Source organism: Malus sylvestris, chromosome 17 (assembly GCF_916048215.2).
Source record: "Malus sylvestris chromosome 17, drMalSylv7.2, whole genome shotgun sequence".
Classification (NCBI taxonomy): domain Eukaryota; kingdom Viridiplantae; phylum Streptophyta; class Magnoliopsida; order Rosales; family Rosaceae; genus Malus; species Malus sylvestris.
The window spans coordinates 8,786,443-8,847,390 of record NC_062276.1 but is presented as its reverse complement, the minus strand read 5'-3'; the positions used below and the strand labels follow the sequence as shown (position 1 = coordinate 8,847,390).

At 39.4% G+C, this 60,948-nt stretch overlaps 11 protein-coding genes and 1 long non-coding RNA gene across 15 annotated transcripts; 8 read left to right on the top strand and 4 right to left on the bottom strand.

Moving 5' to 3' along the window:
* The first annotated feature begins 2,781 nt into the window (after positions 1 to 2,781).
* LOC126612345 (protein NRT1/ PTR FAMILY 6.4-like) lies at positions 2,782 to 5,648 on the top strand. Its single transcript, XM_050280735.1, has 5 exons — positions 2,782 to 2,933; positions 3,031 to 3,139; positions 3,262 to 3,479; positions 3,785 to 4,332; positions 4,584 to 5,648. Exons 1-5 carry the CDS (start codon positions 2,931 to 2,933, stop codon positions 5,476 to 5,478), a joined length of 1,773 nt encoding a protein of 590 aa, XP_050136692.1. The 5' UTR covers positions 2,782 to 2,930; the 3' UTR covers positions 5,479 to 5,648.
* Positions 5,649 to 5,695: 47 nt separating this feature from the next.
* Positions 5,696 to 7,285, bottom strand: LOC126612346 (uncharacterized). Its single transcript, XM_050280736.1, has 3 exons — positions 7,128 to 7,285; positions 6,113 to 6,317; positions 5,696 to 6,028 (listed from the first exon to the last, which is right to left on the bottom strand). Exons 2-3 carry the CDS (start codon positions 6,302 to 6,304, stop codon positions 5,897 to 5,899), a joined length of 324 nt encoding a protein of 107 aa, XP_050136693.1. The 5' UTR covers positions 6,305 to 6,317; positions 7,128 to 7,285; the 3' UTR covers positions 5,696 to 5,896.
* Positions 7,286 to 7,822: 537 nt separating this feature from the next.
* Positions 7,823 to 9,671, top strand: LOC126612314 (F-box protein CPR1-like). The gene has a single exon (XM_050280704.1). It carries the CDS (start codon positions 8,022 to 8,024, stop codon positions 9,360 to 9,362), a length of 1,341 nt encoding a protein of 446 aa, XP_050136661.1. The 5' UTR covers positions 7,823 to 8,021; the 3' UTR covers positions 9,363 to 9,671.
* Positions 9,672 to 11,561: 1,890 nt separating this feature from the next.
* LOC126612328 (glycine-rich RNA-binding protein 4, mitochondrial-like) lies at positions 11,562 to 21,125 on the top strand. The gene is made up of 5 exons (XM_050280722.1): positions 11,562 to 11,799; positions 11,903 to 11,971; positions 12,141 to 12,247; positions 12,329 to 12,459; positions 20,899 to 21,125. Exons 1-4 carry the CDS (start codon positions 11,634 to 11,636, stop codon positions 12,440 to 12,442), a joined length of 456 nt encoding a protein of 151 aa, XP_050136679.1. The 5' UTR covers positions 11,562 to 11,633; the 3' UTR covers positions 12,443 to 12,459; positions 20,899 to 21,125.
* Positions 21,126 to 21,755: 630 nt separating this feature from the next.
* On the top strand, positions 21,756 to 24,584 carry LOC126612316 (plant UBX domain-containing protein 4-like). The gene is made up of 4 exons (XM_050280705.1): positions 21,756 to 22,352; positions 22,898 to 23,186; positions 23,739 to 23,834; positions 23,920 to 24,584. Exons 1-4 carry the CDS (start codon positions 21,859 to 21,861, stop codon positions 24,301 to 24,303), a joined length of 1,263 nt encoding a protein of 420 aa, XP_050136662.1. The 5' UTR covers positions 21,756 to 21,858; the 3' UTR covers positions 24,304 to 24,584.
* A 2,498-nt stretch (positions 24,585 to 27,082) lies between these two features.
* Positions 27,083 to 30,452, top strand: LOC126612318 (homeobox protein knotted-1-like LET6). 2 transcript variants are annotated; one of them, XM_050280709.1, is made up of 4 exons: positions 27,083 to 27,559; positions 27,951 to 28,215; positions 29,500 to 29,753; positions 30,093 to 30,452. In XM_050280709.1, the coding sequence occupies exons 1-4, from the start codon at positions 27,296 to 27,298 to the stop codon at positions 30,309 to 30,311; spliced, it is 1,002 nt and encodes a 333-aa protein (XP_050136666.1). In that variant the 5' UTR covers positions 27,083 to 27,295; the 3' UTR covers positions 30,312 to 30,452. The 2 variants fall into 2 exon arrangements, with proteins under 2 accessions (XP_050136666.1, XP_050136667.1); XM_050280710.1 differs by having other exon boundaries at positions 29,500 to 29,796; positions 30,093 to 30,241.
* Positions 30,453 to 31,966: 1,514 nt separating this feature from the next.
* On the bottom strand, positions 31,967 to 33,066 carry LOC126612330 (uncharacterized). The gene is made up of 2 exons (XM_050280725.1): positions 32,683 to 33,066; positions 31,967 to 32,074 (listed from the first exon to the last, which is right to left on the bottom strand). Exons 1-2 carry the CDS (start codon positions 33,064 to 33,066, stop codon positions 32,036 to 32,038), a joined length of 423 nt encoding a protein of 140 aa, XP_050136682.1. The 3' UTR covers positions 31,967 to 32,035.
* A 12,747-nt stretch (positions 33,067 to 45,813) lies between these two features.
* On the top strand, positions 45,814 to 49,707 carry LOC126612326 (chromatin remodeling protein EBS-like). Its single transcript, XM_050280719.1, has 5 exons — positions 45,814 to 46,262; positions 46,581 to 46,923; positions 47,046 to 47,114; positions 48,208 to 48,346; positions 48,932 to 49,707. Exons 1-5 carry the CDS (start codon positions 46,190 to 46,192, stop codon positions 48,956 to 48,958), a joined length of 651 nt encoding a protein of 216 aa, XP_050136676.1. The 5' UTR covers positions 45,814 to 46,189; the 3' UTR covers positions 48,959 to 49,707.
* Positions 49,708 to 50,845: 1,138 nt separating this feature from the next.
* On the top strand, positions 50,846 to 54,442 carry LOC126612309 (serine/threonine protein phosphatase 2A 59 kDa regulatory subunit B' gamma isoform-like). 2 transcript variants are annotated; one of them, XM_050280700.1, is made up of 3 exons: positions 50,846 to 51,151; positions 51,234 to 52,670; positions 53,598 to 54,442. In XM_050280700.1, the coding sequence occupies exons 2-3, from the start codon at positions 51,435 to 51,437 to the stop codon at positions 53,985 to 53,987; spliced, it is 1,626 nt and encodes a 541-aa protein (XP_050136657.1). In that variant the 5' UTR covers positions 50,846 to 51,151; positions 51,234 to 51,434; the 3' UTR covers positions 53,988 to 54,442. The 2 variants fall into 2 exon arrangements, with proteins under 2 accessions (XP_050136657.1, XP_050136656.1); XM_050280699.1 differs by having other exon boundaries at positions 50,846 to 52,670.
* Positions 54,443 to 54,569: 127 nt separating this feature from the next.
* Positions 54,570 to 56,765, bottom strand: LOC126612329 (uncharacterized). 2 transcript variants are annotated; one of them, XM_050280724.1, is made up of 2 exons: positions 56,624 to 56,765; positions 54,570 to 55,222 (listed from the first exon to the last, which is right to left on the bottom strand). In XM_050280724.1, the coding sequence occupies exon 2, from the start codon at positions 55,192 to 55,194 to the stop codon at positions 54,757 to 54,759; it is 438 nt and encodes a 145-aa protein (XP_050136681.1). In that variant the 5' UTR covers positions 55,195 to 55,222; positions 56,624 to 56,765; the 3' UTR covers positions 54,570 to 54,756. The 2 variants fall into 2 exon arrangements, with proteins under 2 accessions (XP_050136681.1, XP_050136680.1); XM_050280723.1 differs by having other exon boundaries at positions 54,570 to 55,219; positions 56,624 to 56,762.
* On the top strand, positions 55,065 to 57,350 carry LOC126612337 (uncharacterized). Its single transcript, XR_007619001.1, has 2 exons — positions 55,065 to 55,194; positions 56,606 to 57,350. It is a non-coding gene; the product is annotated as an uncharacterized LOC126612337 (long non-coding RNA).
* A 366-nt stretch (positions 57,351 to 57,716) lies between these two features.
* On the bottom strand, positions 57,717 to 59,934 carry LOC126612321 (uncharacterized). The gene is made up of 5 exons (XM_050280713.1): positions 59,437 to 59,934; positions 58,978 to 59,102; positions 58,459 to 58,550; positions 58,227 to 58,313; positions 57,717 to 58,123 (listed from the first exon to the last, which is right to left on the bottom strand). Exons 1-5 carry the CDS (start codon positions 59,790 to 59,792, stop codon positions 58,016 to 58,018), a joined length of 768 nt encoding a protein of 255 aa, XP_050136670.1. The 5' UTR covers positions 59,793 to 59,934; the 3' UTR covers positions 57,717 to 58,015.
* Between the last annotated feature and the right edge of the window lie 1,014 nt (positions 59,935 to 60,948).

Below are 60,948 nucleotides of genomic sequence, written 5' to 3'. Positions count from 1 at the left end.
GGGTTCATAGATGACTGCCTTTCTGGCTAGCCTATACCACCAAAGTTTTACCTAATGTACCCTAATGAAAGCTAACCAATTTTCAAGTTGATTATAAATACATACGAATATTAATGGGTAAAATACAAAAAACTACCTCAACTATTGTCATACATCCGTCAGTTTTTCTGTTAATTTCTCTGTTAAATGCTGACGTGGCCCGACACGTATCCCACTCACTAATCCAATTGGATTAAAATATATATATATATATATTTTTTTTTTTTAATAATAAAAATAAATAAAAAATAAAAAATGTATATTAAATCTTTTCACTCTCTCCTCTCTCTCCCCCCTTTCTCACCACTCTCTCTTCTCTGCAACCCACAACCCCTTCCCACCCGTCCTCCACCACCCTCTCTCTCCTCTCTCTCTCTCTCTCTCCCCCTTTCTCGCCACTCCCTCACTCCGCCAACCCAGTTCGTCCCCCCCCCCCAAACCCAACGCACACTCATCTCTCCTCCCCCATCTTCATCTTCTTCCCCTTTTCCCTCTACCTGCAACCCAGAAACAAAAAAAAAATATTCGAACCCAATTTCGGCCCAAGAAGAAGAACCCTCTATGTCTCCTCCCCATCTTCATCTTCGTCCCCTTTTCCCTCTACCTGCAACCCAGAAACAAAACAAAAAAACAAAAAACAAAAAGAAAAAAAAATTTCATACCCAGTTTCGGCCCAAGATGAAGAAGAAGAAGAAGAAGAAGGAGAGAGAAAAAGAACGAAAAAAAAAAGTGACAAATCCAGTTTCGGCCTAGGAGAAGAAGAAGAAGAAGAAGTAGAAGAAGAAGAAGAAGAAGAAGAAGAAGAAGAAGGAGAAAGAAGAACAAAAAAAATTGAAAACCAAAAAAAAAAGTGACAAATCCAGTTTCGGCCCAGAAGAAGATGAAGATGAAGAAGAAGGAGGAGAGAGAAGAACAAAAAAAATTGAAAACCAAAAAAAAAAAAAAGTGACAAATCCAATTTCGGCCCAGGAGAAGAAGAAGAAGATGAAGAAAGAGGAGAGAGAAGAACAAAAAAAATTGAAATTGGTGCAGGAGAAGGAAAGGGGATGCCGCACCCTTAAGAATTTTGTTTTTGTTTTTTTTATTCTTAATTTTTTTAATATTTAATTATTAAAAATATATTTAATTATTTTTTAATCCAGCTGGATTAGTGAGTGGGACACGTGTCGGGCCACGTTAGCATTTAATAGAGAAATTAACAGAAAAACTGACGGAAGTATGACATTGTCACAAATTCATAAGATGCGGTATGATATTGTCAATTTTAAAAGATGAGGTATGAAAGCGTCTTGACACCAATAGTTGAGCTAGTTTTTTGTACTTTACCCAATATTAATATTATTGCTTTTTTTTTTTACCAAATAGAGAAAGATTAGGTGAGATTAGTCATTTAGCAATTGTCGCGTGTAAGGCACCTACTCTCTCATGAAGGGGTGAGGACCATTACTCCCAGAAATCCCCTGCCATTCCCTTCTCCACCAATTTCATTGATAATAAATGAAAGTAAACAAAAAAGTTACATACGGGGGACTAGGTCAAGACCCGCAAAGACACAAACGATCAACGAAAACAGTAATAAAGACAAAACGAAATATCACGAACATGTGCAGAGGCTACAAAATCTAAAATCGTGGACCACCAATAATAAGAATAACTATCTGCCCCAAAATAAGCTAAAGCATCTGCAATATGATTTCCTTCTTTATAAATATGTGCACACATAAATTGCGCGCATTTAGCGAAGTTGCTAGAGACAATTATTCCAATCACCATAAAAAACCATAGGACCGCATTAGGAATCTTAAAAAGATAGTGAATAATCAACATGGACTCTGATCAAATTATGCTCAATTTTCTTATAACGTGGTCTGACTTTACGTTGCGCACACTAATATAATCTTTGAACTTAAAAGTTCTGATATAATCAGTCGTAAAAACTTGTGTAAGATAAGATTATAACAGTGCAGATCGACTCATGCGTGGATACACGATGGATTGTACCATTATGTATAAACTTGCATAGTCCCTCCCCTCCCTCGAAGAACTTATAACCCGGAGAATGGACACCTATAGGTCTCTTCCGTGACAACTTGAACAGTATGACACTGCACTGAGAGCAACATTGCCCTGATCAAGACTCAAAAGGGTATTCCACCAGTACACGATTGTGCTCGGGCAAACAAAAGTATTTCATTATTTTTGGGGTTTCTTTTTGTGATAATTATAAGATTATTGAAAAGTTAAACTTATTATTGAGGTGCTTTTGTTTGATTCAATCCGACATTATGACAGATCGAATGTCGTAATTCTTGAGGATTATAACAGACAGTTGCAAAGGATTCAAATCAAGCAGGTAATAATGGTTTTGTCAAATGATAGATTTTGTTAGATTAGATGTTAGATTAGTCACCGACAAAATTAGAATTCATGTTGTCATACAAAAGCTCCAACTTATTTTCACCATACAACCTAGTAGTAGAAGAACGAGTATATGATAGAAAACACAAACTCATACTTACGCTCCAGCTTTAAATTCTTCGTCGACATATGCTTGTGGATCTGGTGGACCATTTGATTTGATTCTCCATAAGATCTATCAATGGCATCCAAGTGTTAGACAGCGGTGTCATTTTTTCCTTTCCCAACTCTATCAAAAAAACGTGAATGTCACTTTCCATTGTTTTAGTAGAATGCAGCAAAACCACAAAAACATGTTTACGTATTCGAAAGTGGTCACCTTCCTTAGCTGCTCTTGACCACCAGAACTGTGGAGGCCGTGACAAAGCTAGTATTCACCATCTCTCCCACTTCTATTTATAACCCCCAATCATTCATGGAATCTACTGCAATCCTAAGCAAGAAAAAACTCTCTCTCTCTCTCTCTCTAAAAGATGGTAACTACTTACTCATACAACTCCAATATCATACTAAAAACTTGAAATTTCAATTTGTTTTTTCTCTTTCTTTTTACATTTCGTTAACTTCCAACAGGTTTTGATCTCAAGGAAAGGTGAGAAAGATGGAGATGTGGTGGATTTCCGAGGGAATCCGGTGGACAAGTCGAAGACTGGAGGATGGCTTGCTGCAGGGCTTATTTTGGGTGCTTTCTCGAATCAGATTCTCTCTTTCTGATATTCACGTTTGAGTTATGGACAGATCACATCTACCTTTGTTATGCATTATCTTAAGGTACTTTTTTGCTTCATGATGACTATGTTGCAGGAATTGAACTGGCTGAGAGGATATGTGTGATGGGCATATCTATGAATTTGGTTACATACCTGGTTGGAGATTTGCACTTATCTTCTGCAAAATCTGCAAACATAGTGACCAATTTCATGGGCACTTTGAACCTCCTTGGCCTCCTTGGTGGGTTCCTAGCAGATGCTAAGCTTGGCAGGTACCTCACAGTTGCACTCTCTGCAACCATAACTGCTGTGGTAAGTTTTGAGCCATGTAAAATTTGCAATATTAACCTTTTTATTAACATATTAAAGACTTATAGCCTACTTTTCGTCCGACACTCCTTAAAAGTCATTCTGTCAAGGAATATTCATCTTGAAGCTCACAACGATTTTTAAGATTTATCAATGGGAATCAATCAAAATCGCTCAAGCAGTTCTTGAGCTCTCCCAAGACCCCTCCAGCAGTGCTCGAACCCCCTTCGATGCACTCAAGCCTTCGAATGCTTGGATTCGAGTGATTTTCAAGAGTTATAAAAACTGAATCCTTCTTGTTCTTGCAGGGGATAATTTTCTTGACATTGGCTACGTCCATTCATAGCATGAGACCACCTCAATGTGATGACTACAGACAGCAACACCATCAATGCATTGAGGCCAACGGCAGCCAATTAGCCCTGCTCTATGCTGCTTTGTACACTACAGCGCTGGGTGGTGGTGGGATAAAATCCAACGTCTCAGGTTTCGGGTCCGATCAATTCGATGCCGCAGACCCCAAGGAAGAGAAGGCCATGATCTTCTTCTTCAACAGGTTCTACTTTGGCATCAGCATTGGGTCTCTGTTTGCCGTTATTGTGCTGGTGTATGTGCAAGTCAATGTTAGCAGAGGGTTGGGGTACGGAATATCAGCCGGGGCAATGATCATTGCGGTCGTCGTATTTCTCGCGGGGACGACGTTTTACCGGTTCAGCAAGCCTCGAGGAAGCCCTTTAACTGTCATATGGAGAGTGATATTTTTGGCTTGGAAGAAGAGGGCTCATCCTCATCCTTCCCATCCAAGCCTTTTAAATGGATGCCAAGAAGCTAAGATCCCCCACACAGAGAGGCTCAAGTAAGTTTACATATAAAACCAGTACTCCATGTTTATCATCGGGAAGTAATTTCTGCAAATCATTTTTCTCTCCTGCACACCCTACTTAGTTTTGGCCTTTGAATTGAAGAAATAGAAAAAAGTACATAATTAAACATGCGTGCGCAAAATGAGAAAATGAGCGTCAGAATCCTAAACTATCCGAATTACATCAAATTTCTTCACTGGCACTGACTAGGTTTTGTTTATCTACTACGCATGTGAATGGTTAGATGTCTAGACAAAGCTGCAATCCTAGATGAATATGCAGCTCATGAAGGAAACAGAAGCAACTCATGGATAGTATCCACAGTGACCCAAGTTGAAGAGGTGAAACTGGTTTTCAAGCTCATGCCGATCTGGTCGACATGTATCCTCTTTTGGACGGTCTACTCTCAAATGACTACGTTCACCATCGAACAAGCCACCTTCATGAACCGAAAAGTAGGCTCCTTTGAAATCCCTGCGGGTTCTTTCTCAGCATTTCTCTTCATCACCATCCTCATCTTTACTTCCTTAAACGAGAAATTCTTTGTTCCCCTTGCTCGGAAACTCACCAACAACGCCCAAGGAATAACAAGCCTTCAGAGGATTGGGGTTGGACTCATTTTATCAACGTCGGCTATGGTAGCTGCCGCAATAGTAGAGAAAGAAAGAAGAAACATTACAGTTCACCAAAATACCAAGCTAAGTGCTTTCTGGCTTATCCCACAATACTTCCTCGTGGGTGCAGGGGAAGCTTTTGTCTATGTCGGACAGCTTGAGTTTTTCATCAGAGAGGCACCGGACAGGATGAAGTCCATGAGCACGGGGCTGTTCTTAAGCACCATCTCAATGGGATTCTACGTTAGCAGTCTTTTGGTGACAGTAGTGGACAAAGTGACTAAGAAGAGCTGGCTGAGGAGTAACCTGAACAAAGGAAGGGTGGATAACTTCTACTGGGTCCTCGCAGTGCTAGGAGCTATAAACTTCTTGGTTTTTCTTGCCTTTGCAATGAAACACCAATACAAAGGCCATCAGCACAATAGCCATGATGCTAGTGGCGAAAAGGAGTTCAAGAGCTCGAACATCAAAACAGTTGAAGAAATGCCAGAGATAATCAGAATTGAGGCAAAGGAAGGGCCTTAGAACCTAGTAAGTATGCTTCCAAAAGGATCTTGTGTAATATTGTATGCTTATCAATCATTTATTAGATATTTAAATCCTTTTTTTGTCCGCAGTCTCTCGGACTAAATGTAAATACAGTGTGCTCTATAATGCAATGTAATGACAGATTTTTATTCATCCGAAAAACAAAATTAACAGCATAACAACATATCCATGACACACGTCAAGAAATCAGGAATTTGCCAAATCAAACCATCCAACATATTGCATATGCAAAATAGAAGCCGTCTAGTTGCAAGATTACTTTTATCAACGTTAATGAACTAGTTCAGAAACACTGCAAATTTTGAGACAAAAAGTTACACTACAGGAATACTACTAGTCTCCTCAATCATATCTAAGAAGCTGAGAGCTGACCTCTAAACAATTACATAGGCTATTAAGAAGGTCCACTTGCAGAACCAGGTTGGTGATTTACGACCAATGGGGGACGTAGAGCTCGGTGACTTTCCAAGTTTTGTTTGCGGGCATTATACATCTCTTCTGTCTCAATCACGACCAATCTCTTAACCTGTGTGAAAAATAACATACTAACATTATCAACCACGGAGAGGACAGATGCCTTATGAATGCATCCACTGTGAACTTATCAAACCTGTTGGAGCATTCCCCTAACTGTAGGAGTATTCCATCGCATGACAGTTCGATTGCACTTTCCGAGACGTAATGCCTCTAAAGTACGCCTGTGAAGTCTCCTGGTTCCGGGGATTCCCCTCACCAAAGTTATATACAGATTAGGGCTCCATGCAATTGGGACACTGGCTTTATAAGCCTTGAAAGCATTCATTTTCTTCTCCAACCTACACATCCCAAAGTGGTGCCTAAGACATAACTTCAATGTATGTGAAAACTACTAATACATGGCTGCATCAGAAAGAAGACAAACTCCAGAAAGAAGATAAACATAGCAACTCGGGAATACAGAAAGTCTAGGAAAAAGCACCGCGAACATTTAGTGCCTCTGTTAAACATAGCTTACTATTTATATCTAGAAGATTTCAGGGTTTAGCTTGCTTAAAGGATCTCAATCACTACTAAATCAGAATTGCAATGATGAACATCAAAACATTAAAAACGGGCTAGTGCCAATCATTTTCCTTGTTTACATTACAATCATTTTAACTCGTAACCAATAAATCATCGTAAAAAAATCAGAAAAATTACGTCATCCAAGCTCAGTGGCCTTGAACACTAATATCTCTACATTTCACCACGAACTACACGGTTCAACAAGAACCGCCACAGGCACATCATGTAGTGATCAAACCTAATGTGTTTCCCCCAAAGTTATTAAATTTATCACAAACCTCCATTCAATTACTCCTAAAACTCAACAAATACAACAAAATTAAGATGTTGTATTATCTCTAAAGCCGGAATTAGACTAAGCCCGGTGGTAATTAAGCTCAATCTTTCTCAAGAACAAAACTTTTTATCTTCATTGCACCCAAAAATCAGATTTTTCACAGTTAGATTTAAAACTTACCCGGCAATTCATGAACTACAAAAAGTAAACAATGAGAACTCAGAAAAAGAAAAAGCAGCAGATTTACAAACTGAATAAAAGGAAGAAAGGAAGAGATTATACAGGGGAGAGAGAGAGAGATGACCTCAAGTATGTCTGTCAACGGAGTTGCAACCAGTGACGACGACGTCGGCGGCGGCGAGGGCTGACTGCCTTGTTAAGGAGTCTGAGTGGTGAAGTTGATTTTCGCTCCTTTTGCCATGTAGGCCTAGCTGGTACTTTGGGCCTTTCGGTTTGGGTCTATCTTCTACCTACCAAGCCCAACATACTTCTAACCCAATGCCAGCACATTTTTTTGGTCCCCGTTGGATCAATCTCGATTGTAATTGAAGCTTTAATCTAACGGTCCATGTTCAATTTGTATGTAAGATGTGCGTTACAGAAATACTGTGCGATACTGACCTTTTTCCTTCTTGGTTTTCTTCATCCCAACATGATTCGTGGCTTGTTCGGAATTTCATTATGGCTCGTTTAGTAAAAATGAAAGCTAATTTTTATAAGGCACTTCAAGTGCTTCTAGTAAGAATCATATAATACATGCAGCAGAAGCATTTTAAGTATTTTTAGAACTTAAAAATATTTTTTAAAAAACACTTTCAGTCATTTAACAAGTTCTTCTTAATAAAGCATTTCTTGTTTGAAAAATACTTTTTAATGATTGAAAGAGCATTAGAAAAAATATTTTTAAATTCAACAAGGACTTAAAAGATCAAACTCGCATCCGAAAATATATGAGCATGACTGTTTTCCGCCAGTGCATCATTTATAACAGAAAAAATCAGAAGTACACTTTAATGGTATTTCTTTTCGTTTGTAAACGAGCTTCACAAATGCGAGTCTTCCAACGAAAAATAAAAAAGAAAAATGTTACCTTTCCCTCCTCCGAAACCACCCAACTGCACAGATTGACCCTTAAACCCTAGAATTACCCTCAATCAGTAAGCTTCAGTATCTTTCAACAATCAACACCACATCAAACATGTCATTGTCAAACCTCCTTCCGGAGCTACTCTTCGAGATCCTCACGCGTCTCCCTCCCAAGGATTTGCTCCGATCCCTCTGTGTTTCCAAATCTTGGAACGCCACCATCCGCAGCCGCCGCTTCATCAAAGCCCATCTCCAACGGTCTGCCGCAACCAACTCTGATCGCGCCCTTTTAGTTGGGTCGTATCCTTCCGATTTCTTTTCAGTGTCTTTTGACGACTCGGAGGCGTTCGGGGAATGCGTCGAGATTGCTCCGCCGTTGAAATGCCCTGAACCGGCGGTTGAAGTTGACCCCTTCGATCCGCGGTTGCCGGATTTCATATCTGTAAGGTGGATAAAATGCCCTGCCGCGTACACCGAGATCGTTGGCCGCTCCGTTCACGGCCTGGTTTGCATTCGCAAAGGAGGCAAAGGGGAGGACGGAGATATTGCTTTTTGGAACCCTTCAATTCAAAAGTTCAAGATGATTCCCCCCACAACCTTTGAGGCTGATTTGAATATCATGACCAAACTCGGTTCTCCCTGCTATGCTTTCGGGTACGATTCCATTAACGATGACTATAAACTTGTTGGATTTGTGGAGTTTCGAAATAAAGAACCATATTTTTTGACTTATTCGGTTCAAATTTATAGCCTAAAATCTAACTCATGGAAAAGGATCCAAAACATCAACATCCCTTGGTGGAGTTATTATGTATTTGATTTACATAATATCGTTTATGTGAACGGTGCTCTGTGTTGGCTGATGGATGATGGTTCAGATATATACACAATTGTAACCCTTGATCTTGCCACTGAGGAATGTGGCGCGTTTCCTGCCCCGGTTGATAAGCCATATTTGTTTTTGGAGGTCTTGGGAGACTGTTTATATATTTGTGTTCGTCATGGACGAACCAGACATGATGGTTGGATTATGAAGGAATTTGGAGTTGCGGAATCTTGGACCTTGATTTATTCTATTAATGAAGAGGACAGTGGTTCCCTTTGTCGTAAGACCTTTCATTACAAACCTTTGGTGTTCTCAAAGAATAGTGGAATGGTTCTTTTTGTAGATGACTATTATATGCTTTTTTGGATTGACATAGAGGAAGACACTGTCAAAGAAGTTGACATTCATGGTTTTCCCCCTGGTGTAGTTATGGTGGAAAATTATAGTATTTCGCATCCTGTCACGGTAACTATTTGTGTAGGGAGCCTGTGTCTTCTGGATGGTGACGATGTTCTTGCTGCGAGGCATCAACAAGGCCCCTCTTACCTCGAAGAAGCGGAAAGTTCCAAGCAGAGTGAAGAGTCTCTTGATCTGGCAGTGGAAGCAGCTGAAGATGATCAAAATTAGGGTGGAAAGTAGTCAGTTGGCGCGAAAAGGGTTGATCACACGGTAATGATTTGCAACTTCTTTTAGACTAGGGCCAGGGTTATTGATCTACGTGATCAACCTTTTGCTCTTTATGTTGTACGGTACCGCATTATTGTTAGTTTGTTAGTTCTCCGCCTGGTTTTCAACTCGTATCATTCTAATTCACCTTTGTTTTGGGTAGTCCAAGTCGTTGTTGTATATTTTTCTAGTCTTGTGGTGTATGAACAATTGACTATTTGCTGCATTTTTCCTGCATCTTGTATAATATCCCATCCCATGTTCGTTTCATTTCGTCTTTGTTCTTGATGGGGGATCGTGTAATTGTTGTGAGGCGGCTGCGACAAATACTGTGAACAGGTTGTCCTTGGATCCTCTGCTTAGGTATCAATGATGATTCAGAACCGAGACTGAACCATCTTGTACAGTTCTTTCTGCAATTATCTCTACACTGTAAAACTCTTTTGCGTCTTTCCAGCACGAGTGGGCTCTTTTTGTTTTTTTTTTTTGGATGAAAGGTAAACTTTCATTACCAGAAACTTGCATACAAAACAAAAGCCCACAACTGAGCCATCATAACAACAACCCAACGCAAGGGTTGAGCCCGAAAAAGAAAGACATAAAAAAACTGAAAACCCTAGCAGTTTAGATCTCTTGCCGCCGTCAAAGCAAGCTCCGGCGACCAAACGAGCAACCCAACAAACACTAGAGGTGAAGACCAACCAAGCCCCGACAACAAAAAACAGAAGCAAACGTCGACGTCCTCCATCGAACTCCACACACAACTAATCTGCTGCCACCAATGGTATAAAACTGGGGAAGAAGTTAGTGGAACCTCTGGCAACAGTGCCGAGATCGACACACAGGTGGAAGGTGGTGGTGCGAACACCCGAGTTGAGGTTCTACGCACCTTACGATAAAGCTGCTGAATACGGTGGAACAAAGTGGGAGCAAACCGGATCCAAAATGAAATGCGATCACCAGTGGCGGATCTAGGATTTTAAACTGGGGGGTCCCAATAATAAAGGTCAAAAAATTTATAGACAACAACAACATTGAAAATTTAAATATAATACATTTCATTCAAAAATCATATGCAAAACAATATTACAAATTATAAAATCATAATTTAAGCGTCCATTACGAGGTTTCATAAGTTACTAGGGAGTACCTAAGTTATTGATTATCTAATATGGACCACTAAATTTAAAACACCGGTCAAATAAAACTCTCCCCAAACTCCCACTATCTTTCTAACCAAACACACCATTTTTCTCTTTTACTAGTTTCCAAACATCCACTTTCTCTTTCACTAAGAACACAACTGCCATACCTCCACCAACCACCTCCCTCCCTATTCTCCCAAAGCCATGGCAGCTCCACCCCCAAATTTCACCAACCCATGATAGATCATATCCATCTTACTAACCTTATGTAGGAAATTTCACCCATAAGAAAAATTACTAAGGTGGTTGAAATAATTTGGGGAATTTTGGGCTTATGTACTGCCTCGCCAGACGACAGAGAAAGGTTGGAGGAGAAGTGGGTGGCATCGATGGATGAGACCATGGCAGAAGCAAGGAGGAGAGAGGCTAGAAGAATCCCTATTTTCTTTCTTCTCCGTGCACAGTCATCTTCTCCGAGAAGAAGATAGCCACTGCAACCTACAACCTACAACCTGCACAGACCTCTTGCTCGAGTACGAGGTGTCCCTGAAAAAATTTTAGTAGTGATCACAAGTGGGAGGGAAATAAGATGAAAAGAGTGGATGCATGGAGCACGAGTGGGCTCTTAAGAATCGTTACGTTAATCCAGCACATTTGGAAAATAATTAATCATCATTATTTTAATTAGATGTCTTGTAATGCGTTTAAACTGATATTAATTCATTCTTAATGAGTCACGGTGAGCCATAACTTAATATTGAAATAATATAAGTATATTATCTTTTGGTTTGTGTGAGTTGACTCGAGACCTCCTCTAGTCAAACAAAGATTGAGACGGCGTAGATACAAATACGCAATGTGTGTTTTAAGAAGTGAAGTTTTTTGAGTTTCAAAGAATAAAATGAAGTGAAGTAATGTTATTTGAGTTTTGCAGGATAACATGAGATTCGATGTTGGTTTTAAAGGGCATTTCAATAATTAAGACCTAAAGTAACTTTATGCCCATGTGGCATGGACCTCAAAATTCAACCAAATCCAGCTCAAAACTCAAAAGCGCGCAAAAGAAGGAACAAGTCATCGGCTAATCATGCCATCAATGAGGAACAACACTTTGTGGACGCTCCCTGCTCGAAGAGCATCGACAACAATCACAATCCAAAACCCAACTTTAAGTCGGCGATTCTTCTGCGCAACACCGTCTTCCTCCTCCTCCTCCTCCTCTCCTCCCCAAAACAACCGGCTCTTCGTTGGAGGTTTCTCTCCCCACTCCTCCCCATACATACAATACACCTCCAAACTTATGTAGTTTTCGTGTTTTGATCGTTTCTATGGTGATCTGGCTTTTGGGTTTTGCAGGACTGTCATGGTCGGTGGACGAGAAGTCATTGAAAGACGCCTTCTCTTCATTCGGGGAGGTCACCGAAGGTAAAATCTTGGTTTCCCGGTATGAAATTTTGCAAATTATTCATCAGTCGTCTACGTGTTCGATAAAATGACCCAATGATCACTTCCAGTTTATTTCTCAATGATTTGGATGTTATGTGTGGTTTTCCTTAAAAAAAGAATTAATCTTTGTTCATATTCTGCATTGTAGTAAAGATAGTGTATGACAGAGATTCCGGTAGGTCAAGAGGGTTCGGATTTGTTAATTTCTCCAAGGAAGATGAAGCACAGGTTGCAAAAGATGCCATGGATGGAAAGGTGATGAAGAAACTATATTGTCATGGATCGAAGTTTGTTTCTTTTATAAAGATTTTCTGATTAACGTAGTTCTGCTTGCAGGCATTGCTGGGTCGGCCATTGAGGGTTACTTCTGCTGTTGAAAAAGTAAGGGGAGGACCTGCTGTGGTTCCTCGCCTTCCCGACAGTGGGGATGCTGCCACTCGATATACATGAACTCCTTTGGTACAGTGGTAAGTTATGTTCCATGTTAATGGCAAATCGATGATGACCAAAGATGTTTAGTTGCGAAAGCTGTAAATTGTGCTTTGTAATATGGTGACCATTATCCCTTGTCATTTGAAGAGAATGATTACTTTTGATTGGTCAATCACGTTGATCTAATTAGTAATCAAACTTGTAAGCTAATTCATTTCACATGTGGTTGAGAAGCTTTACGTTTTATGTATCTGATGATAGTATCTTGTTAGGAGGAAGGAACTTGGGCATCTTAAAAAATCAACAGCACTTTGAGTCACGCACTTCTCGTTGCAAATTTTGTTCAAGCATGTAGCTTTAGATCACTGTTTCTTCAGATTCTTGTAAATAAATGTTTTAAACTAAAACAATCAGAGATTGGCAGCCACGGAGAAGTCAATTAAAATGTAATTAAGTTATCCTTTGATCTTCCATCTCTTACTGCTCGCAGTTTGCAGCTTTGCTCAACTACACATTCGTTTCTTAAGCCTAACTCTACGGACTACTAGTTTCTTCTTCATTGTTGTAACAATTATGTACGTCTAAACCCCAACAACAACAACAACAACAACAACAAAGCCTTTTCCCACTAAGTGGGGTCAGCTATATGAATCCTAGAACGTCATTGCGCTCGGTTTTGTGTCATGTCCTCCGTTAGATCCAAGTACTCAAGTCTTTTCTTAGGGTCTCTTCCAAAGTTTTCATAGGTCTTCCTCTACCCTTTCGGCCCTGAACCTCTGTCCCGTAGTCACATTTTCGAACCGGAGCGTCAGTAGGCCTTCTTTGCACATGTCCAAACCACCGGAACCGATTTTCTCTCATATTTCCTTCAATTTTGGCTACTCCTACTTTACCTCGGATATCCTCATTCCCAATCTTATCCTTTCTCGTGTGCCCATACATCCCACGAAGCATCCTCATCTCCGCTACACCCATTTTGTGTACGTGTTGATGCTTCACCGCCCAACATTCTGTGCCATACAACATCGCTGGCCTTATTGCCGTCCTATAAAATTTTCCCTTGAGCTTCAGTGGCCTACGACGGTCACACAACACGCCGGATGCACTCTTACACTTCATCTATCCAGCTTGTATTTTATGGTTGAGATCTCCATCTAATTCTCCGTTATCTTGCAAGATAGATCCTAGGTAGCGAAAACGATCACTTTTTGTGATCTTCGCTAGATTGCTACGGTCATTAGTGTGGATAAGTATATAAATGGATAGAGATAGGAAAGCAAACACAAGATGTACGTGGTTCACCCAGATTGGCTACGTCCACGGAATAGAGGAGTTCTCATTAATTGTGAAGGGTTTACACAAGTACATAGGTTCAAGCTCTCCCTTAGTGAGTACACGTGAATGATTTAGTTCAAATGAAATTAGGAAATATTGTGGGAGAATGATATCTCTTAACCACGAACCTTCTAAGTACCGGAGTGTGGTATCGTCTTGACTTGCCTTATCTGTCTCATAGGTAGATGTGGCATCTTCTCTGGAAGTACTCTTCCTCCATCCAGGGGTGGTATCTGTAACTGGTGGAGATGCACAAGGTAATGTATCAATTTCACTTGAAGCTTACTTGTAGTTTCAGGCTTGGTCAAGCGCGATACAAACCATGTAGTAGGAGTCCCCCAAGTCGCCGGGCTAGGGGATCTGCTGAAAGAGGTGACAGACAAGGTAAGCAATCAGAGCTCCGGCTGATTGTTCACATTCTCCCTATCTTGCAGGCAGCATGAAGGATAAATAGAAGAAAAATGAGAAGAGATGATATGGGATACTTTTGCTTTTGAAGAAGTAACTTTCCACAAGCTTATTCTTGAACCGGGCTGGAGGGTTTTCTGGTTTCCTCCAGAGTATAAGGCCGACTGAAGAATTTGAGGGTCAAAACAAGTCCATCAAATCTAGAGTACGTTCGACCCTGCTGATATGGGATACTTTTGCTTTTGACAGAGTAGTGGATGTATCGGCACGTGTGCTGTTACGCTTGTCTCCACATGCTTCCTTGTATCCTTCTCACTTGCCCTATCTGTTCCTCAGGCAGATGCGGTATCTTCCCTGGAAGCATAAGATGTTGAAGATGAGTACTCGAGAGCAATGCCAGGTAAGGGGTTCCAGGCAGTCAGTTCCTGGCTGGAAGCTTGATTCCAAGTGCTGACTGATTGCTCTCTTTCTCCTTGTCTTGCAGGTAAGAACAAGGCCAAAGGAAAAGACAGGGAAAAAGCATGATATGGGATACTCTTGCTTTTAACCCTGATGATATGAGATATTCTTGCTCTAGTATAGCTTGTTTACAGAGGTATTATCGGGGGGAAAGAAAGCTGAATATTTCGAAAGGCTTCGTTGGGAGTGCCCTCTCAGATAAGAGAAAGGGTTGAGCATTTTTGCAGGTCTGCCTGTCCGTTAGGGATGGAGGTGGACATATATAGGAGTCTCCCTAACATCAAGTAATAATGCTATTCCTTTACCCTGCTTGGTCATAGCACGGTAGTGGGAGCTGCCAGCTTCACATGTTTTAACTCTGTCAGAGCACTTTGAAAAAGTGGTCTGTGGTATCTGGAAAGCTGATGTTGCGTGTGAAGATTACAGACAAGCTTTATCCAAGGAGATCCAACTCTTGAAGTTGGGAAAATGGTGCCTCTTCGGTTTTTAAACAAGCAATCCTGTCGGGGATCTGGCTCTCGAGATTCGGAGAACGATGCCTCTTCGATTTTTGAGAAAGCAATCCTGCTGGGGTCTGGCTCTCGAGATTCGGAGAGCGGTGTCTCTTCGATTTTTGAGAAAGTAATCATGTTGGGAGTCTGGCTCTCGAGATTCGGAGGGCGGTGCCTCTTCGATTTTGGAGCAAGCAATCTTGTTGGGAGTGTTTTCTCGAATGTGAGTAAAGGTTGGGCATGTTTGCTAGTCTACCTTGCCACGAAGCACAGAGGTTGACACACATTGATTTTCCAATTATCCAGCAGTGGTACTGTTCCTTTACCCTCTCTTCGATTTTTGAGAAAGTAATCATGTTGGGAGTCTGGCTCTCGAGATTCGGAGGGCGGTGCCTCTTCGATTTTGGAGCAAGCAATCTTGTTGGGAGTGTTTTCTCGAATGTGAGTAAAGGTTGGGCATGTTTGCTAGTCTACCTTGCCATGAAGCACAAAGGTTGACCCACATGGACTTTCCAATTATCTAGCAGTGGTACTGTTCCTTTACCCTCTCTTCGATTTTTGAGAAAGTAATCATGTTGGGAGTCTGGCTATCGAGATTCGGAGGGCGGTGCCTCTTCGATTTTGGAGCAAGCAATCCTGTTGGGAGTGTTTTCTCGAATGTGAGTAAAGGTTGGGCATGTTTGCTAGTCTACCTTGCCACGAAGCACAAAGGTTGACACAGCGGGACTTTCCAATTATCCAGCAGTGGTACTGTTCCTTTACCCTTGTGGGTAATAATATGGTATCTAGACCTTCAAAATTTATGTGTCTAAACTTTGTTAGTGTTGTTTCTTTGCAATTCTTTTACCCTTCTTGGTCAGAGCGATGTAGCGGGAGCTGCAAGCTTCACATGTCTCAACTTTGTCAGAGAACTTTGGCAAAGTTATCTGTGGTACCCATGAGTTACTGTTGCGTGTGGGAAGTGGGTGATTGAACAGTACGATTCATGTGCTTTCTACTTCGCCAGAAATCTTCAAGCTGAGTGTGCGTGTGACAGGTGCTGACAAGGCTGGAAAAGTAGGTGCCTCTTCGATTTCTGAGATCGGCCCTCGTGGTCTCTGAGCAGCCCAGCTTTTGAGAAAGCAAGCCTCTTCGATTTCTGAGATCGGCCTTCGTGGTCTTTGAGCAGCCCAGCTTTTGAGAAAGCAAACGCCTCTTCGATTTCTGAGATCGACCCTCGTGGTCTCTTAGCAGCCCAGCTTTTGAGAAAGCAAACGCCTCTTCGATTTCTGAGCAGGCGCCTCTTCGATTTCTGAAGCTTCGTCGAGTGCAGATTTTTATAGGGGCTGACATTAAGTTCCAAAGCACACTTGAATATCCACCAGTGGAAGCTTCATTCTTGCACTTCTAAGATCTTGATTTGTCCGACCTCTTCTCTCTTCAACACCTTTGAAAATGTCTGGCCCCTCCGACCGTCGTTTTGACTTGAACCTTGTTGAAAAGGCAGCCCCGCCTTCTCCAGACAACATATGGCGCCCATCCTTCGTCTCCCCTACTGGTCCTCTTACCGTTGGGGATTCCGTGATGAAGAATGATATGACCGCCGCGGTAGTAGCCAGGAACCTTCTCACTCCCAAAGATAACAGACTACTTTCCAAACGGTCTGATGAGTTGGCTGTTAAGGATTCTCTGGCTCTCAATGTTCAGTGTGCAGGTTCTGTGTCTAATATGGCCCAACGCCTATTTGCTCGAACCCGCCAAGTTGAATCATTGGCTGCTGAAGTGATGAGTCTCAAACAGGAGATTAGAGGGCTCAAGCATGAGAATAAACAGTTGCACCGGCTCGCACATGACTATGCTACAAACATGAAGAGGAAGCTTGACCAGATGAAGGAATCTGATGGTCAGGTTTTACTTGATCATCAGAGATTTGTGGGTTTGTTCCAAAGACATTTATTGCCTTCGTCTTCTGGGGCTGTACCGCGTAATGAAGCTCCAAATGATCAACCTCTGATGTCTCCTCCTTCTAGGGTTTTGTCCAGTAATGAGGCTCCGAATGATCCTCCTCCGGTGCCTTCTCTTTCTGGGGCTCTACCGACTGCTGAGACTTCTCCTAAGCAACCTTTGTGAATGCTCCCTCTTGTTTGTTTATTTTGACTCAAGTATATGTACATATTTGTAACTTATCGGGGATATCAATAAATAAGCTTTCCTTCATTTCAACGTATTGTGTTAAATACACCAAAGCCTTCTTCGCTAAGTTCTTTGAATTTTCTTTTGTTGAAGCTTGTATGTTGAAGCTTTGTGAGTGGAGCATGTAGGTTGAGGTAGTGTTCCCTTAATTTCCCGAGTGAGGAAAACTTCTCGGTTGGAGACTTGAAAAATCCAAGTCACTGAGTGGGATCGGCTATATGAATCTTAGAACGCCATTGTGTTCTGTCCTGTGTCATGTCCTCCGTTAGATCCAAGTACTCTAAGTCTTTTCTTAGGGTCTCTTCCAAAGTTTTCCTAGGTCTTCCTCTACCCCTTCGGCCCTGAACCTCTGTCCCATAGTTGCATCTTCTAATCGGAGCGTCAGTAGGCCTTCTTTGCACATGTCCAAACCACCGTAACCGATTTTCTCTCATCTTTCCTTCAATTTCGGCTACTCCTACTTTACCCCGGATATCCTCATTCCTAATCTTATCCTTTCTCGTGTGCCCACACATTCAACGAAGCATCCTCATCTCCGCTACACCCATTTTGTGTACGTGTTGATGCTTCACCGCCCAACATTCTGTGCCATATAGCATCGCCGGCCTTATTGCCGTCCTATAAAATTTTCCCTTGAGCTTCAGTGGCATACGGCGGTCACACAACACGCCGGATGCACTCTTCCACTTCATCCATCCAGCTTGTATTCTATGGTTGAGATCTCCATCTAATTCTGCGTTCTTTTGCAAGATAGATCCTAGGTAACGAAAACGGTCGCTCTTTGGTATTTCTTGATCTCCGATCCTCACCCCTAACTCGTTTTGGACTCCATTTGCACTGAACTTGCACTCCATATATTCTGTCTTTGATCGGCTTAGGCGAAGACCTTTAAACTCCAACACTTCTCTCAAAAGGTTAAGCTTTGCATTTACCCCTTCCTGAGTTTCATCTATCAACACTATATCGTCTGCGAAAAGCATACACCAAGGAATATCATCTTGAATATGTCCTGTTAACTCATCCATTACCAACGCAAAAAGGTAAGGACTTAAGGATGAGCCTTGATGTAATCCTACAGTTATGGGAAAGCTTTCGGTTTGTCCTTCATGAGTTCTTACGGCAATCTTTGCTCCTTCATACATATCCTGTATAGCTTGGATATATGCTACTCGTACTCCTTTCTTCTCTAAAATCCTCCAAAGAATGTCTCTTGGGACCCTATCATACGCTTTTTCCAAATCTATAAAGACCATGTGTAAATCATTTTTCCCATCTCTATATCTTTCCATCAACCTTCGTAAGAGATAGATTGCCTTCATGGTTGAGCGCCCTGGCATGAACCCGAATTGGTTGTCCGAAACCCGTGTCTCTTGCCTCAATCTATGCTCAATGACTCTCTCCCAGAGCTTCATTGTATGACTCATTAGCTTAATACCCCTATAGTTCATGCAATTTTGTACATCGCCCTTATTCTTGTAGATAGGCACCAAAGTGCTCATTCGCCACTCATTTGGCATCTTCTTCGTTATCAAAATCCTATTAAAAAGGTCAGTGAGCCATGTTATACCTGTCTCTCCCAAAACTTTCCACACTTCGATTGGTATATCGTCTGGGCCTACTGCTTTTCTATGCTTCATCTTCTTCAAAGCTACAACCACTTCTTCCTTCCGGATTCTACGATAAAAAGAGTAGTTTCTACACTCTTCTGAGTTACTCAACTCCCCTAAAGAAGCACTCCTTTCATGTCCTTCATTGAAAAGATTATGAAAATAACCTTTCCATCTATCTTTAACCGCGTTCTCTGTAACAAGAACCTTTCCATCCTCATCCTTGATGCACCTCACTTGGTTTAGGTCCCTTGTCTTCTTTTCCCTTGCTCTAGCTAGTTTATAGATATCCAACTCTCCTTCTTTGGTATCTAGTCGCTTATACATATCGTCATAAGCTGCTAACTTAGCTTCTCTCACAGCTTTCTTCGCCTCTTGCTTCGTTTTTCTATACCTTTCACCATTTTCATCGGTCCTATCCTTGTATAAGGCTTTACAACATTCCTTCTTAGCCTTCACCTTTGTTTGTACCTCCTCATTCCACCACCAAGATTCCTTTTGGTGTGGGGCAAAGTCCTTGGACTCTCCTAATACCTCTTTTGCTACTTTTCGGATACAACTAGCCATGGAATCCCACATTTGGTTAGCTTCCCCCTCTCTATCCCACACACACTGGGTGATTACTTTCTCTTTGAAAATGACTTGTTTTTCTTCTTTTAGATTCCACCGTCTAGTCCTTGGGCACTTCCAAGTCTTGTTCTTTTTTCTCACTCTTTTGATATGTACATCCATCACCAACAAGCGATGTTGATTAGCCACGCTCTCTCCTGGTATAACTTTGCAATCCTTACAAGTTATACGATCCCCTTTCCTCATTAGAAGAAAATCTATTTGTGTTTTTGACGACCCACTCTTGTAGGTGATCACATGTTCTTCTCTCTTCTTAAAGAATGTGTTGGCTAAGAAGAGATCATATGCCATTGCAAAATCCAAGATAGCTTCCCCATCCTCGTTTCTCTCCCCAAAACCATGGCCACCATGAAAACCTCCATAGTTGCCTGTCTCCCTGCCCACGTGTCCATTTAAATCTCCTCATATAAATAACTTCTCCGTCTGAGCAATTCCTTGCACCAAGTCTCCAAGGTCTTCCCAAAATTTCTCCTTCGAACTCGTATCCAACCCTACTTGAGGTGCGTACGCACTAATCACATTGATAAGTTCTTGTCCTATTACAATCTTGATTGCCATGATTCTATCTCCTACCCTTTTGACATCTACAACATCTTGTGTCAAGGTCTTGTCCACGATGATGCCAACACCGTTTCTCGTTCTATTTGTGCCCGAATACCATAGTTTAAACCCTGAGTTTTCTAGATCCTTTGCCTTACGACCAACCCACTTAGTTTCTTGTAGGCACATAATATTTATCCTTCTCCTCACCATAACTTCTACTACTTCCATAGATTTTCCCGTCAAGGTTCCTATATTCCACGTTCCTAAACGCATTTTGCTCTCTTGAACTCTACCCTTCTGTCCTAGCTTCTTCACCCTTCCCCGTCTAATAGGATCAAAGTACTTCTTTTGTGTGTCCCGTGTAAAGTTGATAGGAGCATATACTCCCAAACAACTTTGAGTGGAGTCGTTCGAAAAGAAGTTTCTATAGCCCCCTTGCTCATTTAACACTGCATCCGGGTGCCGATGGAGATACAGCGACCCTTGCTCACTTATCACTGTGCTCGGGTCACACAGCGCGCCACTTACGGGTGATGCCCTAGCTTTAGCGCGATTTCGTTCTGGATTCATTTTCATAAGGATTCGACGTGATCATGGAGTGCCGGCTGTCGACTACCTGACGCCCTCCCCCTCCTCCTTTATCCGGGCTTGGGACCGACAATGTAAGATAAACTTACACGGCGTAGTTTATGTACGTCTAAACCCCGATGCTTAAAAATCGTAACTTAAATGCTCAACAATGTTAATTTCTTCTTCGTCATTGTTTGTGTATTCTTCGTTATAAAATTGCATCTGAAAGTTTATTAATTTCGGAGTTTCCTGTTTGCAGGTGAATGGCTGATGACATGCAGAATGCAAGTTGAATGAAATTTTTTCTCGGTGCTCGAAGCTTGTCAAAGTTATCTTAATCCAAGCCAAGAATGTAGAGATAGTATCACCGTTCATGTGTTCTTTCTGGGAAGTGTATGAGACCAGAGCCCATTTCATCATACAATATTTTTCTCTTTTTGTAATGAAATATTAAGATTATTTTTGGTAATCAAAGTTTTTTTATCATTTGAGTCTCCATTAGGTCAAATAAACTCAAGATTTATTTGGAAGTGCTTTAAAATGACCAAAAACGTTTTTAGAGAAAATGTTTTTGTGTTCCACAATCACTTGAAATGCTTCATATATGTTTCTTCTAGGAAGGATTCACTTGTCTTTTCCTAAGGATTAGTTCCAAAAATATTTTCACCAAAAACGTTTTCAGTTATTTAAGAAACATTTCCAAACGAGCTTTCAATTAGAAAAGAAGTCGGATTCAATTGTATGAAGAGGCTAAAAACGCTTTTAGATAACAAAGGAATATTAAAAATATATGCTCGTTTGAAAGTGCTTCTAAAACATTTTTGGCAAAAGGATTTTCAGATTTTTGGCAAAAGGATTTTCAGATTTTTGGCAAAAGGATTTTCAGTCATTTTAAAAGTACATTCAAACGATTATGTTATAATAACGCATTGAAATGCATGGTGGTCCTGGAATATTTAAAATTAGTTTTTATTCCTTGAGTGGATTATGGATATTTAACTAATTTGAGTAGAATAATGCCCACGAAACGACATGCCGTCTAATCACAACTGCGATCGCAAACCGACTTAGCACGACGCCGTTTCATGAAGCATTACACCTATAAAATGTAAGCACAAAATGGAAGCTTGGAGTTTGTGTGGAATCTCACTCACTGGGAAGTCTTGGAAAACAATCAAGGAATCCGATTAGGAGCGAAACACTGAACAATCCAATCGCCATGGAAGCCGAAGCTCAAGAATCCAATCCCCAAAACGATGCCATCGTCAACTCCTTCTGTGAGATCACCTCCGCCTCGAAGCAAGAAGCCCTCTTCTTCCTTGAATCCCACAACTGGGACCTCGACGCCGCCGTTTCCACGTTTTTGGACAACAACGCCGCCGTCCCCGACGCCGCCGAGGCCACCCACGCCGCCCCGCGCTCAATCCCCGCCTCCCACTCTCCCTCTCCCTCACCCTCGCTCTCCCCCAATTACTCTCCTTCGCAGTCCCCGCCGCGCTCTCGCTCGCCGTCGCCCGCGTCTCGTGCGCCCTACCAGCTCCGATCGAAGCGCGCCGCAGCTAGTGGATCCGACAGCAAGGGTGATGCCAACCCGCCATCTGCGAGTCGTCCGCGTGGCATACGCACGCTTTCCGATCTGAATCGGCCGGCAAAGAGCGGGTCCGATAGTGACTCCGATGAACCCCAGGAGTATTACACTGGTGGCGAGAAAAGGTACTTTATTTCTTAGTTCTTGTTGGTTCCCAGGAAAATGATCGATTTTTTTCCCTAATTTGGATAGTTTATTGCTTTTAACCCTATGTTTAGGAACCCAGAAAACAGTGGAAAGCTAATCAATAATGCTGAATGTTTACGTTGAGATATCAATGCATTTTATCTTCTTTCTTCGTTTTGTAACATTCATTCTTCCGTTGCGTTTGGTTGCTGAGAAAAACCAATAAGTGGGGTGGGTTGTATGAATAGTAGAATACCATTGCACGCCAAGTCTACCAAAAGAAAGAAAATTTCAATTCATGGTCAATGATATCGTAATGGGGTGCAAGTAGATTATTTTTAGACTGGAGAACGTTGTGGAGTAATATCGTGATGGGGTTCTGTTTGTAACTTTCTCACTTTTGTTTCTATATGAGCTATCTGTGGAATTCGATTTTTGTGCAGATATAAACCATCTTTGACCTATATAAATTTGCAATTGTTTTTATGTTTTAATCATGCAATTAGTTTTTAGTTTTAATTTGTCCTGTTGTTGCTGGTTCTAGTGGAATGCTTGTCCAAGACCCTACCAAAGGCAGCGATGTGGATTCAATATTCAGTCAAGCTAGGCAGCTGGCGGCCACACAGGGACCTCTAGATGTCCATCAGCCTTCTTCAAGCTCAAAAAGTTTCAGTGGAACAGCTAGACTGCTTTCAGGGGAGACCGTCCCAACTGCTGCTCCTCAGCCACCTGAAACTATTGTTCACACTATCACTTTTTGGAGGAATGGGTTTTCTGTAGATGATGGTCCTTTGCGGAGGCTGGATGATCCCGAAAATGCACCCTTCCTGGAAGTAAGTTCTAATGATGCTTGACCTATATAGGGTTTAGTGGATTCTTTTTACTGCATTGGTATCAAAACTGAAATGTTATATCAGGGGATCGGATCCTTGGCTTAGTCAAGCAATGCTACCGTTGTCTCAAAACATATAATTGCTCCTAACTGTTGTCTCAAAACATATAATGGCTCCTAAAATGTCACATAGTAAGCTACAACCAAAAGAAAAATGTATAAAACAACTGGTGATCTTGCTTTCTTTATGTATAAAACACCGTATTGACAATCATTAACTGTTTGGCTGAGCTAAGAATTTCAAGCACAGAAGAGTAGTTTGGCTTAAAGGTGATAAGGCCAGAATTTGCATATATATAAAACCGACCATAACTATTATGATGAACAAAACTTATTTACTTCCTCATGTATTGATCTCATTATTTTGATTAGTAGCTCTCCTTTCGCCTTTTTTTGCAAGTATAGATATTATTTTTTTTGCTTTTGTATTTTTCCTTTGATTTGATCTCTCTTCTGAGTGCTGATAGGAAATGTTATGTTTTTATGAATGCAGAGCATCAAGAAGTCCGAGTGCCCGAAAGAACTTGAACCAGGCAATAAGAGGACTGCGGTTCATGTTAATCTTACTAGGCGGGATGAAGAATATCCTGTTTGTGCTTCGTTCTCTCAGTATATGTTATTAATATGCATCTGGTGCAATCTTTCTGATCCCTTTGAGCTTATTATTTTTGCAGGAACCCATGAAGAGGCATGTTGCTTTTCAGGGTGTTGGAAGAACTTTAGGTGGCAGCACCTCTGCGGCAGCTACCACTGAGTCAACTGCAGCCACTCCTCCCCTTACAGGCGCTCCATTGCCTTCAATGGGCTTAGTTGTGGATCAGTCATTGCCGTCAACCTCTGTTCAGCTAAGGTTAGCAGATGGCACGCGTATGGTATCCCGCTTCAACTACCACCATACAATCAGAGACATCCATGCTTTTATTGATGCCTCAAGACCTGATGGGACAAGAAGTTACCGACTGCAGACGATGGGGTTCCCTCCCAAACAGCTGACAGATCTAGACCAGACCATAGAGCAAGCCGGTATAGCCAATTCTGTTATTATCCAAAAACTCTAGGAGGTTGCAAACACGTCTCATCAATGCGCAAGCTTGATTTCAAGTGCATCTGTCCTTCGCTCGGATCTATTTTTCTCTGATGAATTTCTGTTATACCGACGAAATTTGAAAATTATCTACGAAATCAACGACAACTTTTATGTTCTTTTGATGCAGTAGACTATCTGTTTTGCAAAGCATGCGAAGTTCGGTTTGATAGGTAAATTGTTGAAATTATCAGATCATTTGGTGGAGTATATGATTTTTCAATTCGAGTCCAAATGAGATGCTTTTCGTTTTAACGCTCTTTTTGTTATCACAATGCCCAACAAATTATTTACATTCGTACCCGAAGTCTTAGGTTTGGAGAGATTTTTTTCAAATACCGCTATTCAATCGGTACTTCACTTGTATTATCTTTTCATGTTTCTTCACTTATTTTATGACAATTGAATTATCCGTTTGAATACCGCCCTCCTTAAAAAGGGAATAAAACGTAGAATAGTTTTGTTATGTGAAGAGAGAGACAAAATGTTCAAGTAATAAGGTAAGGTAAAGTTTTAGCATTCTTTGTCTTATGAAGAGAGAGATAGACATAAAAAGGAAAACGTGTAGCAAATAACCTTATGTTTGGATGAAGAAATTTAAGATTACTAAGGAATTTTAAAATGACGGTAATTGAAATGACGGGATTTTATTTTCTAGAATTTATGAATTTGTTGTTTGGTTAATCTAAAAGAATATGGAATTGAATATGTAATTTATTATTTTTAAGCTCTCAATCATAGAAATTGGGAAATGACACCTATTTACATGGAATTTAAACTTGGGAATTGGAGGTCCCAAATTCCAAATTTTTTTTCCACGCGGAAATTCTAAATTTCTATGTTTATGAATCTTTCTATGTTTATGAATCCAAAGTAAGGAATTGGTGCGTGTCAATTTATAAATTCTGACTTTTATACAAATTCTAAGTTTATTTTCCTCATCCAAACATAGTGTAAGTTTATATTTCTTGACACTTGTTCAATGTAATATTATTGATTTATATAGATACATTTATACATATATGAGAGGGCCTAAAGTATGAGAGAGGATCCTCACCTTTGTGAGGATCTCGGAGATCCTCAAAGCACATCCATTTATTGTACATTGTGCGGTTGGAAATCATTGTAAATTTTTTTATTTAAAATTAAATATAAATAGTACTTAACGAAAATTGACCATCATAATGCACAATGATCGCATATGATTGGAAAATTCCTGAAATCCTCACAAAAATTAATCCTCTCTCCTAAGGTACCAATCTCCCAGTAACATTGGAAAGAATGAGTGTCTTTATAGGATTTAAAGCAGTGTGGGTGAAACAAAAGGCAAGCTTGACCTCATTTGCAAGATTGTCATCTCAATATTTCCCATATCGTAATTTTCAACATTGTCGTAATTTTATAACTATTTCATCTATAATCACTTAATTAGCATTTTCGACAGCACTAGCTATTTCAACTAATTTTGAATATATTTTTTCTCAACATGGAAGTGTGGATAAAATGAGAGAAACCATGCTTCGGCTGCTGCTGAAAAAAGAGTTGAAAATTCAATCATAAATGGACACGTATCTGAATAATTACAAATGAAATTATGATTGGATTACAAATGGACACTTATCTGAATAATTGAAATTGAAAACTTGCCCATTTATGATTGGATTTTAGCAGCACTTACGGCTCTTCTTTCAGCAGCAGTGAAGCATGCAAAGAGTGGGTGAGGTGAGTTTTTCACTATTAAATGTTCAACGTGTTGTAGTTCTCTCATTTTGGCTATATTTAGCTGGCAATGGTTCACAAATTTACCTTTAGAGAATTGAGATATATAATGTATTTGACGTTTTACACTCAATTCGAATTTTTTAATACTCTGTTGGTTGAGGGAATATGAGATTAGTAAAGAATTTTAAAATGACAAAAATTGAGATGACGAAATTTTATTTTTTAAAATTTGTGAATTTTTTTGTTTGATTAGCCTAAAAGAATAATGAAAATTGAATACATAATTTGTTATTTTTAAACTCTTACTCATAAAAATTTGAAAATGACACCTATTAACATAGAATTTAAACTTGAGAATTGGAGGTTCCAAATTCTAAGTTTTTTGTCTAAGCTGAAATTCTAAATTTCTAAGTTTATAAATCTAAACAAAATAATTGGTGCATGTTAATTTATAATTTTTTATTTTTATCATAATTCTAAATTTATTTCCTTCTTCCAAACATAAAGTGTAATGGAAATGACGATCACTAGACTAGATGTGAGATATAGGGCAATGGAGGAGGGAATCGGATCCCCTCCGGACCTAAATAAACTTAGCCTAAGGATCAAAGGATTCAGACTTTTGAAATTTGATCCAACGATTACAAATAAGGAGTCATCTAAAAGTTATAATAATTGTAATCGTTGAATCAAATTTCAACTGTCTGAATCTTTTAATATTTAGACTTAATTTATTTAGATCAGGAATCTGATTATTTAGAGGAGAGAGTGTTGGAAAAGGAAATCCAAAATCACCACAGAACATTTAAATGGATGGATGGATGGATAGACGGAAAGTGACTGACGACCATCGATTACCAAGATGGACTGTTAACATTTGATCACATCAATCATCAAACAGCAGATATAGGTTACAGTGGTAATTAAATAATTTGCACTGTGGAGTGAGGATCGAAGGGAAAGGCAACGTGCGGTACGGAAGCAGAAGCTTTAATGGAAAGTAGTACAATAAACAAATTGCTTTTTAAATATTTCATCGGGAAAGAAAAGGGTTCGGTCATGTAATTTTTTGACTGACGACCACTGTACACAAAGACTGTCCGAGTTTTAGCTTAAAAACCGGGAGCCAAGTCCTCTTCTGAAAAAGAAAGAAAAAGCTCGCTGTTCCACTTCCAGGCCACTGAAGTGCGAAGACAGAGAGAGAATATGTAAATTAGGGTTTCTAGAGAGAGAGGGGGAGAGAGATGGAAGGAGGAATCAGTCGTAATAGTGGCAATTTAGGGTTTCTGGATTCTTCTTTAGCCGCTGCCCTAATGAATTCAGAAACCAGAACTACTAGTAGCAGCAGTTATAGTAAGAAGTTTCTTTCCCTACCTTTGATCAACAATATTCCCAACTTACAAAGCCATCCGCATGAGCCTATTGATCAGGAGATGAGCGTGAAAGCTAAGATTATGGCTCATCCTCTCTACCCTCAACTCTTGTCTGCCTATGTCAATTGCTTAAAGGTATCTCTATCTTCTCTCTCACACCCCACATACCCAATTTACTACACACAATTTTTGTGGTTTCGTGACCGTAGCCGAATTGGTTAGAGCACTGTACTCACTCTTTCATTTAGAATGAATGAGTAGAATATTGAGGTGTTAAAAAAAATAAAAAAGAGAATTTGTGGTCTATGAAAGGAATATATCTAATCTACAGATACCTGTATTAACATTTGCATTGCCCCGTAGAACTTTTGAATATTGTTTTCAATGATTATTTGTCATAAGTTGGTAGCTAGCAAGGTTTCAGTTTTATGAGTTCTCTCTGCATGTCCTTGTTATCTGTGGTCCGTGTTGATTTTGAGAAATTGATTAATTACAAAACTAATGAGATATATTAAATTGTTATTAGGTTGGGGCACCTGCTGAAGTGTTGGCTAGGTTAGAGCAGGTCTGTAGTGCTAATAATTCTGAGGCAGCAAAGAGGAGTAGCATAAGAGGAGGAGATAATCATCCAGACGCTGCGCTGGACCAGTTCATGGAGGCGTATTGCGAGATGCTGACCAAGTACGAGGAAGAGCTCACAGAACCCTTCAAAGAAGCCATGCTTTTCCTCTCCAACATTGACACCCAGCTCAAAGCTCTTACTCTTCACTCTAATTCCTCTTCAGATTCTGGTATCTCTCTAATATTTTCTTGAATCTTCATTTGCAACCAACTGTTTCCAAGGTTCTAATAGACTTTAGACACTAGTTGGGCGGTGGATTGGGCCTAGCGCCTAGACGGCTAGGCGGATTTAATTAAATGTATTATATTTCGTGTAAACAAGTGTGTGTCTATACTTCAAATATATATAATTTTATCATAAACTACAAAATAAAATGACATATACATTATGAAGTATTAAAACATAATAAAAACATGAGGAACAGATATATAATGTGTTTTCATTTAAATATTCAATAAGTATCTCACAATTTATTAAAAAAATAAAATGCAAAATGAAAGTTTACTATTTTGTCTAAGTGAGATGCAACCGAGGCGGGTGCTTAGGTGGGTTTGGACGGGCTAGGCGGGTGCCTAGGCAGTCTCCTCAGCAAGTCTAGATGTCATTTCTTAATTTTCAAATGCTTAGGTCATCTCTAATCGAATGGTCCAGAAGGCCAGAGGGCTGAAAATAGCCCAAAAACCGTCTCCAACCAAGGGCTAGGCCAGATAGCTTGTGGGCCCCACGGAATCTGAAAGGGTTGGCCCAATCCAACTAGCCTGGGGCTGGTAAGAAATTCTAGCAATCCTGTTGGATATAACCGACATGAATGCTTAAACAAATTTTTGAATCCAACGGCTAGCTGACGCTAGTTACCGTTCGATTCTTTTTTTTTGCTTTTTTGGGCCTTTTTTTTTAATTCTTAAAAATTATAATTTTTTTTCTCCTATAAATACCTAAACCATTCATTAAATTTAAGTTCTATTTTTTTTGGTTTTTTGGGCCAGTTACCGTTGTAGTTTTAAAATATAAGTTATAGTTTTTAAATTTAAGTTGTTGTTGGATTTGAATTTAAGTTGTTGTAGTTTTTAAATTTAAATAATAAGTTATGTTTGGCCCTATGGCGTTTTGGTCCTCGGTTGGAGACGGTTTTGTGACAGGGCTAAAACGAGCCTTATGGCCCTTTGACCTTCTGTTGGAGACGGATGCAAATATGGCCATGTATTGATCATGCATGTTTAAGCCATTGGACCAAATTCAACAGACCATTATTACATAGGTGTAGGTACTGAGTAGTACTAACTGCAGAAGGTGAAGAACCGAAGATAGAGAAAAATTAACTGTCTTCATCAAAATAACTGTGTACTGCCCTTCACCATTTTCATGAAGTTTGACTAATTAATATTTCTGGCTAGGTTATACATATATTATATATTCTTCCCTCTTCTGATTTTGTGGCCTGCATGATCATCAGCTATTGTTAGTAGTAGTGATTTTGTTGGGCAAAGTGGGTCTCCAAAAGAGGCTGATGCCATCAAGGAATGTTCCATGGATCCTCAAGCTGAAGATAGAGAACTCAAAGTTCAACTTTTGCGCAAATACAGTGGATATATGGGCACTCTCAAGCAGGAATTTATGAAGAAGAAAAAGAATGGAAAGTTGCCAGAGGAAGCCCGGCATCAGTTGCTGGATTGGTGGTGCAGACATTATAAGTGGCCTTATCCATCGGTACAAATATCATACTCATCTACATCCTTGTTCGTTTAGATCCGTACGTTCCAACTTTATTTCAAATCTGTACCATTCATTGTGTGATTTTTGCCGTAATTCATTTTCATGCTCTAAAAAAATGAGCAAACATTAGCATGAATTTAGTTTCTTGTCGTGGTAGGCAATGTAAATTGCGCAAGGATGCAACAATTCACCATGCTATCGTAATTCATATTCACAATCTAACAACATAATCATACAGTATCACGAATATTTAGTTTGTTGTTGTGGTACTGGTAGCATGATATATGTAGCATGATATATTATAAAGGGGTACCTCGACTATTACAAATGCAGGAGGCTCAGAAGCTAGCATTGGCAGAATCTACAGGTCTGGATCTTAAACAGATAAATAACTGGTTCATCAATCAAAGGAAACGCCATTGGAAGCCTTCGGAGGACATGCAGTTTGTTTTGATGGATCCAACTCTTCATCACCATCATCATCCCCACATCTATATGGACAATGCAATCTGCAATCCCTTCTCCATGGATTGTTCATCTACTCGGCTGTAATCATCACATTTGCATTCTAATTATTAGTATCGATCATAGGGCTTCTGTATTATGTATTATGAATGCATTATGACTTTGTCACTTTGGTCCCGCTTATTCGTCACTTTTCTACCATTTTCTGTCTCTGGAATTCTTATTTAATTTATTGGCTGAAAAATAAAATAAAATAAAAGAGTACAAAAACTGATAAGAAAGTTCTGAAGTCACTTTGGTTCAAAAGTCGTCTTGTTCCATTTTTTTTTTTTTTGCAACACGCTTGGTATTTGATACCACCTTGTCGAATATTTTGTGAAAAAGTAGTTTTTAAGCCTTGTTTGGCAGCTCACACTATATTGATTATTTTAGTCGGATAGAATAATTTGTATTAAATTGACTAAATTAGTCGGACGTTTGATGCAGTACCGAATAAAGACCGACTATTTTATACTGTGTTGTTACTATTGAACTAAACATGGTAAATATCAATATTAAACTAAACAAGGTAAATACCAAAAATATATATGACAATATTTGGGAATTTCTTATATATTCATTAATCTCCAAAGTGGAGTATATATAAGAGTTACAATTGGTATTACATATGTACTTCACCAATGTGGGACAATAAACTACTATTTACACTATAACTAATATATAACTCGCAACATTCCCCCTCAAGTTGGTGCAAAGATGTCACACCTGCCTAACTTGTCAAGCGAGTTGGAAAACACATTATTAGACATAGCCTTAGTAAGAGCATCAACAAGTTGATCTACAGATCTCACAAACAGAAGCATAATAATTTCAGCATCCAATTTTTCCTTAATGAAATGTCGATCAATCTCCACATGTTTTGTTCGATCATGTTACACTGATTATCAGTAATCTCAATAGCAGTCTTGTTATCACAATGAAGCTTCATAACACCTTTGGCGTTAAACCCAAGATCTCTCAACAATTTTTTCAACCACAACAACTCACATACACCATGCGACATACCACGAAACTCAGCTTTTGCACTTGACCTAGCCACCACTTTTTGTTTCTTGCTTCTCCAAGTAACTAAATTACCACCCACAAACGTAAAGTATCCAGATGTAGATCGCCGATCAATGATAGAACCTGCCCAATCTGCATCTGTATACCCTTCGACATTCAAATGACCATTCTTGGAGAAAAACAGGCCTCTGCCAGGAGCCATCTTCAAGTACCTCAAAATACGGGTTACTGCATCCATATGAGCTTCACTAGGTGAGTGCATAAACTGACTTACCACACTAACTGCATAAGCAATGTCAGGGTAAGTGTGAGACAAATAAATTAATCTCCCCACAAGCCTTTGATACCGTTCCTTATGAGTAGGAACTTGGTCTGGAAATAAGCCCAGACGATGATTCTGCTTAATTGGAGTATCAACAGGTTTGCAATCTAACATACCTGTTTCAACTAACAAATCAAGAACATATTTCTGTTGAGACAGAAAAATACCATGCTTGGATCCTGCAACCTCGATTCCAAGAAAATACTTCAATTCACCCAATTCTTTCATCTCAAACTCAGTAGCTAAATACTTTTGAAGATGTTGTATCTCCTTCTGATCATCACCAGTCACTATCATGTCATCAACATAAATAATCAATGCAGTTAGCTTACCATTTTGTTGCTTTAGAAACAAAGTATGATCTGAATGACTTTGGATATACCCAAACTTCTTCATTGAACTTGTAAACCTCCCAAACCACGCTCTAGGAGATTGTTTCAAACCATACAAGGCCTTTCGTAACCTGCATATAACACATTTTTCAGGAGATGTTCCAATACAAGGTGGGAGATCTATATACACTTCCTCCTTAAGATCACCATGAAGGAAAACATTCTTAACATCAAACTGCAACATAGGCTAATCCTGGTTTGCTGCTAAGGACATAAGAACACGCACAGTATTAAGTTTGGCAACAGGAGCAAATGTCTCCTAATAGTCCACCCCATAGGTTTGAGTATAACCCTTAGCAACTAATCTAGCTTTATACCGGTCAATAGAACCATCTGCTTTGTGCTTAATAGTAAACGTCCATCTACATCTAACGATTTTTTTTCCATTTGGTAAAGGAACCACATCCCAGGTAGAATTCTTTTCCAAAGCTTCCATCTCAACTTGCATGGCATTAACCCACTTAGGGTCAGACAAAGCATCTTGCAATTTTGTTGGAATTGATACACTAGATAGCTAACATATGTAAGATGCATATGGTTTGGATAAACAATGAGTAGACACATAATTGTTGATAGGATATTTGGCTTTGGCATGCATACCAGGCTCATATTGTACTTTAAATTTTCCACGATTAGCTCGTGGAGACAACTGATAAGTAGAAGAATCGTCAGAATTTACCTCATGTATGCCACCATCTTGTACCAAACAGTTAGAAGAATCATCACTGGATGAAACATCATCAGGCAACTCGTTAGACATATCAGCAGCATGCAACCGATCATTAGAAGGTAATTCGTCAGACATATTAACAGGCCACTCGCTGGGCATATCTGATCTATCGTCAGTAGAAATAATTCCAGGAATAACAGGTGATCGATCACTATCTGTAATCGACTGATCAGTATCACGCAACATAATAGGTTCTGTTCCCAACTCTGCTTGTAACACATCATTCATACCATCTATTCGAATCTGCACTTCACTCCCCATTTCCCCCTGAAGTGAAGAGTCGGAAGATGACTTCACAAAATACGAAACTTCCTCATGGAATGTGACATCCATGGTAATATAAGTTTTTTGAGTCGGAGGATGATAACACTTATAGCCTTTCTGATTGTTAGCATACCCAATAAAGACACACCGGAGAGCACATGCATCAAGTTTACTCCGCTAATGAAAGTAGACATGTACATACGCAATACACCCAAACACTTTCAGATGAAGCTTTGATACAGAAACAAGAGAAACATGTTTTTGTAGCACATCAAACGGTGTTTGAAAATCAAGAACCCTACTTGGAACACGATTGATCAAATACACAACAGCCAAAACAGCATGACCCCACAAATGATTAGGAACACAATTATCCAACATCAAGGAGTGATCAACTTCCATTATTTGACGATTCTTCCGTTCGGACACACCATTTTGTTGGGGTGTAAACGGAGTAGTCGTCTGGTGAATAATACCATGATCACGAAAAAAACATGCCAAAGTGTGATTCACATATTCTCCCCCGTTATCAGACCTGAAGACCTTAACTTTGGTCTGAAACTGAGTAGACACCATTGTACAAAATTCTTAAAGAAGTAATGGAACATCACTCTTATTCTTCATCAAGAACACCCAAGTTAACCGAGTACAATCATCAATAAAAGTAACAAACAAACGGAATCCATTAGAAGTAACTTTCGCTGGACCCCACACATCAGAATGTATCAAATCAAATGGCAAAGTAGCTTTAGAATCACTTACAGGAAATGAAGCACGGTGACTCTTAGCCATGACACATGTTTCACACTTGAACTCTGAATCACTACAAGTGCGAAACAAAGAAGGAAATAAATGTTTCATATAACTGAATGATGGATGTCCCAACCGTCGATGCCATAACCAAATTTGATGTCTGTCATCCACTTTAGCACTTAAAACTTGATGATTATTTGAACCAGAAACAACAATATCCTCTATAGTCAAGATGTACAAACCCCCTATTCTTTTATCATGACCAATTATCTTCTGAGTTTGAATATCTTGAAAATAATAATACGTAGGGTAGAAGTGAGCAGAACAATATAAGGTATCAAGAAGTTTTCCTACCGACAAAAGATTGCACTTAAGATCATGAACAAGTAAAGCACAGACCAATGATAAGGTTGGAGTCAGAGAGATAGTGTATTCACCCTTCACAGGGGAATGTGCTCCATTTGCACTAGTAACATACGGATCACGAACATAGTCACATAACTCATCAAACACTCTAGGGTCACTCGTCACATGATCAGTGACCCCAGTATCTATTATCCATTTATTTGTTCCACCAAGATGCATAACAACACTATGATTATATTGAGCCATTGAACAAAAACCACGAACAATAAAGGCACAAAAGATACGCAGCGGAATGAAAATAATTTACCAAATATTGTAGCAGAGACCGTTCACGGCACTGTAGCATAGCACTATTCACAGCACTGTAGCAATCACTGTTTACGGCACTGTAGAGGACCACTGCTCACAAAGCAAACCACTGTTCACGCACTTTTTTTTACCAAGGAAATCACGAAAAATGTGGGCACAAAATTAAAGCACACAGGTCACCAAGAGCGAACTGCTCTAATGCCATATTGAACTAAACATGGTAAATACCAAAAATATATATGACCATATTTGAGAATTTCTTATATATTCATTAATCTCCAAAGTGGAGTATATATAGGAGTTACAATTGATATTACATATGTACTTCACCAATATGGGACAATAAACTACTATTTACACTCTAACTAATATATAACTCGCAACAGCTACCGTACCGGATAAAAAGTTATTCGAATTGTTGTTATTTTTTGTTCATAAAAATTAATGTTGATATTATTTAGTTGAATGATTACAAAATTGTGGATGTAGAAAATCCCTCACAACCACCAATTTTTTCCAGATAGCCAAGTCAACGCCAACATTTGGGAGAAAACTGTTTAGAAATTATAATCCAACAAGTAGCAAGCCAATCCAACAACCACCAATTTGTTCTTTTATTTTTTCCAAATTCAAAATTTCACTCCACACAAACTTATCCAAAAGGCGAGAAATCATAAAACCCACGCAGCAACAAAAAGAAAAGCTGCTGATAACATAGGAGAAATCACAACAAAAACTAGAGTCCACAGTCCAAAGGCTAATTGAGAAAATCGCAGCAAATAGTAAACCTAATTTAAATTCAAACTTAAATTATGGAATCAATTAAACAAGCATAATACTATTAACTAGATTGAAGACACAAAACAAGGAAGAAAAGCTTCTAATCTACAACAACAACAAAGCCTTTTCCCACTAAGTGGGGTCGGCTATATGAATCCTAGAACGCCATTGCGCTCGGTTTTGTGTCATGTCCTCCGTTAGATCCAAGTACTCAAGTCTTTTCTTAGGGTCTCTTCCAAAGTTTTCCTAGGTCTTCCTCTACCCCTTCGGCCCTGGACCTCTGTCCCGTAGTCACATTTTCGAACCGGAGCGTCAGTAGGCCTTCTTTGCACATGTCCAAACCACCGTAACCGATTTTCTCTCATATTTCCTTCAATTTTGGCTACTCCTACTTTACCTCGGATATCCTCATTCCCAATCTTATCCTTTCTCGTGTGCCCATACATCCCACGAAGCATCCTCATCTCCGCTACACCCATTTTGTGTACGTGTTGATGCTTCACCGTCCAACATTCTGTGCGCCTTATTGTCGTCCTATAAAATAAAATTTTTCCTTGAGCTTCAGTGGCCTACGACGGTCACACAACACGCCGGATGCACTCTTACACTTCATCCATCCAGCATGTATTCTATGGTTGAGATCTCCATCTAATTCTCCGTTCTCTTGCAAGATAGATCCTAGGTAGCGAAAACGGTCACTTTTTGTGATCTTCGCTAGATTGCTCCGGTCATTAGTGAGGATAAGTCTATAAATGGATAGAGATAGGAAAGCAAACACAAGATGTACGTGGTTCACCCAGATTGGCTACGTCCACGGAATAGAGGAGTTCTCATTAATTGTGAAGGGTTTACACAAGTACATAGGTTCAAGCTCTCATTTAGTGAGTACAAGTGAATGATTTAGTACAAATGACATTAGGAAATATTGTGGGAGAATGATCTCGTAACCACGAAACTTCTAAGTACCGGAGTGTGGTATCATCTTGACTTTCCTTATCTGTCTCATAGGTAGATGTGGCATCTTCTCTGGAAGTACTCTTCCTCCATCCAGGGGTGGTATCTGTAACTGGTGGAGATGCACAAGGTAATGTATCAATGTCACTTGAAGCTTACTTGTAGTTTCAGGCTTGGTCAAGCGCGATACAAACCATGTAGTAGGAGTCCCCCAAGTCGCCGAGCTAGGGGATCTGCTGAAAGAGGTGACAGACAAGGTAAGCAATCAGAGCTCCAGCTGATTGTTCACATTCTCCCTATCTTGCAGGCAGCATGAAGGATAAAGAGAAGAAAAATGAGAAGAGATGATATGGGATACTTTTGCTTTTGAAGAAGTAACTTTCCACAGGCTTATTCTTGAACTGGGCTGGAGGGTTTTCTGGTTTCCTCCAGAGTATAAGGCCGACTGAAGAATTTGAGGGTCAAAACAAGTCCATCAAATCTAGAGTACGTTCGACCCTGCTGATATGGGATACTTTTGCTTTTGACAGAGTAGTGGATGTATCGGCATGTGTGCTGTTACGCTTGTCTCCACATGCTTCCTTGTATCCTTCTCACTTGCCCTATCTGTTCCTCAGGCAGATGCGGTATCTTCCCTGGAAGCATAAGATGTTGAAGATGAGTACTCGAGAGCAATGCTAGGTAAGTAATCAGGTAAGGGGTTCCAGGCAGTCAGTTCCTGGCTGGAAGCTTGATTCCAAGTGCTGACTAATTGCTCTCTTTCTCCTTGTCTTGCAAGTAAGAACAAGGCCAAAGGAAAAGACGGGGAACAAGCATGATATGGGATACTCTTGCTTTTAACCCTGATGATATGAGATATTCTTGCTCTAGTATAGCTTGTTTACAGAGGTATTATCGGGGGGAAAGAAAGCTGAATATTTCGAAAGGCTTCGTTGGGAGTGCCCTCTCAGATAAGAGGAAGGGTTGAGCATTTTTGCAGGTCTGCTTGTCCGTTGGGGATGGAGGTCGACATATATAGGAGTCTCTCTAACATCAAGTAATAATGCTATTCCTTTACCCTGCTTGGTCATAACACGGTAGTGGGAGCTGCCACCTTCACAAGTTTTAACTCTGTCAGAGCACTTTGAAAAAGTGGTCTGTGATATCTGGAAAACTGATGTTACGTGTGAAGATTACAGACAAGCTTTATCTAAGGAGATCCAGCTCTTGAAGTTGGGAAAGTGGTGCCTCTTCGGTTTTCGAACAAGCAATCCTGTCGGGGATCCGGCTCTCGAGATTCGGAGAACGATGCCTCTTCGATTTTTGAGAAAGCAATCCTGCTGGGGGTCTGGCTCTCGAGATTCGGAGAGCGATGTCTTCGATTTTTGAGAAAGTAATCATGTTGGGAGTCTGGCTCTCGAGATTCGGAGGGCGGTGCCTCTTCGATTTTGGAGCAAGCAATCTTGTTGGGAGTGTTTTCTCGAATGTGAGTAAAGGTTGGGCATGTTTGCTAGTCTACCTTGCCACGAAGCACAGAGGTTGACACACAGGGACTTTCCAATTATCTAGCAGTGGTACTGTTCCTTTACCCTCTCTTCGATTTTTGAGAAAGTAATCATGTTATGAGTCTGGCTCTCGAGATTCGGAGGGCGGTGCCTCTTCGATTTTGGAGCAAGCAATCTTGTTGGGAGTGTTTTCTCGAATGTGAGTAAAGGTTGGGCATGTTTGCTAGTCTACCTTGCCACGAAGCACAGAGGTTGACATACAAGGACTTTCCAATTATCCAGCAGTGGTACTGTTCCTTTACCCTCTTTTCGATTTTTGAGAAAGTAATCGTGTTAGGAGTTTGGCTCTCTAGATTCGGAGGGCGGTGCCTCTTCGATTTTGGAGCAAGCAATCTTGTTGGGAGTGTTTTCTCGAATATGAGTAAAGGTTGGGCATATTTGCTAGTCTACCTTGCCACGAAGCACAGAGGTTGACACACCGGGACTTTCCAATTATCCAGTAGTGGTACTGTTCCTTTACCCTTGTGGGTAATAATATGGTAGCTAGACCTTCAAAATTTATGTGTCTAAACTTTGTTAGTGTTGTTTCTTTGCTATTCTTTTACCCTTCTTGGTCAGAGCGATGTAGTGGGAGCTGCAAGCTTCACGTGTCTCAACTTTGTCAGAGAACTTTGGCAAAGTTATATGTGGTACCCATGAGCTACTGTTGCGTGTGGGAAGTCGGTGATTGAACAGTATGATTCATGTGCTTTCTACTTCGCCAGAAATCTTCGACATAATGCCCATAATTTTCGCAAAGTTGAGTGCGTGTGACAGGTGCTGACAAGGCTGGAAAAGTAGGTGCCTCTTCGATTTCTGAGATCGGCCCTCGTGGTCTCTGAGCAGCCCAGCTTTTGAGAAAGCAAGCCTCTTCGATTTCTGATATCGGCCTTCGTGGTCTTTGAGCAGCCCAGCTTTTGAGAAAGCAAACGCCTTTTCGATTTCTGAGATCGACCCTCGTGGTCTCTGAGCAGCCCAGCTTTTGAGAAAGCGAACGCCTCTTCGATTTCTGAGCAGGCGCCTCTTCGATTTCTGATGCTTCGTCGAGTGCAGATTTTTATAGGGGCTGACATTAAGTTCCAAAGCACACTTGAATATCCACCAGTAGAAGCTCAATTCTTGCACTTATAAGATCTTGATTTGTCCGACCTCTTCTCTCTTCAACACCTTTGAAAATGTCTGGCCCCTCCGACCGTCGTTTTGACTTGAACCTTGTTGAAGAGGCAGCCCCGCCTTCTCCAGACAACATATGGCGCCCATCCTTCGTCTCCCCTACTGGTCCTCTTACCGTTGGGGATTCTGTGATGAAGAATGATATGACCACTGCGGTAGTGGCCATGAACCTTCTCACTCCCAAAGATAATAGAATACTTTCCAAACGGTCTGATGAGTTGGCTGTTAAGGATTCTCTGGCTCTTAGTGTTCAGTGTGCAGGTTCTGTGTCTAATATGGCCCAACGCCTATTTGCTCGAACCCGCCAAGTAGAATCATTGGCGGTTGAAGTGATGAGTCTCAAACAGGAGATTAGAGGGCTCAAGCATGAGAATAAACAGTTGCACCGGCTCGCACATGACTATGCTACAAACATGAAGAGGAAGCTTGACCAGATGAAGGAATCTGATGGTCAGGTTTTACTTGATCATCAGAGATTTATGGGTTTGTTCCAAAGACATTTATTGCCTTCGTCTTCTGGGGCTGTACCGCGTAATGAAGCTCCAAATGATCAACCTCTGATGCCTCCTCATTCTAGGGTTCTGTCCAGTACTGAGGCTCCGAATGATCCCCCTCCGGTGCCTTCTCTTTCTGGGGCTCTACCGACTGCTGAGACTTCTCCTAAGCAACCTTTGTGAAGGTTCCCTCTTGTTTGTTTATTTTGACTCAAGTATATGTACATATTTGTAACTTATCGGGGATATCAATAAATAAGCTTTCCTTCATTTCAACGTATTGTGTTAAATACACCAAAGCCTTCTTCGCTAAGTTCATTGAATTTTCTTTTGTTGAAGCTTGTATGTTGAAGCTTTGTGAGTGGAGCATGTAGGTTGAGGTAGTGTTCCCTTAATTTCCCGAGTGAGGAAAACTTCTCGGTTGGAGACTTGGAAAATCCAAGTTACTGAGTGGGATCAGCTATATGAATCTTAGAACGCCATTGTGTTCTGTCCTGTGTCATGTCCTCCGTTAGATCCAAGTACTCTAAGTCTTTTCTTAAGGTCTCTTCCAAAGTTTTCCTAGGTCTTCCTCTACCCCTTCGGCCCTGAACCTCTGTCCCATAGTCGCATATTCTAATCGGAGCGTCAGTAGGCCTTCTTTGCACATGTCCAAACAACCGTAACCGATTTTCTCTCATCTTTCCTTCAATTTCGGCTACTCCTACTTTACCCCGGATATCCTCATTCCTAATCTTATCCTTTCTCGTGTGCCCACACATCCAACGAAGCATCCTCATCTCCGCTACACCCATTTTGTGTACGTGTTGATGCTTCACCGCCCAACATTCTGTGCCATACAGCATCGCCGGCCTTATTGCCGTCCTATAAAATTTTCCCTTGAGCTTCAGTGGCATACGACGGTCACACAACACGCCGGATGCACTCTTCCACTTCATCCATCCAGCTTGTATTCTATGGTTGAGATCTCCATCTAATTCTCCGTTCTTTTGCAAGATAGGTCCTAGGTAACGAAAACGGTCGCTCTTTGGTATTTCTTGATCTCCGATCCTCACCCCTAACTCATTTTGGCCCCCATTTGCACTGAACTTGCACTCCATATATTCTGTCTTTGATCGGCTTAGGCGATGACCTTTAGATTCCAACACTTCTCTCCAAAGGTTAAGCTTTGCATTTACCCCTTCCTGAGTTTCATCTATCAAAACTATATCGTCTGCGAAATGCATACACCAAGGAATATCATCTTGAATATGTCCTGTTAACTCATCCATTACCAACGCAAAAAGGTAAGGACTTAAGGATGAGCCTTGATGTAATCCTACAGTTATGGGAAAACTTTCGGTTTGTCCTTCATGAGTTCTTACGGCAGTCTTTGCTCCTTCATACATATCCTGTATAGCTTGGATATATGCTACTCGTACTCATTTCTTCTCTAAAATCCTCCAAAGAATGTCTCTTGGGACCCTATCATACGCTTTTTCCAAATCTATAAAGACCATGTGTAAATCCTTTAAGAAAAGCTTCTAATCTGCGAGAAAAAAATATGATGGATTGAGACTGGAGAACGAGACAAAGGGAGGGAGCTAGAGCTTGGGTTGGATTAGAAGATGAACCAGCTGCTTGCATGGGTTGGAGAAGAAGATGGCGAGCCGACATACCTGTTCGTCAAGAAGCAAATGCGCAAAGAGGTAAGAGAACATGAGCGTCTTTTTGGTTTAAGCTCTCCCGGATTAATTATACATAGCTTTTTGGGGTTGGGGTGGGGATTAATATGCGGGTGTCAACCGCACTATTTTGGACTGGCCAAATAGCTAAGCGGGCGACTATTTAAGACTTAAGATCTCGTTTGGCAGCTCAGACTGTACTGACTATTTCAGTCGGATAGGATAATTTGTCATCGGATAGTGCTGACTATTTAGTCAAGCGTGCTGACTATTTAATCGGGCGTTTGGTGCAGGTCCGGATTAAAAACTCAATTCATCAAAGATTATCATGTTCATTTACTTCCTCAAAAGGAGATTGAAGAACATTTATGGCACTGAGTTTCACAATTTAAAACTAGCAAGAGAGATGGAAAAAGAGTCAGCTTGATTTTGTTTTCAGCGACCTGACTAATTAATACCGACGATTTGGAGTGTATAAGTTATCCGGCGTACGTCGTATAAAATAGGCCGAACCGCATAAATAATCCGGTGCTAATTTATACGGAATGACACCAAACACCGGATAGTATTAAATAATACTATCCAATGTGTTATTTGGCATGCCAAACACAAAGTGTACCAAACAACAAGCTCTGTACTATTAGCCATATCCGGTGCTTAATGCGGTGTGCCAAACGATGCTTTATTTTATTGTTTCCCTTGGTTTGATTCATTGACATTATTTTGTGAAAGTAGTTCATTTTTTTTTCTTTCTGAAAAACATGAAATTTTATTGAATGAGAAAGACCCAACACAATGACATTAAACCAACCCAATAAATTGGAGATAGTTATTTAAAGGCCAATTGCCGCCGTCGCCACCACCCTACCAGAGGCCACAAGAATAGCCGTCCTAAGAATAACCAATCAAATTTCGCCACCAAAACGTCACACCAAAGAAGAGCCAATAGATCTTAACCACCAATGCAAGCACCTGCAAGTAGAGCCAAAAACCAACAAGCTTGGCACCCAATTTTTAGCATGCCGGTTGGGTTCCACAAAGGTAGCGCAACACAAATTTTTCCAACCCGCAACCAAAGGTTGTCCCAGCCAGAATTCACCACCAAAATCGCTACAGTATAAGTGAACCACTAGAAACTAAACCACCATCACATACTCCTGTAAATAGAAACAAAAATAAAAACAGGTGAAAAGAAAATGGGGGCAAAAGGCGCATCTAAAGCACGCTCGCTTTGGACTAGGACACAACACGCTTAGCCATGATATTCCTTGCAAGCCAGTAGGAAGAGGAGCGATGAAGGGAGAACTAGATTTGACACTCAATAAAGAAATCACTTTATTTAAGCGACCAAAAGTAGGTGAACCCTCTTATAATTTAAGGTTGCAAACTTATAAAAGATTAAACATGAACTGTCAACTCGAAGCTTCCGTACTAGAATAGAGAGCGAGTGTAAAACAAGAGAGAGGATCATCGCTGGATCATCTTTATGAGGATTTCGGAGATTCTCTAATCACATTCGTATATCGCACGATGTATGATGAACAAATATGATATGAAGATCCTTAAAATTCTCACAAAAAGAATTCAACGAGGATCCTCACTCGTAAAACAAAACCTTTGTGTCTGGTATGGTCCGGTTTTTCATTTTAGTATTGAAGCTTTGGTTCATGTGCACATTAAGAATTATAAATAAAAAAGACACATGAAAGAGAATAAGATAGTAGTATAAAATCATTGACTGCAAAGGCATCATATAGTCCATGTCAACTAAAGAAGATATGAACGCGAAATCGAACGTATGCATAGTTAATTTAGGTGTATTCTACTATTGAACTCTGAGATTTTCTAACAAAATGTACTCGTCTTTTAACATGTTTTTTATTGTGTATGTGATTGATGATATAGAAATGCTACCATCACATGTCACTGACGTGATTTTTCCTATGTTTGTAGTCATATGCTAATAAAATCGCACATTTTATTTCTTGATTTACATTAAACAGAGAACGTACTTATGTGGTAACCACCTAATAACATTAATCTGATGCATCAGTGTCAGAGGATTGATGTTAATTGTACTGCTTGATATCTCCGTTGTTGGTGCATGCACTCAACATATCATTTTCAGATATATAGTTTTGATCCCAATTTTTCAATATCAAGTGTCATTTTGTCAACATTTAGCTCTTATATAGTGATGAATTTACCCTATATTCTAATATATAACAGATCTTGAATCTAAATCCGAGTCATGTTTATTAAATTAATACGTGCCTAATAAGAATACATGGTTTTTCCATGCATGCATGCATGCATGATTTTGGTAAAAGGGTAGTGTGATTCACTCTTTTTTACCTCTTTAATTCACTTCTGTTAATTTCATTGATTTTCTTTAATTCATTTGATCTGACGGTTTAAAATTAAGAAAGATGCATGTGTGAGAGGTAAAAATATGTGCGGGGATAACACGACCTTTAAAAAAAATATCTATTTTGAATGAAGAAGTTGTTCGCATTCTCTCGCACATATTCATATTGAAGTGATAGAATTGCGAGGCCGTTAGATTATAGAAGTAAGAAGAACAATAGAAATAATAAGAACACCGCTATTGAGGATAATGTTTATGTGTGTGTGTATATATATATATTTTTTTTTGTTTTTGTCAAACGAAATATTTTGTTAGATTAGATGTTAGATTAGCTACCGATGAGGTTTGAACCTAGGCTATCATGCAAGGGCTTAACACATTTCTACCACTGTGGTAAATGGCCACTTTCAATGTTTATCTATATATGGAATACTTGTTATGTATTATTATGAGGGAATTATTATTAGCACTCAAAAAATCTCATTTTGCATTCCAAACTTTCTAGAATTAGAAAGAAAAATACATGTGTGAGGAGTGTATAATAAATTTTTTGAAGTGCTAATAACAGTTCCCTTATTACAATTGCATTTAAATTATATTATATGTATTTATTTTATTACTATACTAAAAGTAAGACATATTAATCGTATCGTCTACTTATTTTATAGCATATAAAAACGTATAACACATGATAAGTATTCCAAGTATACATACAAGATTTTTTGGTTTATCTGGAGCGCTGTCACGTCATCTTACAATTCCACTTATAAATCTCTCTACTACGCAAGTGTTTGTTTGATAGTTATCTGGTTTTTGGCTTGTACTTTTTATTTGATGTGTTTTCATAATCAGGTAAAATACATGGTGAAAATGAAAGATAAAGAAGAGTGAGGAAATATGATGAGAGAGACGCAGAATAAATGTACAAGGAAAGGTACACAAACACAAAACTATGCAAAAAACAATTTTAAGTTGTTTAATTTCACTTTCAAAAATTTGTTTCGTTAATTCTTCTTTATTTCTTTCACTTTCTCTCACTACCCGTCTTCATCCTTCCTTTTTTCCATTATATTTTCTTCGTATCACAAAAATTTGAAAACCCAACACCAAATGTAAGAGACGATCGAGCCTTAAATAATTGCTGTAGGTGAGAAAAGAGTAGGTCGTTGAACGAAAAGTAACAAAAGTTTGAGAAGTGTGTGCTCACCTAATCTGCTAATTTAAACTATGTTCGCTTGTGCTAGGTTTCTCATTCCCTTCTCTGCAAGGAATGAAAATGTCTCCATACATCAATTTGATCAGTAACGGCTGGTTTGAGATTATTAGAAATATTTGAAACTTAATATTAAAATTCAAATGCTTTTGGGAAAATAGTTAAAAGTATTTCTTGAAAAAAAAACATTATTGAAAAAGCGCTTTTATAACTTTAGAAGCAATTTAAGATTTTCTGAAAAAACATAATTTTTAATTAACTGAAAATACTTACTCATTCAAAAAAGCATTCTCAAACATGCTCTAATTTATAATAACACATGATAATAATGAAATTTATTTAAAGTGACTATTTGCTTAGTTGTAAGCCTTAAATGTTAAAATCTGCATTTTTAATTTTCTTGAACAAACAATATTATCTACATTATGCGGAAATGGGGTGGGCTTAGCCTCATAAAGACTAACAATAATGTGGTTTAAATTTGCATTTGGAGAAAATCGAACTTAAGACCTCTCACTTACAAGTGAAGAGAAATAACACTAGACTGTAGTACTAAGTAACAAATGCTAAAATCTAAATTTAAATCTAATAAATTTTGTATTTATCTTGTTTGAAGTGAAATTTGACCTTCAAGCTAAATACAAGAATAGAAAACTGTAAGATTGAAAACCTATCTTATGTTAAATTTTTTTTAAACAAATGATATTATCTACATTAAAAGGAGGAGGTGATTTTAAGTTAATTTTAGAAAAGCTCTCTTGTTCGAACTCATAATTTTATTTTGATAAAAAGATAGCGTCATAATACTATGATCTAGTAATATTCATTTTTATTTGTATGTGCGAAGTTACAAATTCAACTCACATAAATAACTATGCCGTACTGTATTTGTGTTGAGTTAATACATAGTTAGTGGTTGGTCCGTTGTAAATAAAAGGTCATAAAGCCAACTCCCATCAATATTGTTGTATTAAGAAGGATAGAGATAATGACCGTTGATACGTGCGTTAAGGAATTCGATTAGTGTGTGCATGGTTGACGCATTTATGTGTTGAGAGTTGGGGCTTAGCTATTTATGCACACTTGAGTGACTCGTTGAGAGCATACGTTGAATGACCGGTTTGCATCAACACTTGACAGCCACTAGACGATTGTTGATGACATCACTCTTAGTAAGAAAGAAAAATAAAAGCAAAGACATAATTTTGTTTTAGTAATATAAAATGGGCATCAATGTATGCAAGAATGGATGATGATGGTGGTGATGAATGAATGATACATGATGCTGTTGGCATCCAGTCTGTTCATCCTCGCAATCCGTCCAAGCAAAAGCGCTCTCTCTCTCTCTCTCTCCGACCAAATCTTCTCCTCCCCTCTTTCCCCGTTTGTCCGAACCTTCTAATTTCTAGGGTTTCCGTTTACGCCATTAAACCATCTAAAGCCCTCCATCCAATCCACAAAACCCTAATAGAAATTCCTCACTTAGCTACAACAATCTCGCCTCATTTTTCTCACATTTTCCCTAAATCCAGCTTCCCTGTCTCCGCCGCCATCCGCCTGTCTGAAATCGCAGAAGTTGCAGCTGCTCAACATTCATGGCCAAGACCAAACCTGGAAAAAAGGACCTTGACTCTTACACCATCAAGGGCACCAACAAAATCGTTCGACGTAACTATCCTCTCTCTCTCTGAAAAAAAAACCAAAATTTATTCTCCAATTTTAGCTTCTAAAAACCCGAATTTAAAAAAAAATAAAATTATATCTATGTTTTAGATAGCTAAATTTTCGATCTTTACATATATACATGAAGTTATCTGTAAAACCCAGATTCAAAATTTCAATTTCGAGCTCGGAAATCCAAGACTTGTCATAGTTTTTCAAATTATTGGTGTTAAAGACTCGATTTTTTTGTTAAACAGTTTGTGAAGTTAAGTGTTTCTCTGCTATGTGTGGCATTGATATTTCGATTGATTTTGTACTGGCCAGCTGGTGATTGTGTGTTAATGCGGCCGTCAGACACTGATAAGCCTCCGTATGTGGCACGCGTGGAGAAGCTCGAAGCTGACCACCGCAACAATGTGAAGGTTCGGATTCGATGGTATTATCGGCCTGAGGAATCGATTGGAGGAAGGAGACAGTTCCATGGGGCCAAGGAGCTGTTTTTATCAGACCACTATGATGTGCAGAGTGCACATACTATCGAAGGGAAGTGTACAGTGCACTCCTTCAAGAACTACACTAAGCTTGAGAATGTGGGAGCTGAGGATTACTTCTGTAGGTTTGAGTACAAGGCTTCCACTGGAGGGTTCACACCAGACCGCGTGGCTGTGTAAGCAATGTGTTCTTTTTGTGATGATGATTGATGATGATTGCGCACAGAAACACACATGTAATACTTGATTGGTGATGATTGGTTTTTGAAATTATGCTGTTCTGGTTATTGTTTTGAAGGTATTGTAAATGTGAGATGCCATACAATCCGGACGACCTTATGGTGCAATGCGAGGGATGCAAGGACTGGTAAATGCACACCACTCCCTTGTTTTGTGCTTGGTATTGTTCATCCATTTCAAAGTTTGTATGCATTTTGTTTCACTAAACATCGGATCTTTATTCATTTTTCTTTTTAGAAGCTCTCTTGATTAGTGGTTGTGTAGAATAGAAAATGGAAATTGTGACTGCTAGTGCCATATGATTCCATTTGTAGAAGGTGATGATTGTTAAATTCATTTACTACTTAGGTGTTGCAGATGATGAGGTGTTTGTCAAAATTTCAGATTGCTCAATTGCAAACACATTCAGTTTATTTATTGTATGGGAGTTAGTGTAGCATGTGGAATGGTATATGAAGAGTTTTAATTCATAGTAATTCGGGTATTTTTGACCATATTTGGGTTTCAGACCATATACACTGGCTCAATCTCAGTAATCCTCAACACTTGGAATTTATTTCTCTTTTCTTAACCGTTGTGTATTGTGAGTGGGGGCTCATTTGATTTCCTTTTGTACCTTATTTCCGGTAATATCAGACCTTCTAATTTTCCAAATTTAAGGAAATAAATATCTGCTTATGCTTAACATAGTATGTGTCTACTGCACAAGGTCTTCTTTTGGTTTATTAAGTTTGATAGTTATTTGGTGGATGCTTGAGAACTTGATCTTAGGAAGGTATTAAATCTGATCGTAATGGATATTATTCTCGGTTTTAGAATATGGAACTGTTGTGGAAAAAATATGACAATATCTATATCAACAGAAATTGAATTGAAAATTGAACTGGTCCCATATGATTCTCATATTTTTGTTTTGAAGCTTTACTTACGATACTTTTGTATGAGCCTGTTATATTACTCGAGCAATATAAGATCAGATGAAGTGCACTGTCAACAAAATAGTAGTTGGTTGCTGTTAAGCAACTCTTCAAAGATAGTGGAATATTTATTTTGGACAGGTGGATTTTAGGTCCACGATCTATCCAATGGAGTTTTTTACTGTCAAAATGCCTTTGCCTCGACAACATAATTAAGTGTTGGTGTTTTCAATTAAACTAACAATGGCATTGTATACATGGTAATAACAGATATGCTTCGTGTGTTGCATTCATAATTTGCAGGTTTCATCCCTCGTGTATGGGTATGACAATTGAAGATGCAAAAAAGTTGGAGCACTTTTTATGTTCTGACTGCTCATCTGATGATGATGCCAAAAGATCCTTGAACACATTTCCAGTATCACCATCTGTTGAGGCTAAGGTAAGAAATCTGTGTGTTCTATTTATCCAATTTCAAAAGGTTCTTGAATGTATCGCAGTAACACCACTTGTCCAGACTAAGAGAATTTGTGTGTCTTTGTTTCTTTTGTCACTATTTTACTCAAAGAATTATAGCGAATCTTTATGACTTAAATTCCTTGTCAGTATTTATGCCTTAGTTAATGCAGATTGAAAATTGGTATGCTGGAGACGTTGTCTTTACCTAAAACACTTGGTTTTCCTTAACCAACATTGTTAGATGATTTAATGACAACCTATGGAATAAATAGTGGATAAGGAAAACTTTAAAAGTTTTGAGAGAGAGAGAGAGAGAGAGAGAGAGAGGTCTTATGGATAGTGATTATGATACCGTGTCAACTAGTGGAATTAATTTTAGGCAATGCTGTTTAAGTGGCACGTTATTATAGTTATCCGAGGCCTTAACCAGAGCATTATGTAAACACTTTTGACTGTTCTGAGGTAATTTTGTTGAGCTCATATCAACATCATCCTATTGCTTTCCTTTCAGTGAAGGATCATGTCTTTTTAACAATGATATTGTGTTCTGTTTTGAATTTTGTTCTAGGCGGAGCCAAAGCGCAGGAAGAGGTGACCTGTTGATTCAGATGCTTGGTGAGGAGGTATCCAGACTTCTTTGGCATTAGCTCCTGTGTTGTGTGTTGTGGAAATGTACAGTGCAGAGAAGATACTGTGCTTGCACAATCCAAAGGCTTTTTTTAGTTTTTGAATGTTTGTATGTGTGCTAGACTTAGGCAATGAGTTTGTGTTCTGTGTTGCCCTTGCAAGACATGAAAATCATATTTGAGCACAGAGAAAATGAGAACACATCAAACCAAACATTTAGGAGGAACTTTGGATTTGTGGTGATGTGTTTATTGCTGGCATTACTTAGTACTGCATGCAACGGCAGCTGTTTTAGTTTCTTGTGTTTTTTAATCCCCACCCTCCCCCTGGTGTTTCACTGTCCTTTCCGTCGTTGGGCATGAGAAAGAGTAGGGCTGCATATGTTGATCACAGGCACGGTGAGTGCAGTTTCAGGAGTAACTGGAACAACCCCATTTGGCGTAACCGGTGGGTTTTGTCTTTGTAAACACTCAGTTGCCACTGGGTTGGTCTTACTGGCTGGTGGAGCTGGGCTCCATTCCATCAGATTGCTTTTCTCCCTGCCTCGTGCTATTTTCCCCACAGGATCGACCATCAACAAAGACATGTGAATGTACCACGGGTTTGAGGATCATGTATTGTCATTATCATAACTGCGGGTTTTGTCGACCTCTATGATTAACTGGTGCTGTATGTTATTTGTGCATGTCAGGTTTTTGAAGAATCATATTTTCCGGATTCGCGTCGAGTCACATCTTTTGGTACAAATCTCTAGCCTTTAGTATTACCATGTTTTAGCACCATGGTACACATATTCACCTAAAATCTCTCTCTCTCTCTCCCCTCCCCCTCCAAATAGAAGACAGAGTCATGAGATGTCTAAGAGGCCGTCTTGACCTAACTTGGCCAGCAAAGCTCATGATTAAGTCTCTTATCTTGCCCAATCAAGCTATATATATACCCTGTTTATACTAAATATTTGTTCATTGTACTCAAACTAACAAGTTATGTTGGTTTTAATGTTCGTCTTTTAACTACTAATTTGTTAGACCTAACTTGTTCTTTTGCATTTTCCCAATATTTGTTTAAGAAAAATGAAAAAGAAATTGGTAACTTAAAAATTGGGGAATCCTTGAAAAGTAGAAATAGTTCAATAAAAAAAGGGAAGAGGATGAGGTATAAATTCCACATCTTTCAACACAAAATTGATGAGATGGTGGAAAATATGTGGCGGTGGATGTCACTGACTTAATGCCATACAGTCTTCCTTTTCCATTAGCGCAATCTTGTGCACGTTTGCAGCTTGTATGATTTGAAAAAGTGATTCACTTTTACTCATATACACGTGATTATTTCAACTATTTGGGGGCAATAGTTTCTTGGTTTGGATAAGACATTTAGTTCGTGTCGCTAGATCTAGGAGAAAAAACGTTTGATGGAATAATTTTTTAGATGTATTGTCGCATCCCCAAGGATTGGGTACACTTTTTACAGGTTAGTGGAAATACATGATAAGAGTCTTTTACCTTGTTTAATCTAGTTAGACCGTATGATGGTAACGAGATTTTAGTTCGACCACTTCATATTAAATCTTTACATCCAACTTGTCTTTGACGAGAAAGACTTGGGTAAGGGTTTTCGACCACTTTATGTGTAGGATAACTTTCGCAAAAATATGAGATCTCCTACTTTTGTTCCACTCTACTTCACCCTTTCTCATATGTAAGAGTTGTCATAATCAAACAATCATACTGAAGTTATTCTCGTCATTATTTTCTTTCACTTTATAAATTTTTTTTTTCTTCTTCAAATTTTAGACAGAATAATTTAAAATACAGGTTAAACGGTTAAGGGACGTTTGTGTAGCAACAAAATAAGCCACGCGTTCCAAATTCCTTGTTTTTCTTCGACTTTCGTTTTCTTCATCGAAATGTAGAGGCTCCACTGTATTTAGTAACCAGACAATTTCCTTTCCATTTTTTTAAATTCAAACTTTTGATTCTTTTCACTTTAGCCTTTTGCCTCTCTCTCTTCAAATTAGGTGCCCAATTAGATTTAATTAGGGTTTTGTCAAGCTGAAGACCCGACTTCCAGACTTCCTGCTCGGATTTTTGTAGGTCTTCCTTCACATTTTCTGTCGTTTTCTCGCACTTTCTCGGATCCCTTTGATTACGCAGCCGATGTAAGTCAATTTTAATTGCGTATCTCTTCAATCTGTTCAAAACCCACAAGTTTTTTTCCCTTCAATTTGAATTCTTTGTCAGAAATTACGAGGATTTGGTGCCCGGAAGAATCGTCTAGGGCAAGGGCATGTTCGTCTGGTGGGGTTATAATTTCATCTGTCCATAAATTGTGACCTTTCGTGTGGATTGGATTGTTGGGTTTTGAGAATGCAAATTATTTGAATTGGTTTGTGAAAGCTCGATTAGTGTTTACAGAAGTTGAGGGTCAAGGGTTTTGTAGATATGATAAAAAATATATTGGGTAAAATACCTCGGAAACCATCGAAATCATCGCAAAGCGATGCGTATAGTGACGGAGGGGCCAATGGGAATGGCCCCAATCCATCCCACAACTCAAAATCGAGCTCTTCTTCGTCAAAGTCTTCGAATTTGGGTTCAGGCAATTCGCGTTCGAGCAATGGGACTCTTGCCTCACACTCCTCGAGCGCAGTTAAATCAAATCACTCGAAGAAATCAGCTCCCATTGCAACCCAAGTAGGTCCTTTGTTTTCTTTGGGTGCATATGAGCCTCTGCCGAGTTTCAGGGACGTTCCAAGTTCAGAAAGGCAGAATCATTTTATTAAGAAGTTGAACATGTGTTGTGTTGTGTTTGATTTTAATGATCCCTCAAAGAATCTCAAGGAGAAGGATGTCAAGCGGCAGACTTTACTTGAACTTGTTGATTACATTTCATCAGTAACATCAAAGTTCAATGAGGTGGTAATGCAAGAGATTACGAAGATGGTGGCGACCAATCTGTTTCGTACACTTTCGTCTTCCAATCTTGATAACAAGGGTCCTGATATGTATGACCAAGACGAGGAGGACCAGATGTTGGAACCAGCTTGGCCTCATCTTCAGGTTGTGTATGAATTTCTATTAAGATTTGTGGTTTCGCCAGAGACCGATGCTAAGCTAGCTAAAAGATATATTGACCACTCGTTTGTGTTGAAGTTGCTTGGTTTGTTTGACTCTGAGGACCAAAGAGAGAGGGAATACTTAAAGACGATCCTCCATCGCATTTATGGGAAGTTCATGGTGCATCGACCATTCATTAGGAAATCCATCAACAACATCTTCTTTTGGTTCATTTTTGAGACCGAGAAGCACAATGGGATTGCGGAATTGCTTGAAATCTTAGGCAGCATAATCAATGGTTTTGCTTTGCCTTTGAAGGAAGAGCACAAGCTGTTCCTTGTTCGTGCCTTGATTCCTCTTCACAAGCCCAAGTGTGTATCTATGTACCATCAGCAACTCTCATATTGCATCAGTCAGTTTGTGGAGAAAGATGCCAAGTTGGCGGATACAGTGATTCGAGGACTGCTGAAGTATTGGCCCATAACTAATAGTTCAAAGGAAGTTATGTTCCTTGGTGAATTAGAAGAAGTTTTGGAAGCTACCCAGCCATCAGAATTTCAGCGCTGCATGGTCCCCTTGTTTCGTCAAATTGGTCACTGTCTCAACAGCTCACATTTTCAGGTACTTTTCAATTAATGTCTTTATCTTTTACTGGCTTTGACTGTGTATGTATATAGATACAGTGTGTACTGTTTTTATCAATTCTGTTTTATTCTTTATTTTATTGTGCGCTTATACTTCTGATGGATGTCCATTTTCAATATCTTTCTTCCAGTGAAACGTTTGTAAACATGATGTATTTTATAGATTCTCATATGGCTGTTACCTTTTCAACTAGCCACCTAGTTGGTTTTATGAGATGTACTAGATATATGTTAAAGCTTGGGACTTTTGATGTTTTGTTGGAGATTTTTGTCTTCAACAAATCTGTAAATATTCTGTTTCTTTCATTTCAAATCAAGTTTTTGTGTACTTATTCACAAAATCTCTTTGCATTTTTTATCTGCACCACTTGGTTGAGTGACAATTATAGATTCCCGTTGTCAGAACTGTTGGGTTACTTCAGATTGTGGTTCAGGTTCATTGGAACTGAGGTGATGTGCTAGTTGTCAAAATTAGTTTAGACGAGTTGTCCAAGTTGCACCTTAATATAGTGGTGCATAAATGAACAAGTTCATATTTGCTTTACGAAGTTGTGTAAGTTAAAATTTCCCTTGAGTTGGAGAGCAGTATGGCCGTGGAAGTTTAGAAATCATTTGAAGTTGAGAGCTTTAGGTGTTATTTGTTGGTAAGTTCTGCTGGCGCACAATTTGGGAGGTGGATGGTGATAAGAATTTCTGCTGTTCATATTGATCGGTGGGAATTTCTGACTTAAGCACCTTTTCTTACTTAGATACAGTGCACTTGGTTTTGGCATTAAGGAAACTTAACAGCAAAGGGTTTTGGCGTGCAAGATTTGGTGTATATTCATTACTATGATGTGAAATTTGTATTGTCACTTTTGTTTTACTTAATGCGAAGTTTTCTTAACTTGATTTCCATTGGCAGGTAGCTGAACGTGCATTGTTTTTGTGGAATAACGATCACATAAGAAATTTGATTACACAGAATCGCCAAGTGATTCTGCCAATAATCTTCCCAGCTCTGGAGAAAAACACACGAAGTCATTGGAATCAAGCTGTTCAGAGTTTGACATTGAATGTGAAAAAGATATTCTCAGATGTTGATCAAGAACTCTTCGATGAGTGCTTGGTTGGCTTCCAAGAAGATGAATCCAAAGAGAAAGAAACACAGGAGAAACGTGAATCAACGTGGAAACGCTTGGAAGATGTGGCTGCTTCCAAGGCTTTGGGCAATGAGGCTGTGCTTGTCTCAAGATTTGCTTCCTCCGTTGCCATTGCTACTAACCCAAAACCACGGGCATCTTCAGGTAGTTGAGTTGAGACCCTCGCAACTCACAGATTCTGTTTGCCTAATCAGTGATAATCGGAGGAAAGTGAGTTGGACCCAACCTCACTTCTCTTTGGCTTGTTGTAACTCTATGCTGATAAACGCGAAGGCGGGGTATTGTGGACTTCACAATTGCTCCTAGTTCACTCTTTCCTTTTGTACCCGTCAGCCAGGGAGGTATGTAATATAAAGGTTTGTTATAGGGATGTGTGCTTATTACTTACTAGAATTCATGATAAAATTTGCTGTATAATGGTGAGAAAAGTTTACATTTTTCTGGTTTTGTTTCAACCCAAGCAACGTTTTCTCTCGGAAATTGGTTGTAATCCTTAGTCCGGTGCATTCCTAGAGCTGTAGGCTTGATACTTCTTTCGGAAATCTGTACTTTATCATGCCAGAAATGGAAGATTTTGTTGTTCAATAAGAAATTATTCTATGCCGGATCTTCGTTGCTGTGGTTTCTGCTTTCTATTCTCTTATAATACGCTTCGCGCCAAATGGCGGAGATTTGCAGCCCAATGGTGTCCTCGGCGAAGCATAGTTTTGTGCATCAGGGATCACCAGAAGAAATGTCAAAATCTTGTTTAAGCTGTCATGAACTTGATGCATAAAAACATCTTTGCAGTTCATATGAAAATGGTACTATCAACTACAAAAAAAGAAAAGAAAGAGAGGTTATACCGCCTCTGGTAAAATAATGAGAAGCAACAAGCCTAAGGAGCATGTATATCATGTCAAAATACATTACGCAAGTCGACTAATCATCGCCAAAGGCTCGGAAACTGTAACGCTCTTGGTAAGGACCGTTGAACCAGAGGTCAGCCTCCAACCACTTGGGGTAACGAATAAGATCCCCAGCCACGAATTGCATGTACTGCCGGCTGCCTTCGGGCACGACTCTCACCTCTCCTTCCTCAATGTAAACCAGCTGGTCGACCTGCCAGTCCCACGGCAGCTTGCACTTGCCCGTCTTCCACATTGACCATCTGGAGACTCCAAGCTCCGCTAGTCTCTCCTGTGACACCTTTCTCTCGACTCTCACTTGGTACAATTCCTCCAGAGGTTTCTCTATCCGCATTGCCTTCAATTTCATACCACGATGTTGCCCGTTAGTACTGCTGCGCTCGCTCCAATCTTTGCCGCTTCTTCTGACTGAGATTGAGCAGAAAGTTGGGGCCATGATCACACTTGCCATGTTTACAGCAGTGGCTTATTCTGCCCTGCTAGGAGTTGAAAACAATGAGGCATTGCACAAGTATTCACCAAAGAGAAAAACCAACACCATGATCTCTGAATTTAACACAGGGTAGTGATTTTCACATTTGCGTTATCCCCTTCTGTACTCCTCCCCTTGTTCACGTCCCTTGATTCTTGTTTGATTTATTCGACCCAAATCCTCAAAAGAAACAAGGGAGTGCCAGGGGAGAAGAAAAAGGAGTGAGAAATTGCTTCATGTAACTTATTCGCTCTAGGTAGCCAAATCCCAAATGCAAAGCAGTACAAATAACAACAGTGATTTTAGCGGGAGAAATGACTTCCGCACAACCTCGACTATAAACCCTAACCTTCCAAGCTAACGATGTGGGTTCGATTCCCGCTACCCATTTTTAGATTTTTATTATTTTATAAAAAAATTTAGAGTCAATTGTAGTAATAGTCCCTCAACTTTAATCAAATTGAAGCAATAGTCCATTCCATTACCATTGGTCCCTCAACTTATCAAAATATGTAGTTATAGTCATTTTCATCAATTTCATCAATTTCATCAAAATTTTGTCAAAATAAGTTATGTTGGAATAACCATTTATATAATTAGGTTCCCTCAACTCATCAAAGTGTGTAATTATGGTCATTTCAACTACGTCAAAATTTTTGTCAAAACGAGTTATGATGGAAGAACCATTGCTAAATTGGGTTAAAGTTAAAGGATCATTTCTCTAGTTGAATTATAGTTAAAGGACTAATGATAATGAATTTTTAGTTGAGGGACCATAGCTGCACTTTTTGATGAATTGAGGGACCAATGGTAATGAATTTTTAGTTGAATGACCATTACTCCAATTGAATTAAAGTTAAATATCGTAACTACAATTTACTCAAAACTTTATGAATATCATTAATGTAATTCATCATTGACTTGAATACGGAACTCCGGAATAAATGACTTCCGCACGCTCTTTTTCTCCTTTTCCGTACCCATGTTTATTTTTGTCTATGTTTCTACTCTGACTTATTCAATTCAAAGACCGGAAATAAGTAAGAACGTGCATATGGAAAAAAAACGTGTGCGCGGAAATCACTTCCATTTACTTTTGCTCAGAAATTCTTAGTGAACCACTTGGACAAACTCCCTATATCCCTAACCCCACATTTCAAACAAATTATACATCTTTGACTCACAAATTGTTTTTTCTTACACCCCCAGCAAGCAAAAACCTTCAAAAAAATGAACCCAGCAAGGATTTATTGGGTCATCTAATTCATACATATTTCTGAGTTTTCGAATCAAGATTTTCATCTCCTTTCCCACCCCAAACGAGTAGAAGAGAACCCAGAAACCATTAGAGGAAAAAGAAGCTTAAATTTGGAAAGTAAATCAGCAGAAGCAAGTTATGGGATTTTACCTGTTGAAATTGAACCTTCAAATTCAGAGGAGAAGAGTGAGAGAGACTGAGAAGAGACAGAACTCTGAAACTAAAACCCTAACGCTCCTCCAAGGTTTATCCAATAGCCCAATTATTTGCTGCAGTTTACAAGGACTTTGAGCGAGTCACTCGCCCGTGACCTGTTTGCCTCACCCACAGTTAACCGGTAACCGGATGTTTCATTTACCTTGCTTTTCTTTTTCTTTTTAGGAAAATGAAAAGGGAAAAGAAGTTAGTTTTGTGTCCAGCCTGGGACGGATAGATTTATTAGGAGAGAATTTTCAATGTGTTTAAAACACGTGGCGAAAAATCACATTTCATATTATAATTAAGTATCTCTTCAATTATATGATGGCATGTGGTCGGACATATTGAAAAATTTCTCATTTTTAGGACGTTAAACACCATGATGAGATGACATGCTTTTAAGTGTGAGATGAGCAAGTGAGAGGAATTGGTTTTGTACATAGTTTTCGGAAGGTGATGATGTTTCTTTGCTTCAGCTTCAATCCATCAATGGGTTGTTTCAGAGCACAAAGGAGGGCTCAGTACTTGCTCATGGAAGAAGTGCAAGAGCTCGAAGATGCCTCTGCTCGCAGACTCAATTCCCTCCCTCAACAACTCAGGTGCCCTTTTATTAAAGTTCCAGATTTCATTTATGTGTTTTGTGTTTATTAGTCCGACTATAAAACAAACATTTATTGTCTATTAAACAATCCACTATGAATATGTTGTCGCTAATCTATCGCTAATATAATCGCAAACAAAACATATTGACATGTTTTTTTTATGAGGACACTGCTTGAATGAGTCAGTGGTGCTGGTGGATCATACTCGTTTGAATGTGCTTTTAAAATGACTAAAAGCGCTTTTAGAGAAAATGTTTTTGAGTTCCAAAAGCACTTGAAGTGCTTTCTGTAAAATGCACCAATTATGTGCTTCTTCTAGAAAACACTTTAAGTACTTTTCCAAAATTTACTTGCATCTTTACTAAAGATTCATTCTAAAAACATTTTCACCAAAAACGCTTTCAATCGTTTTAAAAGTACATTCAAACAAGCTGGACCAAGCATGATAACATTTTTGAACCATCATTTATCTTCGGGTCTATTAGATAGTGACTTTAATTACAAACCAAGGAGGAAAACAAGGCTTCTCAAACAAAAGAATACACACAGGCAACTAGTGTTTACTTATACAACACCATGCCCCCAAAAGGAAAGGCAGCTATTATTCATACAACACCTATTTCTATCATTTTCCTTTTTCTCCACCGGTCTGACCACTCTTCAAACTTCGTATCCACAGCCATAAACACCACCAATAGGAACTATTTACATAGATTCAGACAAAAAATAAGCAATAATGTTGTTAATTGGATGTCTTTGGACCCAACATTTTAGCAAGCGCCTTAATAATTGGCTTCTCCTTTATATTTTCGTCCCTTTCCAAGCGCCATTTCTTCGACGTTTTTTCAGCCTGCATTTAGAAGCTCCATGTTAGTTCATGTGCAAGTCAAACATTCAAGCAGAATTAGGTAAGAGAAAAGGAAATCCCATTCAAATGTTACAACTTGACGTACCCAAGCTCTTAAGGGAGCTAGTTCCTCCTGAATCATCTCCAGTTTTGGCTCCATAAGGTCTCTCCCTTTTGTTCGGACGTCTTCACTCTGTTAATATAAATCACAACTTGATGTGAAATTGTCACCAAATAGTAAGAATGTCTTCGCAACTTTCATCAACATATCACGGCAAAAGGATCCCACGTGGTAATTACAAGATTTGCGTATCAAGACATAATATATTTGCACTTACATTTTGCAACTGTAATTTTGAGATGGCCATTCCTAATAGCAAGGTGGCACCACCAAATACTACTGCAGTTGCAACAGCAAATGCCTTCCCAACTACAGAGAAGCAGAAAACGCATCACATTAGGACTTTAGACGGAAACCAAGCAAAGCTCGTGATTCTTACAAAAATATGAGAATATGCGCTCAGGATTGCATTTCAGGGTGCTAAGACAAGCAGCGGAGCTCGGGAATACAAACACAACATAAAAAATGGCAATTCACAATAAGTTGCCAAGATAATATCCAAAGATCATGCATAAAAAGAGTTGTTATTAGTAAGACCGATTTATATGTCAAATGGGGTTGAGCATTATAATAGATTTTAAGAAATAGATATTTTCTTGAGCAAGAAACCTTCTTTCCTTTCCTATACTATCTTGACTGATCATTATTCCTTATGCCTTCACCCGACACGGCCATTATCCCTGTTTTATAAAAACTATCAGGTAACACACACATCTATGAATGAAAATGGATGTACTTTGAGTAAACCCTTCGGCTGCAGCCTTCAACTTTTCAGGATTAATGTGGGTAGTATGCCTGTCTCGACGCAACTCATTAGCCGTCGAGGCTGACAATGAGCTTTCTGATTCCGGCAGTTGCCACCTGCATTCAGCAATGCCATATATTATATAAGCTAGAACAATTCACCATTGGAGAATTCTCTCAAATTCAACACCGAATATAGTATATACTAAATGCCCCTTCATATGCATTCCTCCCGGAGAGTACTTGGTATTCCAATTCCCACGTGAATATGCACAATAAAGCTTCCAAATTTTGCGAATTCATAACAAAATTAAACAAATTTTGAGCATTCTGTAACAAATCAACAAAGTCAAATCCACCAAACAAGTCCAAGAATCTTCAATTTCCCACATTTTCCCAGAGAACAAACACAAAATTGAACAATTGAGAAGTTAAAACAAAAAGGGCAAACCTTTTGGGGCCAAAAGTGACCTGGGGCAGCGACAGGTAAGCCCTCAGAGGGTTGAGAGCCTCGGCGGACACGAAATGGCCGTTCTTGGAATCGGATTCAAGAACCCATTTGGAGGCCGTGTCCAGAGACGACGTCGTTTCGGAAGGTTGGTGGAAGATCTTGGAGGGCAGAGAGTGCCTCAGGACCTCCGGAAGCACGTCGGCTTGCGATTCGTGCTCTGTCGCGGCGGAGGAAGCTTCGGACGGCGATGATGGGAGCTTCTTCTTCTGGGATACGAGGCGGCCCACCGCCTGTTTCGATTCCTGGAGAAAATAGGCTCCCTCTTTCCCGGCTAATCTTCCCGCGAGAAAGCTCATTTCTTTTTGGTTTCCTGTATGCTATTGACTTGGATTTCTCACATTTCACTCGGGCATGTAATATGTCATGCTGGGTTTCTAATTTTTATCATATAGTTTGGTCTTTGCTTGCCAATCAAGTTTAAGGTTACTAATTAAAAATTAATCTGTTGCCTTTGGTCATAAATCTCCATTATAATACCTTTTATTTAGAGGAAACAAGGTTGAATATCTCTTGAGTTTGAGATATCTTTTTATCCAAAACGCTAGGTTGAAAATTTTGAGTTGGATTTTTATAAATTGATATCAAATTCACACAATATGTTGAAAATTTTGAGTCCAATAAATGCGACCTCAATTATCGGGTGTAATAAAAGGTCTCATGAGTTTCATTCTAATAGAATACGAATCTGGCAATTGTTAACCTAATGGTATTCCTCTTCACTTGTAAATGAGAGATCTTAGGTTCAATTCTCATCAAATGCGAGTTTGAACCACATTATTACTAGCCCATATTGAGACTAAGTCCACCCATCTCCTTTAATGTAAATAATATTGTTTGTTAAAAAAAAAACACTCATATATCAATGCGAAATAAATCACTCATATAATCATTGTAAAAGTCGGAACTGGATCCTCTCTTGAGCTCAGGATGGGGATTCTCCTGAGCAGCCCATCCGGGCCGTTGAAATTTGATCCAATGGCTCCAAATAGGGGGCCCTCTAAAAGTTATAATAATTGCAGCCGTTGGATCAAGTTTGAATTGCCCGGATGGGCTGCTCATGAGGATCCCCATCCTGAGCTCAGGAGAGGATCTAGTTCTGTAAAAGTCTAAAGATTCATGTTGCGCATAAGGGTAATTTGAATAGTTTTTAGGGATCAAAAACCCATTTATCAATATGAATCAATCTTTGTCAAATTTCTTTCGTGTGACATAATGTTTTTTTTTTAATTAACGGGCTATTTTTATTCTTATGTTGTCTTGGAAAGTCTTGTGTGTATGAGAATGGATGGTTTAATGGTGTTGGCCCTGTTGGGTTACTAGCTAGCTCCCTTTAATTCTGTTAGAATTCCTTTGTCCCACATCGACCAGAATGCTTGAGAACAAGCCTTTTAAATAAAATTACCCTTCTAACCAACACCGAGACCTTTTGTATTAAAACCCCACACCTGACAG

Coding starts and splice junctions, on each gene's coding strand:
- LOC126612345 (XM_050280735.1), top strand. Junction 3,140..3,261: donor TGCTGCAGGGCTTATTTTGG/GTGCTTTCTCGA, acceptor ACTATGTTGCAG/GAATTGAACTGGCTGAGAGG. Junction 3,480..3,784: donor CTGCAACCATAACTGCTGTG/GTAAGTTTTGAG, acceptor TTGTTCTTGCAG/GGGATAATTTTCTTGACATT.
- LOC126612346 (XM_050280736.1), bottom strand. CDS start 6,304: ATGAATGCTTTCAAGGCTTATAAAGCCAGTGTCCCAATTGCATGGAGC. Junction 6,029..6,112: donor TTAGGGGAATGCTCCAACAG/GTTTGATAAGTT, acceptor TTTTTCACACAG/GTTAAGAGATTGGTCGTGAT.
- LOC126612314 (XM_050280704.1), top strand. CDS start 8,022: ATGTCATTGTCAAACCTCCTTCCGGAGCTACTCTTCGAGATCCTCACG.
- LOC126612328 (XM_050280722.1), top strand. CDS start 11,634: ATGCCATCAATGAGGAACAACACTTTGTGGACGCTCCCTGCTCGAAGA. Junction 11,800..11,902: donor CAACCGGCTCTTCGTTGGAG/GTTTCTCTCCCC, acceptor TGGGTTTTGCAG/GACTGTCATGGTCGGTGGAC. Junction 12,248..12,328: donor AAGATGCCATGGATGGAAAG/GTGATGAAGAAA, acceptor TTCTGCTTGCAG/GCATTGCTGGGTCGGCCATT.
- LOC126612316 (XM_050280705.1), top strand. CDS start 21,859: ATGGAAGCCGAAGCTCAAGAATCCAATCCCCAAAACGATGCCATCGTC. Junction 22,353..22,897: donor TACACTGGTGGCGAGAAAAG/GTACTTTATTTC, acceptor TGCTGGTTCTAG/TGGAATGCTTGTCCAAGACC. Junction 23,835..23,919: donor GGCGGGATGAAGAATATCCT/GTTTGTGCTTCG, acceptor TTATTTTTGCAG/GAACCCATGAAGAGGCATGT.
- LOC126612318 (XM_050280709.1), top strand. CDS start 27,296: ATGGAAGGAGGAATCAGTCGTAATAGTGGCAATTTAGGGTTTCTGGAT. Junction 27,560..27,950: donor CCTATGTCAATTGCTTAAAG/GTATCTCTATCT, acceptor AATTGTTATTAG/GTTGGGGCACCTGCTGAAGT. Junction 28,216..29,499: donor TAATTCCTCTTCAGATTCTG/GTATCTCTCTAA, acceptor CATGATCATCAG/CTATTGTTAGTAGTAGTGAT.
- LOC126612330 (XM_050280725.1), bottom strand. CDS start 33,066: ATGGATGTCACATTCCATGAGGAAGTTTCGTATTTTGTGAAGTCATCT. Junction 32,075..32,682: donor AAGATGGTGGCATACATGAG/GTAAATTCTGAC, acceptor TGTTATATGCAG/GTTACGAAAGGCCTTGTATG.
- LOC126612326 (XM_050280719.1), top strand. CDS start 46,190: ATGGCCAAGACCAAACCTGGAAAAAAGGACCTTGACTCTTACACCATC. Junction 46,263..46,580: donor CACCAACAAAATCGTTCGAC/GTAACTATCCTC, acceptor TGTACTGGCCAG/CTGGTGATTGTGTGTTAATG. Junction 47,115..48,207: donor TGCGAGGGATGCAAGGACTG/GTAAATGCACAC, acceptor CATAATTTGCAG/GTTTCATCCCTCGTGTATGG.
- LOC126612309 (XM_050280700.1), top strand. CDS start 51,435: ATGATAAAAAATATATTGGGTAAAATACCTCGGAAACCATCGAAATCA. Junction 52,671..53,597: donor TCAACAGCTCACATTTTCAG/GTACTTTTCAAT, acceptor TTCCATTGGCAG/GTAGCTGAACGTGCATTGTT.
- LOC126612329 (XM_050280724.1), bottom strand. CDS start 55,194: ATGGCAAGTGTGATCATGGCCCCAACTTTCTGCTCAATCTCAGTCAGA.
- LOC126612321 (XM_050280713.1), bottom strand. CDS start 59,792: ATGAGCTTTCTCGCGGGAAGATTAGCCGGGAAAGAGGGAGCCTATTTT. Junction 58,551..58,977: donor AGCCGAAGGGTTTACTCAAA/GTACATCCATTT, acceptor GCTTCTCTGTAG/TTGGGAAGGCATTTGCTGTT. Junction 58,124..58,226: donor TAGCTCCCTTAAGAGCTTGG/GTACGTCAAGTT, acceptor TTCTAAATGCAG/GCTGAAAAAACGTCGAAGAA.